At 46.4% G+C, this 71,486-nt stretch overlaps 1 protein-coding gene across 2 annotated transcripts; it reads right to left on the bottom strand.

Moving 5' to 3' along the window:
* Positions 1-39,792: 39,792 nt before the first annotated feature.
* On the bottom strand, positions 39,793-63,283 carry TGFBI (transforming growth factor beta induced). 2 transcript variants are annotated; one of them, XM_063168714.1, is made up of 17 exons: positions 63,255-63,283; positions 57,258-57,356; positions 51,001-51,065; positions 49,868-50,025; positions 48,773-48,937; positions 47,920-48,066; positions 47,084-47,225; positions 46,308-46,520; positions 46,032-46,169; positions 45,647-45,792; positions 45,348-45,484; positions 44,707-44,837; positions 42,703-42,827; positions 41,708-41,810; positions 41,430-41,509; positions 40,652-40,676; positions 39,793-40,487 (listed from the first exon to the last, which is right to left on the bottom strand). In XM_063168714.1, exons 1-17 carry the CDS (start codon positions 63,266-63,268, stop codon positions 40,432-40,434), a joined length of 1,944 nt encoding a protein of 647 aa, XP_063024784.1. In that variant the 5' UTR covers positions 63,269-63,283; the 3' UTR covers positions 39,793-40,431. The 2 variants fall into 2 exon arrangements, with proteins under 2 accessions (XP_063024784.1, XP_063024783.1); XM_063168713.1 differs by lacking the exon at positions 63,255-63,283 and adding an exon at positions 61,557-61,666.
* Between the last annotated feature and the right edge of the window lie 8,203 nt (positions 63,284-71,486).

Raw genomic sequence — 71,486 nt, 5'->3', positions numbered from 1 at the left:
AGTTAAACCATCCCATTTTCTGAGTACAGAAGGGCTTTGGAACCTCCATAAAACTTCACTTCCTTGTTGTAAATGATAATAATTCAGGACAATTCTTCATAGGTTCTTTGCATTTAAACATCAAATGACATGCAAGGCTTCAGAAGCACTCAAAATCTGTGCTGTGAATCAGAGGAAAATAAAGCAGTAAGAGTTAATAACTTCTTTGGAGCAAATCATCATTTACAGCTGGTTCACCATTAATGTGTACCTGCACCACTCTGAGTTCATAAAGTTCAGTGGATTCAGTAAATTTAAATGAATTATTGTATATTAAAGACCAAGTCATATGTGTTTTTATGTAGGCAAAAGCTTCACTGTTTCTTTCTGAATAGGGCCTGATTAGCTACAGAATTCAGCTCTATGTTAATGCACTATTTAGTGCCCCACTTTTGCACACTGCAATGCTGCATCTGTGCCCATTTCATGTTCTCAGCTGAGTTAAAAGCCAAAAAGAATAGATTGAAATGCTGCATTACAAGTATGTCACACATAGTCTTGCTTATAAACTGAATGGCTTTTTTGTAACCAAAAAATGGCCTCCTTTCCTGACTGAAGGCCTTTTCTAAATCTGAATCTGGCTTTTAAAATTCTTTATGATAGCAAAGAGAAAAACCCCATAATCTACATTGCTGTTGTGCTTACAGATTGTCCTCCTTGCACAGGGCACAAAGAGCTGCCTGGCCAGTGCGTGGTTCTGGGGGAATCATCCATTTTTATCACTTTCAGTTATTGTTTCCTTCCCTGGCCACAAATATTTCCCACAGTGCCACTGTTTTCCCCTGGCCTCCTTGCTCATCCAAGCTAATAGTTAGGGGCACACTGGGCATTTTGTTATGCTATTTTTTTTATGTTCTGGTAAGCATGAAAACACTCAGTAGGGATTCCATTATGTTTTAGCACTTGTGTTGAAGGGGTGAAATAACTTCACAGCCTGTCAGAGGAGTGATGCATCATGAATAGTTCCTTCCTTTATTCTACATATTTTTATTTAAACATTCCTAGCCATATTTTCTAACAAGCTGCTTTCACTGTACTAGACTGTCCAGAGGAGGAGGAGGATCTGTTTTAACTTTCAAATGACCATGAAAGATTGGAGAGAAGAAATAAACAAGAACATCTCTATGTAAAGTTATCAAACTTTTTGCAGGCATCTGAGGCTGGAGAGCCAAATGTTAGCAAAGAATTTTTACCTTTGTTCAAGGTTTTGCTACCCTTGTTTTCAAAATTTTTTATTGTTTTCACCTGGCTATTGATTCTCAAACTGTAACAATTTTATCTCTTTTGTAATTTCTTTGAAGGCTGAATATGTCAGAATTTAGGTGGAGAGAAAAATGGCCAAACAAGTGTCAAAACCCCACTGGGTACCCTTTTTACTGAAAATCTTCAAATTTTTCTCACAAAATTCTGTGTCCAATACAAGAAAATGTCAGCTTTGACATTTTTGCTCTGTTGCAAGAATTCACCTCATTATCACATCCAGCTAAATAACTGCACCAAGCCTTTTATTAATGAACATCTCTGATGAGTGAAATACTCAAACCTCCTTTTAGGTTCTCAAATTTGTGAAGGTCATTTCACCTTAGCCTGTGGCCCTGCCTGTAAGGGACTGTGACAGAAAGTCAAGTGACAGAAAGGTTGCAAAGTCTTCTCCATCTGAGAAGTTTCTTTCTGGCTTACTCATTTCCCTTTTGCATTTGCTTTTGGAAGTTCTCAGGGGTTGGCCAAAGCTAACCAGCTCTGATGGTGCATCAAACCAGGAGGACACATGATCAGCACTACAGCCTTCATTATCTTGCCTTATGCACTGACCTGTGCTTGCTGTTAACATTGCTTAATTAAGCCACAACATGATATATTATTCCTCCAGATGTTCACCTTTAAACCAGTCTAGATATAAATTATTGAATGCTAAGTTGAAAACCTAAAGCAATATCTTCACAATACTTGAATCTGGAACATCTGTTGTCGCTATGCCCTAAACACCATTCATGGTGAGCATGACACATGCTGCCCAGAGGCAGGTTGAGACTTAGATCATGACTCAGAGTGCTGTTCATCTTCCTTCCTTAGGGTTTCCTTCCTCCCTGAGTCCAGGAAGTGGGTCCTACACCAGCTTTCTGCCTGGAACAAAGCGTGGCCCCATCTCGAGCTAACCTCTGGCAAAGGAGAGGAGTTCACTGCACACAGCCCCATCAGTCCCTGTGAAATCCAGGGGAGGGACAGAGCTGCCCTGCTGAGACTGCTCACCTTGGTGCTACCCCTGGTGTTCTGTCAGGAGCATCAGGAGCAAGGAGCTTGTCCAGGGATGTGCTTAGCAAATCCAGACCTGGCCAGGTTTGAGCACTGTGTGCGAATTCCTTCATTTCACTCAGCATCACTCAGGATGCTGGTAGCCAGCAGCTGTGAAAAGCAGGGTCCTGGCATGCAGAGACTGCAAACTGTGCTGGCTGTGCCTTGTCCAAAGTCACAGGGCCACCGTGACTTTGAACAAGGCACCACCATGATGGTCTCACATCAACCCCCACACTGAAACCAGAGCTCTGCCTCCCAGTGGGTGCACAGCAATCTGGCTGGGATAGTGGGCCCAAAGTACCTACATGCAATGAAAAGCTTCCCATCTCACCTTCTGCTCCTAAAGCAAAAATCTAGGGGGAGGAGGGGCATGGCACAGTTTTTAAATCAGTCCATTACTCTTTGGAAAAGATGGCAGTGAACTGGACTTAGGCATCCTGCACAGAAACAGGAGACTTGAGAACCCTCTTCCTAAATCTCTGTAGTTCTGTGCTGATTTACAAGTCCTAAAGACAAAGTTTATTAACAATATTCCCCTTATGACTTGAATTGGGAAAATCCTTTTTCACCCTTGGCTAGGACTATAACCTGAGAATAACACAATATTATCTAATAAAACCTAAGCATGGTAACACAGTATTATCCTATTGACACAGTAGAAAAAGGTTCAGGACTGATTAAAATAAATGGCTGTGTGGATTCAGTGGCACAGATGTGCAGCTAAAGGGTAGCACCAAAATAATACCAGAAAGCTTTAGAAAAGCAGTAAAACATTTTGGATTTATCCTCAAGCTGCATTGCTATTGATTTGCTATAATGGGAAGAGTTGAAAAGAACTTTAGCCTCAAAACCTGAAGGAAGTAATAATGAGGACCCTAAAATATAATAGCAAATTTACATAAAATAAGGAGAAATTCTGGGGAAGTTCTTCACCATGTAGCCAGGCTGCTCTTTTAAGAAGTCCACATAGTCCACATAGTCCTCTGGGGTTTGCAAAAGCTATTCAGTAAATTTAGCAGCATGAAGGTAAGAGTAACTTGGGGATTTTTTCAGTTCCACAATGTTGGTAACAAATCCCTTTTCTTTTTTTCAGTTTTATGAGAATTTTGAGAAAAATTCAATTTTTTCAGATTTTCCATTTTTTCAAAATAAAATCAGCTTTTCATTTCTGATCCATTTGTTATGGATGTAACTGTGAACAGCACGAAAAATTACTGACTGCATGCAGTGTGTGCTTAAAGGATGCAGACGAGACTCCAGGCTCCCTCCTGCCTCACAGACGTTTTATCAGTTGGAAGTAAATGAATAAAAACCCAGAACTGATTTGCATTTGCAAGCTCAATAAAAGAGAGAGAATGCAGAAAAAGTAATCACACAGGAATGTACAGAGCATTAAAACCAGCAGCAGAAGATAGTGTATAGTCAAAGCACAGGTGCTTCATCACCATATTTTCACTCAAGTACCCCTATCCTCAAATAACCTGCACGAAAATCCTTGAAAGAGGTGGTGGGAAGACTCTGGAAGAGGAAGGAAACAGTCTGAGGAGAGCATGGAGCTGGCACTGAAGTATCACAGGCTGCAAAAATTTTTTGGGTTAAACTTCTTGACATCAATACAAAGCTGCCCCGTCACAGGCTGGGCTCTCTGCTGGGTGACCAGAAGAACAGATAGGACCTAATATAGAAAATGGACCTTTAAGGTTTTCTTGGTTGTAAATTTTACAGTTAAGTCAACATCAGGTTGAGAAGCAAACTCTTGGTGAAGAAGAGGAGTGGAGAGGGCAGGGCTGGACACCCAGAGCTCAGCAATGCCAGCTGCCATAGTGAGTGGCATTCCTCATGCTGAGCATGCTGAAACTAAATCACAATGAAGCAGGTGCCATAAGTGTAGAAGTGTCTGTGTGGTGTCACACACTTCTCTCATCAGGGCAAGAGTGGTGCTTGGACAGCCAGAGCCATTGAAGACACGTCTTGTACACACTTTTGCCATCTCTGGTCAGAAGGAACCATGTATACCCCCAGTTACAAACCAGGGGCCTGATCCACAGTCTATTGAAGTGCACTGAAAGGTTTCCATTGATGTCAGCAAGCTCGGGATGGGGCCCTGGAGCTTCACTGGGCGCTCACAGCATCGTGACTAATGTCAGCTGGAGCTTTGCTGGGTGAATTTCAGGACTGGCTCAGATGCCCAGTTTCCTCTCCTGCTATGATGGGTAAAAGGCCCGCCTGCAAGGACAGGGCTGCAGGTCTTTAGGCTGGTTCTAAACAAGGACCAATGTTCTGCATATTGTGCAGCAGCCTTGGGCCGTGCTAAATTAATGCCGTCTGCTCCTGGCCTTCCTCCCCTGGCCTCCTCCCACCTCCTCCCTCAGGGGGCTTCTGACAGTAGAGAATAGCTGGAGTACAGTCACAAGCATCACGCCTCTTCCTGTCCCTAACACACCCTTTGCACCCTTTGTTTCTCTCTAAGTGTCATGGGTGGAGTAGGATCCCAGCACGCTGGCTCCAAACCAGCTGGCAGCATCTGGCCAGGCTCAGCCCCATTTCTCCCAGACTTGGAGGGCCTGAAGCAGGCAGACCCTCAGCTCTACAATCTCCAGGGGTTAATGAGGAGTTTTTTTTTCACCCAGGAGAGGCGTTATTTCCAGTGATGTCACTCCCAGCTGAAAGCTTATGAACTTTCCAAATTCAGAGGAGAATTGCAAATACCGTGTGAAATCTTTTCTCACCCGAGGTTGAATTCCTTGCCAAGAGCCCTGTCAGGGCAAGGATCCCACCACTAGTCTGAAAGTTCAAAAGGTAGGAGCCATTTCTCACTATCAGTGTTTGTGAGACCCAGCTGAAAGGAAAGATCCTAATTACATTTGGCATTTCTAATAGTCAGTCTCCCGCTAAACAAATGACATCATTTGTGGCCTTGGCAGTAAAAGAGTCCCCTGTAAGGGACTGTAAACAACAGCCCATCCAATCTCATTCTACTCTAACAAAGGAAAGTGAAAGGGGGGAATCTTGCTAAATGATTGTGATGTCCTCTTTTTTTTTTTTTTTTCAAGGATTAGATGTGTCCTGATACTTCTACAAAATGGTTTGGAAATGGTGGATGAAGACACCCAGAAACTGGGACTTCTGGCAGCCCTGGGAAATCCCTGCACCCTGCAGTGTGCAGCAGCTCAGGCTGGGGCTGCCTGGGCCTGAATTCTGTGGGTCTTACAGATCTGAGAGGTTGGTTTGAACCTACCTCTGACCATGGAATGCTGTATTTGATATTTCCCTGGGATGCATTTTCCAAAACAGTATTTATATTCTCAATTCCTCTTGGAAAAATATGTGCTCCTTCCTCTTCACCCGTGGGGGTCACAGCTCACCCCTGTGTTCAGGGGGGAAGGGATGGTGGTATGTAATTCTAGAGGGAGCTCCCTCTAGACAGGAGCTAATCAGCTCTTTTGGGAATGAACTTTGCAGGATTTAGGCCTTACCAAGGAAATACCATGATGCAGGAGCTGTGCACAAATCATAATTAAGGGAACAGACAAAAATCTCTACATATTATATGTAAGACTGCTGAATTTCAGTCTCAGGTTGTGTATTTTCTGTTTTTTCTGTGCAGCAGCCTGGGAAGCAGGACAACGCCAGCTCAGAGTGACCCGTGCTGCCAACGCAGGAGGATTCTTCAGAGCTCTTCTTTCCTTGTAATGATCCTGCTTGACTCTGCTTAGTTTGTGATATTTGAGGGCATAGCAGCATGAGGAGGTAGGAACACAGCCCATTAATTGTAACAGGATGAGGGTAAGGGAGGTTTGATATCTACATGCCCGTAACTGTAACCTGCATCCAGCTATTTTCAGCCCTTCATGCAAATAAAAGCAACATTTGCATTCAGATTGCCCTTAGTGCATAGATGTGATGGATGATAAATTCAAAGTGCAGTGCAAGGACAATACTCATCGGTTTCAGGGCAAAGAGTTACTTTTTTTTCCTTGCCAGGTTCTGTAGATGGATGCCTTTTGCCATATTTTTTTTAGGCACTGAAAAACAACTGTTCATCTGGGCTGGGAGCTGGACTATTATCTTAATACTTTCCCACTACTCAGTTTTTGAAACCTTCTTCCTAGCTGCCCTTCAGATAGCTTCCTTATCCTAAAGAAAGTACTTCACTTTGGTCTTTTTTTTTTCATTTGCAAAAGTATGGGATACATTCTTGGTCCAAGCCTATGGGAAAATCCCCTCACTTATGAAAGGGGATGTGTTCATAATGTTCCTTTCTCTTATTAATTTAGTTACAAGGCGCTCTCTGAGTCCTGTGCAGTATCACCATGCAAACCCTTTCACGCTAGTTAGGCTTCATTCACAGGAGCACTCGCCTTGCAGAGTGTGAAAGAGCCCATTTATGCTTAATAATGATAATAACCAGCAGTTGGAGACTGGGGAAAGAAAGGAAAATAAAACCCTGCAGAACTTTACAGGAAGGGACATTGAGTGTTGCCAGGAGGGTGAGGAGGTCAGACATCTGGTGGTTAGTCTCACCCTGGATTGCAGGCAGGAATGCTTGGCCGTGGAGGTGGGGCTGGGCTGGCCACCCTGGCACAGGCTCGTGGCCCGTGGCACATTGGGGTGCCCCAGTGTTCCCCCCATCTGCACCAGACCTCTTTTGTTTGGGGGTGCAGAGCACACAGTGATCTCATTCTGCATAGCCAAGCTCCCAGGGAATTGTCAGCAAGGAGAAATTAATGCCCTGGAAAAATTTAGGAGATTAAGTGGGGGTAAAGACTACCAAGGAAATATTTAGGAAATCCCTCAGAAATCAAGTCATATTCATCCTTGTTCACCGTGAAAATGCCCAAGACACAGGATTCCAGAGACCTGGGTGCCCTCACTGGATGGTCCCAAGCTTTCTGGGCACAGAAGCCAGTGACCAACCCTTCCCATAAGGAGCCCCAGGCATTGCTGCTTCATTCCACTCCTGTAAGGAGGAAACGTTGTGAGAGTGCTGCACCTGAGAGTACCAAACCCCTGCAGAGTGCTCCTGAGGGGGCACTGGGATGGAGAACCCCTAAGGTCTGCTCTCATTTGGCCAAGGTCACTGAAATGTAGAGAGTAAACCTAGAATAATGCTGAGCCCACAGGTTGTACATTAGTATCCAAGTGTAAGATCTCACAGTGCTTTTCCTTTTGCTGCTGCAATCTCAACCCCCCCAGCATTTCATTGTAAATTATCTCAGACATTCACTGTGTTCAGTTTATGTTCATCTCCATCTATTTTTAACAAAAAATAAACTCAAATGCACATTAGAGCAAGACATTATTTCTCTGGAGTATCATGAGACTGCTTGATCACATCTTTTCCTGGCACTTAGTCCATCAGTTTATGAATTATTTTGTTACACTGAGTCCATAGTTGATAGTTTAATGGCTGGGAGTGATTGTTCTCAAAATGTGGATGGAGTTGTCATGAAAATACATAGCCAGGGTTGCTAAGGCATGGTTAAATTAAGGCATGCATTGAATTCTCTGTTGTTTTAGCTGTTCTTTCCTTGCCATGTTTGGAGAACATCCTCTCTAGTGCAATCCTCCAGGACATCTTACTGGATTCCCCATCAGGCTGTGACTAACTCAATGCTTTGAGTCACCAATTTGCCAGCCCTGGGCTCTGGCCAGGCCCGTGCAGCAATGGAGGGGCTGTGATTGGCCTCCAGCACTGCCTGCTTTGCAGTACCAGGAATTCCTTCCAGCCCCTTTGAACTCAACTCTGAACAGACTTGCACCTCAACAGAGCATTTGGCTCCATGACACACAGGAAGGTTTTCAAGAGCATGGAAAAGTTCAGACAACAGCAAGAAATGGTTTTCAAGAATTTGATTTTTAAGGGTTTTAAAAGCACTGAGAGCAACAGATGGGGTCCAAGGAGATTTTCAGAAACACATATTGAAAGTGTCACCCTGGGTTTGCCTCCACAGGCCCATGCAGCAATTTGTTCAAAGAAGGGCATCCCAGCAATTCCAGTTAGAAACTCAGATAAAGAAGATTTTCATTGAGTATCTCTGTACTTCTGATAGACCACAGCATTTCTGGCTGCTCTTGAGAGGGTTCAGCTGACACTAGTTACATCTCTGGTCATGTGTGACCTGTCACTGGGAATATTTTTCATGCAGCCTTACTGACAGACATCATGTGTGTGGGTGGGGTATGGGAAGCATAATTACCCTAAAAGCAGCTCCCCATAACCAGCCCACTTCAATATTTCAGTAGGTTTAGTCTGTGGCTCCCCATCTACACACAGTGAAAAAGAATATGTACAAAATCCTTATTTTTGAGGAAATATCTGTGGGAAAAGACCATTATTGGCAATTCCATGCAAGGTCTTAAATCCATGCAGGTATTTGAAACATGAGTAAAGGGAAACCTTCAGACTGAAACTCAAGGAGAAAAAAAACCCAAAACAACCAAAACCAACAAAAAACATGACCCAAAAGAATCAAAGGCCAGCCTATGAACATGTGGAAATAAAATTTTCAGACTTGCTAAGTGAAACAGAAACAGAAGCCCTATATTTATCTCAGAACATCCTATTGCTCTGGACAAAGGAAATTCACAGCAATAAGAGCTAGCAAAGAAAATACTTTATCATGAAATCTAGTGACACAGACTAATAACTAATCATGGTAACTGCAGTCAGTACCTTCCTTGTAAATCCAACAAATAAATATTCAATGTCCTGCAAGTGATCTTCAGCCTGCAGTGAAGATGATCCCAAGTACATCCCAAGCACATGGGAAAAGGATCAAAACAAAAAGGACATGATGGTTCTTAACAGAAATGACATTATCCGTGGAAGGGACAAACACACATGGCCTTCAGATTCGTGTAAAACAATACCAGGGCTGCAGCAGGGCTGGGACTGGGAAAAGCAGATGCTGCCCAAAGCAGGATCTGCTTGTGAAGTTTAATGTGCACAACACACATCAGGAAATCAGAGCCCTTTCATGAGTCAGAAGAGCTCATGGAAAGTGCATTTCCAGCAAGCATCAATGAACCAAGTGACAGAGGCAGAATTCAGCCCAGGAGCCCTAAGTTCACTTGGCCTGGTTGAGTTTGCCTGTATGTTCAGCTTCTTGGTGAGAAAGGAGCCAGCTACAGAAACAAGGCCTGGCTTAAGGTCAGGAGCTACTGAAAAATGTAGGAACAATCCTGCAGCATTTCCTCTTAGAGATGCAGTTATCCACAGCAAGGAGCAGAACATTTCAGCTGGTGCTCATTCGTGTAAAATTAAAAACTCACACAAAGCACAAGAGTCCCTGAGACACATGGAGGGGGGAAATCCTCCCCCAAGCCAAGTGTTTTTTACTCCTCCAAAGACAAATTTAGTTTAATCCTCAAATCTAGAGCTGTTTATGCAAATGTAAGAAAAACTCCAGATTTTAATATGTGCCAAATCCATTGCTTTGGCTAGAGACTCAGATTAACTTTGGGCCAGTGTAACAGTCTGAGTGATTTACTGAAGTCAGCTTCACAGTGCCTGCCATAATTTTATAAACCAAATACAAGATGCAAAGAGTTTTAGAAGCATCCAAAGGCAATATTGGCCTCCTCATACAGTACAAAGCTGTGCAGACCACATGGAAGTCACCAGCATTGTTTCTGACAACTAAAACATCTTAATTATTTTAGCATTAAAGGGAGTTAGCAAAAACATCTTCATTCTTCTGCATTCGGAGTAACAGACGTGGAAAATTTAAGCCATGTTTGCAACTGAGTTAGAGCTAACACACAGCTCAGCCGTGAAAGACAGATAAATCTCACCAGATAAAACAGACAAATATTGGTGGTGTTTACGTTCATGGTGTTCATGAGCATCTCCAGAGGAATTATCTCCATGAATGGTCCTGGTGGAAGGCATGGAGCTTCCCCTGTGTGTGCAGCTGGGAATTCATTGTTTTCTGTGCCCACAGCTTACAGATGGGAGAGAAAGAAACCCCCACACTCAGCCACAGCTGCCTGTAGGAATAGGAAAGGTCAGGTCACCACATTTCAGGTCCTCCATTCCTCTCCCACACCAAGGTATTTGCAGTGAAATTTTGGAGCTCTAAGGAGGTGGCTTTTCCTCACCTGTCACTACCAAGCACAAAGAGATGATGCTCAGAGCCTCCGCAAGGAGCTGCAGGCATCTGCATCCTCATTCCTCACCACTGCATCACTCCCAGCCTCCATGGATCTCCTGTGGGATCCTGTGCAGCCACTGCTGTGCCTTGTGAGCAGGGTGAGGTGAACAGCAAAGCTCAGGCCAGAAGTGCCCTGGGAAGAAGCAGCTGGGTCCTGTGAAGGGAGGTGACCACAGCACCGGTGTTGCTGTTGGCTGCCTGCCTTGCCCAGGGCATCCAAAGGGCATGCAGGGAGTGCAGGGGCTGCAGCTGCCCAAGCTTTAGGATGTGAATGAGTCTGTCAGGGCAAAGGAAAAGCAGCTTGTGCCCTAAAGCTGTTCTTCCCCTTCCTTTCTAAACAAAAAATCATCTTATTCCAAGGCTCAAAAGACTATTAAGAGCACAGGGGTGACACCTTCTCTAAAAGGATTTTTAAAGGAATCCTGTGCTTTTTCAGAGTGTTATCTTAGGGAGTTATCCCATGAGCATCACGTGAGGCTGAACCTCCCCTCCACCCCCAGAGCAGCAGCCCTCACTCCCAGTGAACCCAGCCCTGGCACTGGCACACAAGCTGCCAGCCAGGGAAACATGCAAAGCAGCCACTTGAAAAACAAAATTCCCCACTTTCTTGTGCATGTGGAATGAGCATGATTTATCTGGGAAGGAATTTGCCCTCAGTGTTGATCTCCTTAAAAGAGACTGTAACTAAAATAGCTACAGGCCGCTTGAAAATTAACCAGTTGTCGTGTGCAGTGGCCTTCGCATTATTTCCCCTGATGCTAAACCCAAACTCTCATGTCAGTGTGTCCTTAGCCCCTCTCCCCAGCAGACAGGGCAGGGATGGGTATCCCTGCAGGGTGGTTGCTAATTCCACAGAGGAGCTGGAGCTCCACTGGCAGCTGGAGCAGAGGAGCCATTCCCAGCCTGCCTGGGCGGAGGGCTTCCCAACAGTGGGAGAGTTATTTGGGAGGCAGGGAAGAAGCCAACTGACACAAATTGCTCACCCAGACAAACAGTCAGGATTGCAAGTATCAGGAAGCAGGATTAGAATCACAATTTGTTGGCACAGACATTATTGGCTTAATATTGTTTGTGAAACCTAAAATGAATTGACTGGGGTGAAGGAGGGGAATCAACCACCCACCAAAAAAACCTCGCAAACAAAACAGTCTGTCCTTTGTAGGTTCATATACAAACTCTCCCACACAGCCTGGGACCAAGTTTTGGATCAAGGCCTCAGCTTGGCTTTCATTTACTGGCCAAAAACAGCAGAGTGGATTTGGGGGGGGCAGGGCTGCCCATGCGAGGGAGGTTGTCATCTCCTTGTGCTGGCTGGGCTGCTTCATGTTTCCCTGTCTGCATCCCAGCTGCAGCAGCCTTTGCAAGGAGCAGGGAGAGGATTCCAACTCACTTTGGAAAGGTCCTCATTCCTGATGAGTGCTCAGAGCTGGGTAGGCTTTAACCCCTAACACCTACCACTGTCTGTCACCAAAAGTGATATCAAATCTGAAGTGCCTGAGGCATGTGGCACACCTTGGGCAGGAGAGGGCAGGGAATGCCTGGGGAAGCTCCAGAAAATTAGGTGCTGTCCCACACTGAGGCATCATCAGCGTGTTTGTTCCAGCATCATAAAGATGATGATGTACTACCTGATGCAACAGCAGGTTTACCAAGTCTTTTAACTCAGGTCATTATTCACAAAATCTTTGGTTCAGTCTTTTGTTTAGAAAAAAAACCAAGAGGTTTTAATGACCCTTTAAAGACATCAGTACAAGGACTGCCAGATTAACTTGCCAAAACAGCATTATTGAGCTCCTGGAAATTCATGGCAAGGAAACGTGGCTTTAATGTACCTCATTTAACTCCTCTTATTCAGAGGAGTCAGCAGGTGTATTTCTGGGAAGCACTCGAGATGCTAATGGAGACAGCATGCAGTCAACAGCCTGTGCCTTGCTAGAACTGGAGTTACACAGCTGGAAGGAAAAATACTCTTTCTCTTCTCCCCAGAGGTCTGCAGAGGCAAATGGATTTTTTCAGTCTCTCAAAATCCAGGCTTTTTATTCCTCTCCACTGCTTCAGCCAGAATTTTTCCCCACCTCACTGTGCACTTCACACAGATACCCCATTCCAGCAAACCTCCCTTGATGGACCAATGCCTAAATATAGAGGCACTTATTTATTTACTACTCTTGCAGAGTCAAAGTAAATACTAAGTGATGTTCTGGAACACAGCTTGAATATCTGCCCTGAAGAGCTGATTATTGCTCTTGGAGCAAAGCAGCACAGCCTGACTCAAGTGAACCAATGTCCACAGGGGCAAAATCAGGGCAATGTCACAGGTGAGACAGGACAGGTCTGTGTTTGAGGCACAGGAAACCTCACTGTCTGCTCACTCACCTTCTGTAACACCTCACCTGAAACACCACTGTAATTCCTGTACTTGCCCAAAGCTGTTGCACGTGCCATGACCCAGCACAGCCTCTCCCATTTTCCTTCCTGCAGACCAAGCTCCCCACGAGGTGCAGTCACTGCCAGCCCCACACTCACACACCAGTCAGTGCTCCAGGATGAATTCCTGTTTTTTTGCAAGAAGAAACTGAAAGCTGCCTCTTGCACTTCCCTAGAGAGTGAGTACTCACAGTAACTTGTGAGCCCACTGTTTTAGCCCACAGATAAAGGCTCTCAAATAATTGAAGATTCCCTGATCTGAAAGCAGGATGCTATAGCACTGCTTATCCTGGCCTCAGGCAGAGTGCAAGTGGAACAATTCTGATCTTTGCTTCCAAAACTGCTCCATCTGATGGTGAATTGATGTAAAACATATCCATAACCCTAGAAATGCCCTTTGCTCTAATATTCCAGCCCATACCCCAGCTCCTTGGGCAGCCTTGCAGCAGGGTGCCAATGCCCACACCCAGCTGTTCAAACACCTCTTAGCACAGAGGCTCAAGTGCTTAGAGGGGGATGTTATCAAAGTTCCAAGCACAGCTACCTATGGAAGGGACCCTCCTGATCCCCAACTCCAGTCCAACACCCCCAGGGCAGCAGCCTGGCACCTGTGTGAGGGTTTAAGGTGAGGTGATGTCTATCCCCTCCTCCTCAGCCTGGCAGTGCCCCCAAATGCAGCCTGGTCCCATCACAGATGCTGCTGGTGAGTGTGCAGAGAGCAGCACCACCCCCAGATGCTGCCAAAGGGACATCCTCTGCTCCTGGGACCACAGCAGCAAGGGAAGAATGACAGGAGAGCAAGAGACAAATCTTTATAGCTTGCCTTTGTGCTCCCCAGGCAGAGCAGTGCTGGGGGGCTCTCCCAGCTGGCCAGGGCTCACTCTCCCTCTTGCTGCTGGTGCCAAGTGTGTGGCAGCAAAAATCAGTGCAAACAATCGCTGCTGGGCTGGGTGCATCCTAACACCAGACAGGAGACAGTTGGAGGAGATAAAGAGGGAATTACTCTGCTATTTCCCACAACAGAAGTCTAGATTGTGCTAGTGAGAGATGAGGACACCTTCTGCAAGCAGAGCAGTTTGAAGTAATGATGCTGTTTCCCTTGTTTCATTAGACCTTCCTGTCTGAAGAGCACAATCCTTCCTGATGTCCTGCATCTGCTTTGCTCCATATCCATGTTCCTTTTTCTCCACTTATTTTCCTTCCCATGCAGGTATTTGTAGAGCAATGCAGGCAGCAACTGATGGGCATGAACTCCCCAGCCCCTCTGCCCTCCTTTTCCCTCTGTGCAATGGATTTCTGGAAACAATGTTGGATTGCTCCTGCTTACTAAATCAGTCCTGGTTTTTACAGCACCATTTAAACTACTTCCTCAGGAAATTTCACAGGCACACTGGCAGGCATTGATTTCAAGCAGAAAATATCCCAGCAGGAAACTTAAAAAGGAAAGATGTGCTGTAATTATATCTGTTCTGGGCTTGCAAGACAGAGGAAGACAAGGTATAAACTAACACATGCACTGGAGCTATTAGGTGCAGTAATGCTGTCGTTAATACAATCAAAGCACTCCAGAGCACAATTCAGAGCACTGTTCTTGCAAACAGAGTTTTGAAGTGCTCAGCTTTCTATTTGGTCACACATATGATCCCAACAGCGTCAATGCTAAATGGCACAGACCATCTCATCTCATCTCATCACTCCTCAATCCAGTTAGACAGGCACAAACTGTCAAATAACCCTGAAAACTTCTGGTTCACAAAAAGAGTGGACATGCAAGCCTAGCCTTTCAGCCAATTTCTAGAAACAATAAATGCTTTAATAGAAGAAAACGGCACAATGAAAGGGGATAAAGACTCTGAGACATATGAAAGTACTTCACACTGTCACAACAACAGACATTCATTTTACACAGCTTCTCTGAAACTGCCTTTTTCTCAGCCATATTAGGATCTGCACAAACAGCCTGCCCTTTACCTAACTGAAAATTTATCTGTGGTGCCTTTTTCCTTCAATGCATACATCATTTACAAAGTACGGATGGGTTTTAGGGTGATACTTTCAAGTGAAATTCCCAAATGAAGATATGAGAGTTGGGGTAGGGGATGACTAGATTTACAACTTCTTTTGTTTCAATTAAACTGATTTCAGGTCTCTTCTCTGAAAGGGGAACCCTACTAATCAAAAGGTATATTCTGCTCTGCTAGTGTCCCAAAGCCAACCCCCTGAGCTTGGGCAACATGGACAGTCCAGAGGCAGACAGTATCACATAAAGGTTTAGAGAGGGATTAACCCTGTTAGGCAAGATCATTGGGGATGAGATTGAAACCACAGACCTCATAGAACAGGCTGCAAGTGGGCTCCAGGAGCCACTGAACAAGAATGTTTTCACTTTTAATGCCCTTGAACCTGCACTGGTGAAGACAGCTCCCTGCAGAGCCAGTCCTTCTCCAAAGCAGCAAAACCAATAACTTCACTCAAGAGATGAATACAGTGAGGATTTTGCTGAGGTTTAGCCATGCTATTCAAAAATATATTAAATCACTATGTAATTCTTGTATCTGAAAACCTGTCAAATAAAAACTGAATGTTTTTTTTTTTTCTGAACCTGATTTTGAAGTAATACTATAGTTTGTATTTGTGACATAAAAATATCACATTTATTTATATCAGGGGAAAACACATTAATTATTTTACATCTCTGCTCAGAGCAGATTTACCTCTTGCAGTTTGCAGGAGAAAAAAAAACCTTATTACCGGTGCAAACAGGAAATTTGGGCAAAACTGTATAACAATGTTTAATCCATCTGCTTTGTGGACAGGGCATTCCTGGAGACGCTCCTTTCTCTCCTGGTGACTTGTTCCACTTTCCTCACCAGAGAGCTGAAGAAGAAATCAAGTTTTGATTTCCAGGCTGGGTTTTGCGTTGTTACAGCCCAGCTATTTATACTCTCTGGAACAATGGGTGACCTTGGCCCGGCACTTGCGCAGCCCGTGCTGCATTGTCCGCAGCATTCCCACCCCGCTCCTGCCTCCCTGCCCTCCCGAGGCTGCCAAGCCCTTGGACGCAGGGTGGGGACATCGCAGAAATCATAAACAAAGCCAGGCAAGCCGCAAGGCTCAAGGCTCCACCGACAGCGCGTCCAAAGGCGGGGAGAGGTGATTTCTCCCTTCCACGGCAACAGGGATAAACTTCCCCGCTGACCTCTGCCATGGGATTGTTTCTGTGCTACCCACAGCTGCTCCTTCCAGCGCAAACCTCTCCCTCTCCCTGGTGGGTTTCTTCCTGGCAGACAAGCCAGGTGTGCTGGTTTTCCTCCCGGGCTGGTTTTGCGCTAAGGGAGCTGCAGTTGGAAATGTGCTGGGCGGACCCGCTGCCCTCACCCTGTGCCGCAAGGAGGGGATGCTGCCAGCGCCACCGCCCTGGGACGGAGCTGGAGGTGCGGGAGAGCCTGGCAGGGCTGTGGGGACATCGCTGTCTGTGCCACCCTGGGATGGAGCCTGGAGGTGCCGGGAGAGCCTGGCAGGGCTCTGGGCACATCCCCGCTCGGTGAAGGCGGAGCCGCCATGGGAGATGAGGAATCCATCCCCCCGGGCAAGGCCAGGGAGAGGTCCAAGGACTGGGCAGGAAGGGCTGGCAGGAATCTTTCCCTCTCTTGCCGTGCTGCCATGGGGCACTGGGCACGGGAGATGCTGCCCAGCGCTGCCCGTGGGGAGCCCAGCCCGAGCGGTGCCGGTGCTGCTCCGGGCGGGCTGCGGAGCGGAGATCCCCACCAGAGGGACCCATTGCCCAGGGCTGGGAGCGCCGGGCTCGGGCCGTGGGCTGGGCAGCGTCCCCCGTGCCCCTGGGCAGCATCCCCCGTGCCCAGCGCCGGGCTCCGGCCGTGCCCCTGGGCAGCATCCTCCGTGCCCCTGTGCCCAGCGCTCCGGCTGTGCGGCTGGACAACATCCCCCGTGCCCAGTGCCCCTGGGCAGCATCCTCCGTGCCCTGTACCCATGGGCAGCATCCCCCGTGCCCAGTGCCCCATGGCAGCATCCCCCGTGCCCAGTGCCCATGGCAGCATACCCCGTGCCCCCGGGCAGCATTCCCCGTGCCCAGCACTTGGGCCGTGCCACTCTGCAGCATCCCCCGTGCCCAGCGCCCCGCTCCGGCTGCCCAGAGCCGGCCCTGGGTTCAGCTCCTCCAGAGCCAGGATTTTCTGGGTGCAGTGGGTGGCTCATGCCGGCAGCATCTCATCTCCCGCAGCACGGGGGAGAGGGCAGCCCCGCCTGGGCTGAGCCCCCTCCGCACGATGCCCTCGGAGCTCCCCTGGAACGTGACTGTTGGCTGGAGTCAAGTTCCCGCAGTGATGGTGAGGAGCTGCAGCCCTCACTTTGGGCTCGGTGAATATCTCTGGACACAACGGCCAAGCCCCAGGAGAGCAAAGCCCTGTTCTCATTTTCAAAGAAAAGACACATGCTCCTTGTTCCAGCATCAGCTGCCCCAGTGCATGTGAGGAAGGAGGTGCAGGAGTCACAAGGTGCTTTTGGCCTCACAGCTTGGCAAAGCTGCTGAGGAGCCACCACTGTGAGAGCACAGGCACTTAAACATGTCAGCAACTTCTACCCTTCCACACCCATCCCAAACCAAACCTTGGTGGGCAAGAGAAAGTGCATGAGACAGACCAAAATCCAATAACCATTCACTGGGAATCACATTCCTTTTCTACCCCATTTAGACCAGAACCTTGCATTTGCAGTTTAAATCCAAGGAGAAAGAGAACATTTACTCCCCACCATAACATTTGTGTAGGGATTTCATTCTGATTTGCGGACTGGAATTGAATCAGCACATTTGCATACAAGGGTTTAAGTAAATGGATTCCTCATCTCCCATTAAAACCCACTTTCTTGTGGGATATTCCCATCCACACCTTGGAGGAGAGGTGGAACACCCATTAATGCCCAAAATCAAGAAGTCAGATACAGTTAACCCCTCCATGGGTAGACTGGAGGCTGAATGGACCAAGGGGGCATTGTCAGAGTGTCTGTTTAGGGCTGCAAACTTTCCTCCTGCCTCTCCTAACAGGACCCTCAGCTGGCAGGGGGCCCAGGGGCAGCAGGAGCCTCCCATGGAAGCAGTCCTCAATCCCAGCTGCTCTGGTGGGAGATTTTTTTTTTCTCTCTAGCATGAATCTGAGTATAATTAGGCTCCTACAACAATTAGATTAGAGGTGAGATTGCCTCCCCAAATCCCCAGGAGAGCCACAGGAACAAGGAGAGGATATGGAGCTGCAGTTTGTGCCAGCAGGTCCTGCAGGTCACGTTAGAGGGCACGTGTGACCCAGGGGCACCCACAGCAGCCACTGCCTCCCCTCCCTGAGCCTGGCTTAGCAAAGGCAGCCCCAGAGCAGGAAGGCTGGGATGGGCTTTAATTGCTGACCCTGTTTGCAGAAGAGGTTCAGGGGTGAGTAAACACACACAAACATTTATGAACAGAAGTCTGCAATTAGGCCCAGATTCCAGCTGGCTTCCTTGGAAAGGCTCTGGGGTTGCTGCTCTGTCACAGCATGTGTGGTACTATCAGGAATACACCACTTCAAAACCTTTTTCTGGAAATGCTTAAAGCACAGAGGTTTCCTTCCAGACCCACATTCCCAGCACCACCTGGTGCCTCCATCCAAGCTGCATCTCCCAACCACATCACCAGATTTTACAGAATTTAGCTTAAAAAGCCCCCTCTGCCATACATCATCACCAAAGAGTTGGCTGGGAGTTTCAAATTTTATTTCTGCTGTTAAAACATCCACCAGTTGCTGGGAGTTTTTTTCTCACATCTAATGGCACCACAATTCAAACATGCACCACAAATCAGGTCTAGATTTTTAAATATAAAGATAATTTTGCTGTGGAACAATTTTCAGTGGTGATAAGAATGGTAGTTCTAAATAGTACCTCAAAAAAAATGTTAGTCACCCATATGCACAACTCCACCTGTTTAATAATAAACCTTGTACTGTTTAATAGTGAGATGGCAAAACTCCAATCTCAAAATTGCCCCCAGCCTTTGCAAACATCTTGTGATTTCTTGCCTGAATGATAAGGTCCAAAATGAGCAGCCTTTCCATGAGTGAGAAATAATAACTGCAAGCAAGAATCACCAGGGCTCTGCAATATGTGCAGATTAATTCTTGTATTGATGTTAAGGGGGTTTCCTTTCCTGATATGATAATTTCCTTTAACTGCTGAACTTGGACGGGAGCCATCCCTGTGCAGCTGGGCAGGGCTGCTCTGTACTGGCCATGGAGATGGTGGTTTTGGAATGGGGAGGGCTGCTCCCAGCTCTCTGCTGCCCAAGTTTCACAGTGTGGTGTCAGGGGGGTCACCCCACAAACCCCAGCAAAGCCCCCAGGCTCTCCCTTGCTTTGCTGCCCACACAGGGGGATCTCTGAGGGGCTGCTGCTCTGTGAACACAGCAGGCTCTTGCCAGCTCCTGAATGTCCCACTGAAATGCTCAGGTGATGTTTAGTCTTAGTTTTGCCTCTTTGAGCAAAGGGTTTCTCCGCACCAACAGTGCTTGATGTCCTCAAAACACCCCATCCTTTCCTGGCCCTTTGATAGTTTAAAACCATTACCCTTTGAGCTAAAAAATGTCAGTTTAGGTTAGATGTAAGGAAGATTTTTACAGTGAGGGTGATAAAACACTGGCACATGCTCTCCAGACAGGTGGTGGATGCCCCATCCCTGGAAACGTTCGAGGTGAGATTGGATGAGGCTCTGAGCAGTTTGGTCTAAAAGGTGTCCTGGGTCATTACAGGGATGTTGCACAAGATGAATTTCACAAAGTCCCTTCCAAGCCAAACCATTCCATGATTCTGTGACCCCTCACTTGTTCCCTATTCCAGATTTTACCTCTCCTCCTTGGCACCCTCCAGGTCCCTCTCCAGCCCCACGGCTTTCACTCAGTGGCACAGGTTTGCAGATGTTGTTTTGATGGGTGATTGAGCAACATCTCCCTGCAGCAATCTCCAGGCAGCCCTGCACCAACATCTGCTTCAAGCCCTGTTCCCTCAGTGCCCCAGATGTGATTTCAGCACAAAGTCATGTTTCATCAGTAGCTAGAGCAGTGATGCTCTAAGGATTATGTGTCTGCCTCATCACACTGAGTGCTGCCCATTAGCACTCCACAGGCTTGAAAGAAACAATTCAACAAAAACCAAAGAGCTTCAAAGGGGAAAACATTCCCTGTGGCCAAGTTGAACTCCCACTGAATTCCCTGTAAATGTTTCCACTGACTGCAGGGTGAATTTGCTCCAGGCCAGTCGCTATCCGGGAGACAACCTATAAATGGATGATATTTCTGTGTGAGTCATCTATATGTACAGCCAAATTTAGCTTCTTTCTCCACTAGGTCTTTTGTCTTGTCGTTTCTGTTTATGTAAGGAGCTCTGTCCTTCTGTCACCTCAACACTTTAATGACAGACCCTTGGCATCACACTCAGGGTGGTGACCGTGGGCTGCAGAACATGAAGCATCACCTCCCAACTTTCTGCTTGAACATGGATTTATTTCTTCCTTCATAGAATTGTAGAATTGATTTGGTTGGAAAATACATTTAGGTTAATCAAGTCCCACCCAACACTGCCAAGTTCACCACCTAAACCAAGTGCCACATGACTTTTTAATCCCTGCAGGGATGGTGACTCCACCACTGCCCTGGACAGGCTGTTCCAGTGCTTGACTGTACTTTCAGTGAAGAATTTTTTCCCTGCTATCCAATCTAATCCTCCCTTAGCACAACTTGACACCGTTTCCTCTCTGCCTGTCACTTTTTACCTGGGAGAAGAGACCAACTCCCACCTGGCTACAACTTCCTTCCAGGGACTTGTAAAGAGCAATAGGGTTCACCCTGATGCCATCATTTCCTTATGAGCATCACCTTCTGCAGCAAAAATGTGTTCCCTCTGTTTTGACACAGCACACTGCCATGAAGAAGAAAGAGGGTTTCAGAAGACCACACTGGTTTATAAAGGCTTTGTTAGATGGCACCAAAAGAAGTGTTTGCCCAGACTCAGGTTCCTGGGAGCACACTCAGGAGGTGTGGGGCTCCCTGGCATCTGCAGCAGTGCTGTGCTTGTACCAGCTGCAGGGGTTGCCAGCTAGCTATTGCATCCTCCCTGACTGATACCTTTGTCTAAACAACAACAAAAGAGTGTGGAGTCTGGAAAAAGATGTCTGGTATTCATGATGGGAAATGGCTTTCAAAGCCAGAACACAGCACCCAGCCATTACCTGAAGTCTGATGAGCAGCAAGGGAGCTACACCCCCAGCTTTGTAAATCCAGACAAAAGAAATTAAATTGTGTGGCTGGAGAGCTTCAAAATGTTTGAAAGAAATAAGCAGCCTTATCTGTTAAAAGGGTTTAAGCAAAGTGAGACCAAGACAGCTCTTCAAGAACACCCAGAAAAACAAACAGAGGAAATAAATCTCTGTCTGCTTCCCCAAATTCCCACTCAAGTCAATTTGAAGTAATTTAGAAACACCTGATGTGTTCTGAGAGCAGATTGCTGAAGACACTGGCAGGGAGAAGTAATAGAGAGAGAAGGCATTGAGAAGTGATGAGACCTCCCTCAGACCATGTGTTTGAGGCAGAGGAAGAAATGAAAGCTGTAATTACTCAAGGGAAACATTTCCAGAGCCAAGAATTGTCCAATTAAAATAAAGGCAGATAAATACAGGACAGGTCTGAGGACAAGCAGCAACTCCATATTCCTGAACTGGCCGTCTATAAACAACATTTTCTGCCAGAAACTGGGCTTTCTGGAAACTCACAGCCAACCCCCACTTTGAGGGATCCTTCTGGGCAAACGGTTTGTGCCCTGAAAATACAATAAACTCATTTGCCAACCTGTGTGCTGCTGTACTCAAGCACATCACATCAAAGCCAAGGCTTTTTCCAGCCACATCCCCCCCTCCACTGGGACCCATGGCCTCAAAGACTCACAGCCCCAGTGCAGAATGGGATGTTGGCAGGGAATGGCAGGGAATTTCACATTCAGAAAACAGAAGGAATGCAAAATCTCCATCTCCTTAGTGGGTGTTTTCCAGCAGAGATGTGCTTGGCTGCTTGCTGTGCCTGAAACATCCCTGCCCATTTGGACCTGCCCAAACTTCACTGGCCGCGCCGCATTCCTGCATTACTTGGCTTAGAATCCTGGAATTGTTAAGGTTGGGAAAGACCTCCAAGATCAGCAAGTCCAGGCTTTGACCTAATTCCCCTCTGCCACCTAAACCATGTCACAAAGCGCCACGTCCATTTGTTTCCTGAGCACTTCTGGGGATGGTGACTCTGGATGGTGACTCTGCCATTCCACTTAATGGCATGGTTGGCCAAGGGTAATTCTAGAAGGTGTTGAACTCCCATTTTTCATAGGCTACAGCCAGAGGCTCAATATAATGTCAGAGATGGTCAAAGTAACTTTTTTCAGGCAATGGAAACTGGGTGTATAATGTGATCCTGTCACCTTCCTGGATCAGCTTCCCTGCACACCTCAGTGCTTTTCTTCCACACCTCATTTCTTGGTGTTAGAAGTTAAATTGTCCTCACCTTGAAAAACAAGAGCTCAGATTTTCTCTGAGGGAGAAAAACATATTAAAATATCAATATTAATGTAATATTACCTCTAAAAGAATAGTTGAATGACAGTTCATTTTTCCACCTTAAATGTAATTCTCAGCTTTGAAACATTCCATTAAATTAAATTAAATTAATTTATAGCAACAAAATTAGAATCTAGATAGTTGGAGAGATTTTCTTTCATTTACAATTCTTCCTCTTTTTTAATTGCTTGGCTCAAAAGCAAGCAGAGCTTTTCTTATCAGTCTTACATGCTTATTGTTAATTTTCTTCTATAAACGAAACTCCAGACATCTTCCTTGTAAAAGCATGCCAGAATTTACAGTGGCACCAAACTCAAGCAATAATTCCTGCAGAAACTAAGCAGATTTCATTATTGTCAACATGTTTTTCACATCATAGGAAAAGGTTGGACAATTCAAATGTCATATAAAAGGTGGGATCATTTTACTAGAGGAGAAGACTGGAGGATCCCACTGCCTTGATATTTTTACAGTTCTAATTTCTCCCATAAGGCAGGGAACAGAACTATAGAAATACATAGAAACAAAATACTGAAACCTTGTAAAATACTTGTAATTTCAGCAGAATTTGGACCAGCACAGATATGCAGAAATAACTTTATTTTGCATCTCTTTCAACTCTTAGAGAAGGTTTTGGAATCACTTTTAGCTGGAGAGACTATTGCATGAAACAGGTCTGCAAGGAGGTTTGTTAAACTGGGGAAGAAGCCAGAACACCTTCCAGAGTGAAATCCATCCTGGAGGCCAATGTCTAAACTCATCTTTAATTCTCTATTCACCTTCTGCAGCCCCAGGAATTCCAAGAGTGCTGGGAGAATAGACATTTATCTTTACGTCCTCTAAACATCTTCTAAACATAATTTTATTTTTATTTTAAAGGAAGCCTCATTTGTCTCTCTCTCCTCACTTTCTCCTGCTGTAACCTCTTGTTTGAAAGTTTGTGGATTACAAGGGCAGGTCGTGCCAAGGGACAGCTCCTCAGTCTGTGTGGAACAGTACAGCAAAGGTAGAGCAAAGGTCAAGAGTCCTTCTTTCTTTAACCCTGAAATTCATTGTGATTTGGAGGATCTGCAGGGCAAAAAGTCCAAGAGGTTACAGGAGAAACCGAGTGCACAGAGGAGAACAGATAATAGTAATAATAATAATAATAATAATAATAATAATAATAATAATAATAATAATAATAATAATAATAATAATAATAATAATAATAATAATAATAATAATTCTACCATCACACTAGAACAGAGGCAATGTGTGATCACTAATGGCAGGACAGACAAGCTCAAGAACAGCCTTTAAAGCTGAAAGTCCATTGTTAAAATATGAAAGGGTCCAGAGGAGAAACAGAAGACCAAAAAAACCCCCCCAAAACTTGAAGAGCTTCATCCCTTTGGGCTGCTTTCCACAAGAAGAGACAGAGAGGGTGATGCCCAGGGACCTACGTCTGTCCACACGAGCTCAGTTTCTCCCCACAGTTTATTATGCACATGGTGCTGCTGAACTGGTGGCAGAGGAAGGATTTAAAGGATTTAAGAGAATATTTTTTCCATTTACCAGCCCACACCCAGGTTGTTCCACTTTTTAGTGGAGTAACAGAAAGTCCACCAAGTCCTGATACTGTTAAATAAATTCAAATAATCTTAATTACATGGCAACAGATACATATTTGTGCTGATGTTTAACAGATGATAAAGGAATTGAAACTTGAGATTTGCAGTTGATTTTTGAAGGATTTCTTGATGAGACTGTCAGTGCTGACTCCAGAACAGTTCAGTCCCAGAGAGACTGAGGCTCCAGTGTGCCTTAACACCACCACCAGTGATTGCTGGAAAGGTGAAATCAGGAGCCAGCTGGTGGGCGCATGGCCCTTGCCTGGCTCTCCATCTGCACCAGCATTCCAGATTGCATAGTGGAATAACACAACCACACAGAGAGCCACAGGCTTTGAAAACCACAGGGCCCAGGCAAAGACCTGATCTCTTTGGTTGCAATAGAAACAAAATATTTTGTGAATAAAATCAGAGTTAAATGCTTTCTTCACAACCTTAGGGTCATGCTTAGAATTTAACATGTTGACTACAACCAAGGGAAAAATGGCACATGATAGAGGAGACCTACTGGGTTTCATACCTAGTGGCACTATCCTGGTTTTGGTTTTGACCTAGAATTATTATTCAAGTAGTGTGCCATCAATTAATATTTTTAATTAAAAATTAACCACATCTGAAGGGAGGGAACTGACAGCTCTTGGGCTGAGGGTCAGTGAAATCAGTCCTGATTCTACAGGGAAGAGCAAGGTACTTCTACTTGCTACGAAACATTGGTTAATAGTTGGTTAAAGTGGATCACAGTACAGTAGCATATCTAAAACAACTTTGTGGACAGTGAATTGGCTGCAAAGGAAAGCCCTGGACACTAAATATTGTAGACAAAATGAAAGCTTGAAACAGCAATAAATTTAAGGGAATGTTTTCTGAGATCCCTGGGCTGTCAGTGTAAAGTCTGAATATATTAAAACTGCTGTGCTCTTTCCACAACTGTAATACTTGACATGCTTGAAGGAGCCCTATGTAAACAGGCAAATAACTTGCTTATCTTTTCTTTAGCAAAACTGCCATTTTTGATGGCACTGGGCTATGAGCATTGATACAGCAAGTTGTTTTCACTTTCAGAATGGAACAGAAAGGAGGAACAGGTAGCATGAGAGACCATCCCAGGAAAACAACACAAAAATGTGTAAAACACAGTGACAAGCAATGTTCTGCAACAGCTACCTGCCCTGCCCTGCTCCTGTAGGAGACACTTCAGTGTCTGGAAAGAACAGCCAGAGCAGAGCAATAGGCATTTCCAAGGAGAAATTCTAGTTTCTTTACCTGTCATTAAAATTTTCACTTTTGTGTGCAGCCCTTCCTGACCTCCTTTTCCAAGTGCTTCAAAAGAACATTCTTATTCCATTAGCTGCTTGCCCTTTGCAGGGGATGGTTGCTTTGGAGAAACCAGCCAGAAGGTTATCCAAAAGGCTACAGTTTGGACATGAACAAGAGAAGGGAATAGCTTTCAGTATTAAAAAAGACATTTTCCATTAAAATTTAGATGTCAAGTGAGTAATTCAGCATGTGGAAGGCTACTGCTGGGAAGAGATGTTCATGTGGTAGTTAATGAGCAAAGGTCATCCAGCCCTTGCAGCCTCTGGAACAGCCTGGCTCTTGGAGGCAAGACAAGAGGAGCTGGACTCAAAATCTGATGGCCTCAGCCCAGGCTCTGCTAATGAGTCATTCTGATGTGGGAAGGTTTGTGCAGCACAGCTGCCCTCAGATCTGAGCACTGCCGTGCATGCTTGGAGCCTGCAGAGACACAGCAGAGTCAGACACTGCTGCCAACGTCCCCCTCAGAACCAGGGAGCTCAAATGCTCCAGGCTCCACTCTCAGACCCTTCTTACTCAAGTAGTACAAATGCTGAAAATGGACAGATCTTCTCTGCGAGTTTTTTCTCCTGAAAAACACCCAGAGATGCAGAGCAGCAGATCAACAGAGGGAATGCACAGACTGCCAGAGGAGCCCCTGGGCCAGCCTGCTTGTGGCTCTCTTGAGGGAGGGGAATCCCAAACACCTTTACTAGAGCCAGTTCTTTGCTCCAGCAACAGAAAGAAGGCTGAGGACAAGCAAGAGATACCTGGAGACCAGCCTGACTTGTTTTAAGAAAGTTTTGCAGCTACAAGCAGTTCTCAGCTGCCCTTTGGCAGACCAAGGCCTATTCTAGCAAATGAGATTTAAATAGCTTTACCTTTATTCCCATGATTTAATGAATTCAGGAGTAGCAGGAAAAACTCCAAGTAGCTCCTATATTCATCCAAATCTTCCATTTGCTTCTGAAATTTCTTCTTTCCCTTCTCCTCCCTTGGCCTCCCAGGGCCAATAACATTTCCATGCCATAAGCTGGAAACAATTAAGGCAGAGACAACAGAAAAACATCCTTTACAGATTAGTTCACGTAAGTAATTGCATTAGCCTTTTCAGCAAACTGTGTTAAAGCCAAAAGGCTCCTGGCTTCAGTGGCTGCAGGAGGTTCCAATTATAGTCACCCTTGAACAAATAAAAACATAGGCTTGCTGCAAGTGACAGCAGTTCTGCTGCTACAGTAATGGTGTGACACAGTTAGGACATATCTGACTGCCAGAGACATGGATATCTATTCTCCAGAAACAAATTACTAGAACCAGAAGAATGTGGATGGAGTTTATAGTAAACATCATTACACTACAACCTTACACTTGTGGTAGGTTTTCTACATAAGGCTCATAAAATGCAAGGCATCTGTCTGTGCAAAATGTAGAGTGATGGAGGAAAAAATCCTCATTAAAATCCAGCAGATGAAACACAGAACAAATTCCAGAGTCTTTGCCAGATTGAGCTAGCAGCAATTGCAGCCACTGGAGAACAAGCTTTAGAGATGTCTGCATCCCATCAGCACATGGATGCAGAAGGATGGGGAATCATTGCCAAAGAGATCTTGTGCCTTGCTTTGAAAGGCCACACTGATGTGAACATGCCCTGTGTACATGGATGGAGCTGCCAGAGGCAGCAGTGGCATTACAGTACTGAATTATATACAGCTTGTGTGTCTATTGTCTGTATAATTATATACAGGTTATTTATTATTTGTACAGTTATATATAGGTTATATGTCTGTTATGTGTATAATTATATACAGTCATATACAGGTTATGTGTCCATTATCTGTACAGTTATATACAGGTTATGTGTCCATTATATACAGGTTGTGTGTCTATTATCTGTACACAGATTCTGTGTCTGTTTACTTAAAGTCCATTTGAGTGGAGAAGCAGATTGCCCAGGGAAGCTGTGGATGCCCCATCCCTGGAGGCTTTCAAGGGCAGGTTGGACAGGCTGTGAGCAGCCTGCTGTAGTGGAAGATGCCCAGGGGAGTTGCATCCTGGTGATCTTTAGCTGTCTTCCAACCCCAACCATTCTGTGATTTGCTGGTCTGACAGCAGCAGCCAAAGCACTTCTGGGGCTGAGCTGCAGCAGCACAGGGCTTGCACTAGGTGATGTTCAAAGGTCCCTTCCAACCCAGGATCTTCTGTGATCCTCCCAGCACCATGGGAGCAGGGGCCAGAGCAGGAGCTGTCCCACAGCCACACAAGGCAGGCGGGTGTTGGGGCCACCACAGAAAGGGCTGGGAGCTGGTGCTGCTCCATCACACATTTAAATTCTGGACATGGTTGAAAATAACAAGGGTAACAGAAGGTTTCCAGAAAGGTGTGGGCTGAGGGAGATAACTCAAGGGTACATCTATGAATAGATCCCTGGTGGGTGAAGCTGTTTCAGAGCACTAACACAAGTCTTTGCTTTTGGATCAGTGTGTGGCACATACCAGTCACCAAAGGGTGGGACTGTGAGGGGTAAGCCAGCCCAACACGAGACATGTGCTCCAGTCCATGGGGTGAACAAGCCCAGAATTGCTCAGAGATGGCTGCCCAGGGTGCTGGGCACTGTGCTCTTGTCCCTGAGCCTGGCATTGTGCTACAGCCTGAGCTGGGTGTTGTTGCATGCATGTGAGTATTGGAACCGCAGCTTCCAATACAGCAGAGCCTCAGAGCCTCAGTACTCCTGAAAGATCCAGTTTTAAGGGATTTAATGGAAATTTTGATGTTATACTCATTGCTTTTGTGATGAAAAACCAGAAGCAGGCTATAAACAGGCAAGGTGAATTTTAGTCCATGGGAGGATTTAATCAAGCTGTTCCACTATTGCAGCCAGGAAAAGTCAAAACCTGATTAAACCTGACAAGTTAATTCTCTGCATTGTGGAGCCAAGAACAGATGTGAGCTTCCTCCTAAATCCCCAGCAAGTTCTGTGTGCTCAAGGGATGCCTCATGACCGTACCCTAAGCTGCCACCCAGTACATCCTCTCCTCCAGACTCCAGAAACCTCCTGGAGCTTTGTGAGAAGCCAGCTCAGCTCAGGTCACCCTCTCCTCCAGACTCCAGAAACCTCCTGGAGCTTTGTGAGGAGCCAGCCAGCTCAGGAACTGCCCAACAAGAGTTCACTGCACTGCCTGAGTCCCCCCAGAGCCTTGTGTGGTCTCCTGGATCTCCCAGGTGGGGGAAAGCACCAAGCTGCGCCTGAGGGATGGGAGAGTCTCCTCTTGCCTAAATCCAGCCCAAAATACCAACCTCAGTTCCTCCAGTCCGAGTGTGAGCTTGGTGTGATTGTCTCTGTCTCTTTACCAAAGGTCCCACCCAGGTTAGAACAAGAAAGATTTCATTGTGCCCAAGTTTTACATTCGGTGAATCAACAATTCCCAGCAAAGAAGAATTTCGCTGGAAAACTCCTAAACCAGAACAAATTTGCTCCTAAATGCAATAAAAATTCCAGACCAGATCCTCAAGTGCTGCAGCTCCAGTGCCCGAGGCAGGGAGGAACGATGCCACCTCAGCAGTGACCTGGCACACTTTGTGCTTTGGTCAGCAATTTTCCTTTTGCTCTTCAGGGACTTCCCAGTTTACCTTAAATAACCCAGTTTGCAGTGGGCAGCTGCAGTCAAATCTGTAACTTGCTCCTTTTCCCCTGTCCTGCTGTTCCAGCTGTTGGTGCTCTGTGGCTCTGAGCTCTCTGGAATGCTGGTGTTGGTTGTGGCTGGTGCAGACCAACGTGCTCATGATTCAGTGTTTGCCTTGGTCTGCAGTGAGTCAGCCCTGCCTTGCAGGACATGGCATTCTGCTCCCACGTGGTGCTCTCCACAAAACCCCACCAAACCCCACCTTGGCATTGCTCTGGTCCTGCCATTCCCTAGGAATCCATGGAGTCTGGGAGAGGAATGGCAGAATAGAAGCTTTGTTCTTATTTATGTTAAAACAGAATTACAAAAAGTGGGCAGGAATCGGGTAATCAGGAATCAGGTAATGCCCATCCAAGCTAATGGGCACAGACTGAGAAGTAACTACAGCCCAAAGTCCCAGAGCACCCTGTTCTGAGAAAAGTCCTTTCTAAACCAGGTTCTTATTTTTAGCTTAGTGGCAGGTAGCCAGAGTTTTCTCATCAGTTATGAGAATTAAATGAGAATGTTAAATATTAAAATATGAGAATTAAATGAGAATGTTACAATAGAATTACAAAAAGTGGGTAGGAATCAGGTAATGCCCATCCAAGCTAAAGGGCACAGATTGAGAAGTAACTACAGCCCAAAGCCCCAGAGCACCCTGTCCTGGGAAGAGTAAAGTCATTTCTGGACCAGGTTCTTATTTAGAGTTTAGTGGTAAGTAGCCAGAGTTTTCTCATCAGTTATGCAGAAAATGGATTTAATTGCTGGCCTTTCCAAACTGGAATTGTAAATCGAGCTCCTTGTCACAGCCACAGCATTTGAGCACAGTTCAGTTGCTTTGTCTTGTATCTGTGTGTTTGGGATGTGCTGAATCCCTGTGGCCACAGGAAGGCACTGACCTTGGAGAACCTGAGCAGGAGTCGCAGGGCAGCAGACAGGAGCTGCTGTCAGAGCAGGAGTCGCAGGTCACAGGCAGGGGCTGGGGCTGTTCCAGCAGTGCTGATGCCCAACAGCTCAGAGCCAAGCTCAGGGCTGAGTTTGGAGCTTCCTTGTTTCTGTAGGCAAGCTCCACATCAAGGCTTGGACCAGCCCTTGAGTAAAGCCATTGGGCAGGATTATGAAAAGCCATTCCTGGAGGGAAGGCAGGTGTGGAAGAGCAGCCGATGAGTGCCCAGACTGACACTGTTAGATCTGTAGCAGTGCATCAAAGAGCTCAGGGATTTACAACTGACCCAAGGGCAGGGAAATGCCTTAACTGCTTTTCCAAGCCTCACTTGGTGACACTTGGGGCTCCTGGTTTCTTTGGGGGCTCCTAATGCTTAACTCCCAGTTAATTCCTGGTTAAGTATTAACTAGGAAAGAGACAAAACATTTCCCTTTGCTAAGAGATGCCCCTCCTGACTGCCTACACATCTGCAGAGGCTCAAAGCCACATTTCTTTTGCACTGTCTGGTTTGAATTAGACTCAGGAACTTGTTCCCAAAGCCAAAACATGGAGAACTCGTGACTCATGCTCCACCATGCCTGTCCTGGCCCTGGGGAGCCTGGTCCCTCCTGCTGAGGAGGGAAAGGAAAACCCAGGGACACTTCAAAGGGGTGGCAGGAGGGTGCTGCACATACAGGGAGCTGCTGAGCAATCTGTGCATGGTGTGTGCACTCAGGCAGGATTTGAGAGCAGAAGTCAAGCCCCTGCTGCAGGTGATTCAAGGTCTGAGATGGATCCATTCCACAGCAGGACCAACAATTCCTGAGGGAAAAGTCTCTCAGGCATGACAGACTATAGCTTGGCAAGCCTGTGCACTGAGAGAGATGCAGCATTCAAGGGAGCTTGAGGATGGACTCTGTGGTGACAAAGAACTAGCAAGGTGTCCTGTTAAAAAACCTTATATCTGAGAACATTTATGGAGATAAAATCCAAAAGTCCCCACTTCTCCTGCTGGTGAAAAATTCCACTTTGTTTTCTACATATTATCTGGAGTGACAGTGTTTAAAAGTAATGGCAATGGGAAGTTTTCTGTCATGCATGGGGTGAGAACAGACAGGATTTCTGCCAGTATCCCTCTCTGGAAGGATGGAGACCGAGCCCTTCCTTTGGCCCCATGTGCATCTCCCAGGGTGTTTGGGTGCCAAGTGAGAGACACCAAACCTAAAAGCTGAAAATGGGATTTTAGAGATGAAGTCCTGCGGTTTTCCCACCCCATGAATTTCTGGATAGTGAGCTGGCAGTGTAGCACACCACATTGCCAAGGGAGCTGGCAGGGACCTCTGAGCCCCTGCAGTGTCTCTGAGTGCTCACCAGCATCACTCCCCTCATCCCACACCAGGCTGAGACCCTGTGTCAGGGACTTTCAGTGTCTCTGAGTGCTCACCAGCATCACTGCCTTCATCCCACACCAGGCTGAGACCCTCCTTTATCAGTTTCACAATAAACTCAGCCACTCCCAGAGCTGCCCCCTGGGTGCTTTATTTCCCACCCAGAATTAAAACAGATCCACTCAAGTAGAAAAGCTATGAATAAATTTCCTGCTGAACTCCACACTTTAAACTGCAATAAAAGCTTCCTGAGATCTTGCTACCATTAGTCTCTAAAATTTACAAGATTTCTCAAAACTTCATTTCCTTGGACAATCTTTTTGCCCCTTAAGATGGATTCTGCTCATCAAAATCCACCCAGAGGGTGCAATGTAATTCAGTCTCTGCACTCCATGGCTCACCATGCACCATTGACCTGCTTCAAAGAAAATTAACTCACAAAGAGAAAGTGGATAAGGATTTGCTACCAACAGCCACAAGTTAAAACCAAACAAACAAATTCTCAGCATCAGAGAATTCTTCTCTTCTCACTAAGGTACTGTAGAGAGCAGAGTTTAATTGGAAAAAAGAGATGAAAAATATCTGTATATGGAGGCAATTGTGGGAATGGTATCAACTGAGTTATTTTGATAATTTATTCTTCAAAAGACTCAAAGTTTTTGATCTGCACCTCATTTTGAAGACGCTCAAAGAATATAATTTCAGATTTTATATGTGCACTGAGGATCTTTGCTTTATTCCATCTCTATTTCAATATTATTGACTAGGAAATGACATGAATCATTTTTTAAAAGCCCAATAATGCTTTTTAGCCTGAAGTTGTGTTTAATGAATTCATGAATGGCAGAGGTTGTTTAAAATAGCTAATTCCAGGAAGATTTAGTGTTACATTTTTTCCATGTTCTAGTACTCAAAAATATTGTTCCAATACCAAGTTCTGAATGAGCAGGAATAAGAAAGTCCTAGAAAAGAACTTGAGAGGGGAGAAAGAGGGGAAAGCACAAAACATCGAAGTGCAAAATAAACCAGGGCTCCATTCCCTCAGGTGGCCACTGCCCCACCAGCCTGATCCCTGCCCCATTGGTTTCCTTTTAAATTGTGTATTCATTTTTTTCCCCTTGAAATTACATTCACCATGTCTGTGTTGAGATATAACCGAATTTTCTTCTTTAGAGCCACCTCCTATATCACTGTGCAGACACACACTGCTTATATGCAGATAGAAAATGGTCTGGCTGAAAGAACCAAGACTTCAAGAAACCATGAACTTCCCTCAGGATATGGAACACTGGAAGCCTGTTGCTATTTAGACTTTTTTTTTTTTTTTTTTAATACTGATCTTAGCTACAGTTTACTTTCCCCACTTAGAAACGTGGAAAAGTTTGTTCAGCTTAAAATTTCCTGTTTGGCATCAGCAGCTGCTGGCTATAATATTTATAAATATTTCAGCAGACATTTCTAGGGAGATCTGGTTGCAATTAAGCAGTGAGTGATGGGGCTGTGCAGCCCCCCAGCCCCAGGGGTGACCCTGGGGGAGAGGGGCTGCTGCTGGGTGAGCTGTGAGCTCTGCAAGCAGGGTGTTGGCAGCCAGCAGCCCCACTTCAGGGGGTCTGTTTTCCAACAGCAGAGTGAAATCACTCGCCTGTGCTGTCCAAATATAGTAGCTCAGGAGGAACATTTGGTCAGCAGGCCTGGGACCACCTACTCTGAGCACTGCTCACTGTGCTTCCCTCCCCCAGTGCCCTCAGGCTTCCCCAGGTTGGGCAGTGCAGAAACTTCTCCAAGCAAAGCAGCCCTCCCAGCCTGGCAGCTCCTCACATCCCAGAGTGTCATCCTGTCCCCGGTACACCAGCCTGGTACCATCCTCTCCCTGTTATATCAACATGCTCTCATCCTCTCCCTGCTACACCACCCTGGTGCCATCCTCTCCTGGTACACCACCCTGGTGCCATCCTCTGCCTGGCACACCAACCTGCTGTCATCCTCTCCCTTTACACCACCCTGCTGTCATCCTCTCCCTTTACACCAGCCTGGTGTCATCCTCTCCCTGTTATATCAACCTGCTCTCATCCTCTCCCTGCAATGCCTTTTGCCTGTCTTTTTTACCATTTTCTCAGAACCCTCTAATTTTATAGATCCCAAGAGACACCAACTTCAGTTTCCCCCAGTTTTCATTAATATGAGCTAAAGATCAGCAAGTCAGGGTGAAGGGCAGAAGGAAGAGCCCAGATGAAGACAAGCCTTTGATTTCCCTGGCAGGTCTGTCCACAGATTTCTGAAGCATTCAGCTCTGCAGAACCAAAGGCTGCCCCTCAGACAGCCAGCACCTCCCTTCAGGGCTTCCCAGGGCAAATTTAATCTCATCTTTTTTAAATAGCCTCCAATATGATCTGATCTGGTCCTTAACAAAATAAAGCCTCCCAACATCTCAACATCTCCTTGGACTCAGAAAGATTTTTTTGTGCAATTGATGCACATCATCCTGCATGGACACACTTTTAACCCTGGCTACCCCAGTGCTCTGTGCTGGGCAGAGGGAGAATGTGGCTCCCCCGTGAACCAGCTCGCCCTGAGGAGTCAGCAAACCCAAAAAACAGTCAGTGGTGTTCCCTCAGAAACCACTAACCCGAGAGAGCAGCTCCCTTTTTACTGCAGAGGTGCTGGGCAAGGGGGAGATTGCTCAGAGGAGAGGACACATGTGCCAGCGAGTTCTTTCCCCCGCGCTCTGGCTGTGACCTCCCTGCTGCTACACCTTCAGCAGGGTGTGAAGGGCACCCAGAGCCTCTGCACAGTGTCCCAGTGACACCAGTCACACAGCCAGGGCCAGCTGGGGCCTCGTGGCAGCAGAGTTTCCCATGGCCAAGCCCAGGCAGTCAGGTGTGAATGAGCATCTTTCCTGCCCTGTCTGCACCCCTGGTGGAGGGCATCTCCCAGCTCTGCCCCAGGAGCTGTGCAGCACAGGAGATGCTCCAGGCCATCCCAGTGTGGCTCACAGCTCAGTGCTGATCCTGCTCACTGTCCCATCTTTTGGGTCCTTGACTCAAAGCCTCTGTAGCTTCAGAAAACTTTAGAGCACATTTCATTTTATTACAGTTTACCCAGCTTATTTCAGGAATGTAAGGTAGAGGCAGCCCAGAAGAAGAAACTCCATAAAATAATTCTGCAGTGAAAAAACTTTTATGGAAGAAGTGACTTTAAGTTCCTCATTTGCTGGTGTTACGTAAAAAGAGGCGAAATGTGCTGAGCAAATAAAAGCAGAGTGGCACAGCCTCACCCCCAGCCTGTTTCCTGTCCTACACAGCAGCACCAGAGCTCCTTGAAGAGCAGCATTTCCTGAGCCTCAAGTGCTCCAGATGCTCTGTCCTGGAGCCTTTTCTGCTGATGCTCCTCAGTTCCCCTTGCCTTGCGTGACTGCCCTGCAGCTTGGCTTTGTTTATTGCACTTTTCCTGCTCTTCAGTTACGAGCTGCAGAAAGGAACCAGCCACTTTTGCTGCCTCACTCCCTCCGTGGTGCCAGCGCACGTCCGCGGGCAGCGGCGGGTGTGTCCCTGCCATGCACGTGAGCCACCAGTGCAAAATCAGCTCCCCTCGGCTTCCAGGGCAGCAATCACACAGTCACACACACAATGGGTTGGGTTGGAAAGGACCTGAAAGATTGTGTGGTTCCAAACCCCTGCTATGGACAGGGACACCTCCCAGCAGGCCATGATGGATCTACCATTGTCAGGGACAAGCCTGTCAATATTCCTGTCACTATTTCTGTCTGAAACTTTGTGTTCTGGGTGATAAGAAGGGTGAGGATCTGTTGCCTGGCTATGAGGAGGACCAGGTGTAGCCAGGCTTGGTCCAGCCACACAACCTGAACTTTGAGATGCCAGCTCCAAGCTGGAAGCCACATCACCACCTGAGCATGTGTGGTGCCCAAACACACTGGTAGGGGAACACACACTTGTGCTGAGCATGGGATTAGGTGAGTTTACAGCAAATGGATGTATCTTCAGGCCACTGTTATAAAACCAGCCTTAGTTATAAATTCATGACCAGCCTTAATTATAAATTCATGGTCGTCATGATACTTGACCTTCCTTCAGAGCAATCCTTTGGCTCTTCCCTTGTGGAGGTTGGTAACTTCCCAACTGCTACATGTACAAAGATAGGATTTTAATACTTGGGGATTATCTGGGATCTCCACCTAAAGGTTCCTAAATATCCCAATTGCAAATTTTGAAACAAAGGTAGAAAGCTAGAACACTACCCAGCAGCACGGGCAGAAATCCTGAAATCCAGGAATTTATCTTCCTGCCTCTGCAAAATTTAACAAATGCGCTGACACAGCCTTCAGCTTCTGCACAATTATTTTCCAAACAGGACAATTTGATTCTTCTCCCTGAAGGAGCAATTAGAATAGAATGAATTTTGCATTTGCCAGCTAATAGGGCTTGATGCACAAGCTGCATCCTGTGAAAGAAATGTGTGACTTCCAAATTCAGATGGAAATGCTGAACAGAGAAAGAACAGACAGGTTAAAAGCCAGAGGCAGCCAAGCTGCAGAAAAGTCAAGGGTAAGTGTAGCAGGACAGATGTGCATGGGTCAGCCCATGGCAATTCTGTAAAGTGCTTTTCAGTACCATGAATGGCATCATCCAGCAAACCAACCCTTCCTGCCACCTTCCTTTCCAGGAGGTGAAAACAAATCCTTAGAATATTCTGCCTTAGCAGGAGATGCCTCCACATGGCACAGTGTGTGGCTCACCAGGCACTGCTACCCTCTAACTTGTGCTAGGAAAAGTGTTGAGCTTCTGCAAAGTGATCATAAAAATCTACAAAACAGTAAGGGATCATTCACTGTTGGAAAGAAAGTCCCCCTAAATATTTTTATTTGGAAAATTTACAAGTTTCTGAAAAATCTCTCAATTGTGTCTCCAAAAAAGACTCCAAAGAAAAACAAAATAAAGCAAGAGTTGCCTGAATGCCTCTGATCCCAACTGCTCCTTTGAGCTTGTCTTTCAGCATTGTTTTTTCTCTTTGCTCCTCCTGGGACAGCAGCTAACTTTCCAATAAATCACATGTAGAAGGAAGAATTTATTTCCTTACAGCACAAAGGCAGGAGTAGAGTTTTCCAGTGACAGCCTATGGGTGGCTTCCCCCGTCTCCAGGCGACCCTTTCCAGGGGTCAGCACATCTGGCTGAGCTGCCTTGGCTTCACTCAAGCCTCTGCCTGGCCTTTGACACAGGCCAAGGCTTTTTCCTTCCCAGTGCTCCCCCAGTGAGGCACAGAGCTGCCTTTGCCCACCCTGCAGCCCTCCCAGCCCCACAGCTCTCAGGGCAGGGCAGCTCCAAGCTCCCTCATCAGCCCGGCGCACAGAGCTCCCAGATCCCCTGACACTGCAGCAACACGTGTTTTCCACTGCAGCCCTGCCTGTGAGATCCCCCTGGAACAAAGCTCAGCGCTGCTTTTCCTCTTGCCTTAAATATCTTTGCAGAAGGCTGCCAGACAGAAAAAAAAAAGTTTTCTAGAAGAAAAGCACCTCTGGTTCATATCTCAAGATGTAAATGAGCAAAACCACATCACGGAGCTTCTCAAAACACAGCATTTTGCAGTCGACATTGCTTTTCCAGCCCTTCAAAGGCACCACTTTCTGTTCACTGCCCCAACCCTGGAGGGCACTGGGGCTCCTCTGGCCCAGGAGTGACCCATGAGCAGCAGCCTGGCCATGCTGGCATCATTCTGGGACATAGAACACATTTAAAAGCTGTACTTTTCCTAAATGGATTTCTGCATGCATTTAATTACTTTGCTTAACCGGAACTGCTGCAAATGAAGGAATCGTTATTGTAAAAAATAAACAAGGGCAGCTGCACATCCCTGCAAATTTTCATTTGAAAAACACTCTTGACTCTTGAGGAGGGGAAATCAAAAATCCCCTCCAAAAGACTCTTATTTGGTCTCAGTTTACTGTTGTTGCCCCAGTCCTGAAGGGAGTTCCCGTGGAGCACAGACATGGCTCCAGGTCATGGTGACGTTCACACAGGCTGGGTTTCATGAGGAAATGCTCTGACAACACTGAGAATCCAAACCCCTGGTGCAGCATGGCTCTGTGCTGGACACCCAGTGCTGTTTGTCACTGAAGGCCAATCCCAAATGCTCCTCCCGAGGCCACCCTGACTCTCACTCAGCAGTATCTGAATGGGGCTTTGGTTCTCCCCTTCCCTGAGTGCTGTTGTCTGAATATTCCTGCAGCTCTGGGAGGGGATGGGTACCCAGGGGGGTTCCAGCTCCTCCATCACACCACAGCCCTTGGCTGGGACATCCCTCAGGTTCCCACACCCAGCTTTGCCCATGGGAGCTCTCTGCCCCTTGGCCAGCACTTCCCCAGGGAGGTTTTGTTCTGCCTCAGCACCAGCAACTTCCTTCTTCCTTTCACTTCCACCTTTCATCATGCTTAAAAAATATTAAAAATATTTCTCTAGAAAATGACAGATAAGTTTTTATTCCCATCATTTCAGCACTCTTCATTTCCCCATCTTTCAGCTGCTGTCTTCTTGCTTCATCTCTGGGCACCCCTTGAAGGCTGAGGCGTTAACATCTCAATCCCCTTGGTGGAGTAATTGGCAGCACTCACCCTCACATCACTGGGTAAGGCACAGTGACAAATCCATGGGAAAAACGTCCCCAGAGTGTCACTGAATCAAAGCAAGGGATACAGTCCCTACTGATCAACTGAGACAGCTCAGCCACTGATCAAATCCATCTGTGCATCCCTCCTTGAACACAGAGGGCTGAGAAATCAATTTGGAGCCGGGTGAGCATTAGGAACTCTCAAGAGTCAGCTGTAAATTGGAGACACCAAAGTCCTGGGGAGCTGCCCAGAAGCCTGTGGGAAGGCACCCTGAGATGGCTCCCCAGGTTGTAGGATGCAGGGAAATGACAGAGCCACCACAACAGGGAGCACCTGGGGGCTGCTGCTGGCACCCACAGCAGCTCAGAGCATGGAACAGGCAGCAGGAGTGAGGCAGGGAGCACTGCCAAGGGACCAGGGAGAATAAGAAGAGAGCAAAAAGGGAATTGGATTGAAAGGACAATGCACCTCCATCTACTGGAAACTGCTGGGACTCATAAACCTCCAAAAGCAAGCCTAGCAAAGCCAGGCCACACAAAAAGCACAAAGGAGATCGTCACCCCATCACCACACATCCTAACACCTGCCCAGGAGCCATGGAGTGAAAAGCCAGGGCTGTATTTCCAGGAGATGCAAACTCAGTTTTCTCAGTTGTCTCAGCATATGGGGCTGCTCATGGTTATTATGCTCATCTAAGCAGTTTTCCCTACTTGTCTACTTAAGTATCTTCATTTTGTAATGAAACAATTAGTCACCAAGTCAGATGCCAAGAAACTATAAACAAGGGGCACTCACCTAGATGAGGAGCAGACCAACTTCCCACCCTTCCAAGTTGTGAGGACTTTATATCTCTCAATTATGAAGCATCAAGGAAGAGAAAATAAATCAGAGCCGGTTTGACATGGCTTTCCCTCTTTCTCAGGCTTTGGAAGGAACAGTCATTAGTTTGACAGGAAGAAGCTGAGCCTCCCCCAAAATCCAATGCCCTGATACATTGGATTTACAACAGATACAACTGTTCTGCTTTGGGCTGCTGGGATTAGGTGGCTGGAAGTGTTCCTCCTCAGCCTGAAATACCAGGGCTGCATCATGCCAGAAAAATAACAAAGAAAAATGAGGGAGGGTGGGGCAAGGGGTAGTGAGGAAGAGAAATAAAAGAAGAGCTAAAAGAGGAGCTGAGTATTTTTCACACATTTGAGTTACGCAGATGACTCTGGGCAGGTGGGATCTCAGTTTGGGCTTTTAATAGAAGGAGAACTATCAGGGTATTTCTCTGCCAGAGGAAGCAAAACAATCTTGAGTGGTTTGTGTTCTGCACTTGACACCCTCTTTCTCTTTTCTCTTTTTTGGGTTTCACGTGGATTTCACCAAGGTAGTAACGACCAGGGAGTGAATCTGAAGCCAGATGGGGAGTGAATGTGGCACTGAGCTCCAGCTGCCAGCAAAAGTGGCTGGGAGGATGTGCATGGCTAAGGATAACTATAACTACAACTATAACTATAACTAACTGTCCCTGTGCTCCTTGGACAGTGACAGTGACTGCCCCTGAAAGCACCAGCACAAAATGATGCCAGGCCAGGATCAGAGAGGAGAAATGCTCTGCCCTTCCACTCAAGTAACTATTAGGCCTATCAATGTTGATCCAGCCAAATGTGATTCCCCTCCTTCCCAGTGCTCAGGTTTGATCACCTGCTGCCATCAGGCAATTCAAACCAAGCAAAAACCCAACCAAGCACTGTCATCACTTTTTGTATTTATATTTTTGATTTTATTTTTAATTTTTATTAAAAAACAACCATTATTAAAAATGAATCATTTACTGGAAGGCTTCAGCCAGGGAGAACTCTCATTTCAAATCTCATGAACAAAATGCAGCACAGTTATAACCATAGGCACAAAAAAGACCCCAGTTAAAAAAAAAAAAAAAGAGAATACTTCAAACCATAGCTTATAACTATGCAATTGTCTCAATGTCAATAGAGAGAATTTTGTTAAAAGCCCGCAGATCAGAATTTCATGGAAGACTTTTAAAATCCAAGGGAAGAAGGAAGGACATGCTTGTTTAAAAAAATAAAAGGTCCTTGGATGTACCTATCAAGCCCAAAAAATTGAAAGTTGGTGAATAATTTTATTTAAAAAAGAAACAAAAACCCTTAAAAAATTTCCTTGTTCTGGGAACTTCAAAGTCAAAACCAAATAAAAATGGTCTTAAAATATATACATATATATGGCTTTTCGTTTTTCCTATCTGTTTCTTTGCAAACAAAAATAAATTTAAGGGTGGCATTTGGTTTTTAAAAACGGTTCTGTGTCCTTCTCCTCAGCTGTCAGCTGGAGTGGGTGGGATGGAGGCACTGACTGGCGGCTGCTCGCGACGGGCTCAGAATCCCCCCGAGTTCTCCTTCATCCTGGCCAGTATCCGGGAGTACACAGGGGCTGCCGGGAGAAAAGCAGGCTGGGTGGGTGGCACCGAGCATCCCCCTGCCCCTCTCCCCCCAGCCATGCCACGTCTTGCCCATGGCAAGAGAACAGGAGAAACCTCTCTTTAAGGGATGGGGGACGCAATGGAAATTAGAGACGAGCTGGAGAAGTTGGTTTACCTAGTCGAGGATTCCTCTGAGAAACCTGCATGGAAAGAAAGCACAGGGTTTGCATAAATTCAGCTAATCTCCAACAGTCACAGGAACAGTTTGTGTGTCAATACAGTTATCCTTGGTCCCCAACACCTATGGATGGATGGCTCTTCATTATTGGAAACTGATATATAATAGTGTCATGCCAAAGTTACATTCTCAATGTGCTGCAAACTGAAGCTCTGTGTTGCAAAATTATTATTATTTTTATAATTATTGATATATAATACAATTAAAATTATACATAATATTATATGTATTATATAAATAATATAATTATATATTATATTATATATTATATACATACATATTACTTATATATTATATATAATATATAATATATAATATGAATAATATATAATATATAATATATTATATATTATATGTTATATATTATATAATATATATTTAATATTTAAAATATATTAATATATATTATATTATATAATATATATAATATATATAATATATATAATATATTTAAATATATAATATATATTTTAAAATATATTAACATTAATATATTATTATTATTTCTTATAATTAATAATTTTATAAATACTAATTAATTATTATTTCTTATAATTTCTTACTAAATCATGCAAGAAGAGAGGATGGATCATTCCATGGAGCACATACACTCACTTTCCTTGCAAGTCAGCATATGAATGTGACATGATTTTCCAATAATTATTACCAAAATGTGATTTCAGCAGTTTCACAGTGAGCAGTTTTTCCCTTTTACCTTGGATAATGCAGATGCCTGTTTGAAGATTTCTAGTGCAGGATCTGCAGGCTCATCACCTCTTTCTTGTGGCCTTGAAGCTAAGGGTGAGACATTGAGAGCATTGAAATACTTGCCCGAGCATGCAGGCTTCTTCCTTCCACTGTTTTCTGCTGAAAATCCCACTACAGACTAATCTCTCCTCACCAAACTGCAGCAATTGCCCCGTGTCCCCAATCCCTCCCAAAGCAGTTTTGCTGTAACAAGGTTGCTCTGGACAGTTCTCACCATGGACCTACCCTGTGGCTGTAGGACAGAATTCACAGCATAAATGACACCATTTGTGGCCATGATATCACTTTCAGCAACAGGCTCCTTGTTGATATGTATTACGTTGTTCTTCTGTTCAGTAAAAGAAAGAAATAAAAATGTAGAAGATGAGAATCTGCTGTCATTTCCAATGGTATTAAAAAAAAACAATTCACTTTGCATTCATTCATTTACTGGATGGTTGAAGGCATTTTCATTCCTCTTGCCAATTAAGGAGAATATAAAGACAAATTATGGCCTGAGCAGTTTGTCCTGGAATGGCTGGCAGGCTTTGGACTTCCTCAGTGCAGCTGGCTGGGAATGCTGTCCCATGGCAGCAGAGCACATCCACCAGCACCCTGCCAGGAGATGGCTGTGGGGATGGGATCAGGAGAGGGCAGAGCAGGACTGGACATGGGAAAAGCCCAGGGTGCACCTTGGCCAGTTCAATGCACCTGGAAACACAGTCCCTTCCATTTTTTTCTTCCCATTGTGTTTTCTTATGAATAGAGTGGGCTTATTGCTTATTTTCTGAAATGATTTTTTTCCTCAACAGAGGATCCTACATTCCCTAATGTAGTATAGAGTTTTTGAAATGAAATTATATATCTAAATAAACTCTGCTGTGCTAAGGGAGCCCATGCAGAGATCATTTTCATTACACAAAAAGATATGTTAACTGAACAAGCTATTCATCTCATTTATTTATGCTTTTTCCCCCCATGACTCAGGATTAAATTTATAGCAGCTCCTGGAAATCATTTACAACTGGTCTTCTGGGGAGAAAGCTGAAGCAAACCACATTTCATTCTTCCAGCTGGTTGAATTGAACAATGGCAACAGTCCTTCTACTACAGCCCAGAAAACACTGCTGGGACCGTGGAGATGCTCCCACAGAATCCAAGTGAGCACAGACATGAGCTGTGGTCCATGACATGGATAACCAAACCCTGGACAGCCCAGAATGCCATCTGGGGTGACTCACCATGCTGACTTCCAGCTTGTCTCCCTGCATGGATTTCAGCCTCACCAGGGCAGTGACCGCGCCGCTCACCAGGATCTCGTCAGCCACGTGGAACTTGAGGATGTTGGCAAGCTCCTTGGCATTACCTGGGGGAAGAACATCTTTACAGCTGCAAATCAGCACCAGCACTTGCTTCCCGTGTTTCATGCGCTGGAATGGAATTACTTGGAAAACACCATAATTTCCTGGAAGTGTGAAGAAACAATGTGAAGTTGTTTCTTCAAACAATTAACACCAAAACCAAAAAGCAGGCAGAAGGACCTGATTAGGGCACTGAGGCCATTCCTACTGGAGCAGGTCAGGTTCCCAAATCCAGAAGGACACTCTCCCAATGTCCTTGGTACCTACCAAGCCTGCCCTACACATGAATTCTCTCTCTCTTGGGTTTTCATCCCTCATTCTCTCACTGTGCCAAGTGAGAACCTGCTTCTCAGAATGAACCTGCTTCTCTTGCTGCTTTCACTTCCCAAGGAAGTCTGGGATGGGGTGGGTAAAGACCCATGTGAAATAAGGAAGCAGATAGGGCATTCTGGTATTTTCAAATGTCACCAAGGCCAAGTGTCACTTGGCAACAATCCTCACAGCTGGGTAGGAAGGGGAAAAGTGCAGGAGAAGCGACACTAATGTCTCATGGACTGATACCACCCCACTGAGTCTCAGACAGCTGTGCTTTGAAAGAGATTTTGGGAAGATGAGGTGCTTTCCCAGCACCATCTATTTTCCAGAAGAGGTGGTGACATGCTCAGCTTGGGCCAGTGGCACTTCTCCATCTTCTCATTCAGAGGACACAGGGTCACTGGCAAGCCCCATAGACAGACAGACAGAGTCATTGTCAGCTAGTCACTGTCAGCTACAGGCAGCTAGTGCAAAGGTGGCCTCCAGCCACAGCTCCCTCAGCAAGGGGGATTTTTTCTTTCAATTCTTTCAAAGATTGTATGCAAGTTTTTTTCCTTTATGGTTTTCCTTAGATTGGCTACAGCTCACTCTGCACACCCTCACCAGCACCATCCACCTCCTCATCAGAGGCATAAGCTAAACATTTGTGTGAGAAAAGAACATCTCAAGTGTCTGCATCTGGGAATCTTCATTCCTGCAGCCATTTACAATGGCTGCAAAACACTTCTGAAATATTTATATGTTAAGCATAAGACTAGAGTGATATTACTGGTTCCTCATCCCTGCACTTAAAAGGATAACCAGCTACCATGGGTAGATGCTTCCCAAATTATGATGTCAATGTTTGGCTGGGATTTAATGACAAGACATTACATTCAAATACCTGACATTGTTTCCAGCCACAACCAGTTTTCAACATGAACAAAATAAAAGACCATGCTGGTTATCCAGAAGGGAGTAATTAAACATTCCCGTGCTTTTTTCCACACCCAGCCTGCATGCCATTGCTTTTCAGGATCCTGGTCTTTGTCTGAGCTAGAATGGTTCATTGTTGGCTTCCCAGGATTAGACAGGAACTCCTGCTTTGTCCATGTACATGGAGAAGGAGAAACAGCCCCAGCCTTTTATTACTTAAATTTCATGCAGTGTAACTTGAGGCTGTATGTGGATTATGTCTTCTCTTTGCAAAACTTACTGCAGACACCCTGATCCTGCATTGTCAAGAGTCACATTCTCATTCTTTCCTCCTTGAAAAAGGCAGAGGTTCTTTTAGAAATATCTGGGAATTATCTCACTTACACCAGCAGTACAGCCAAATTAAGTCACAGTGAGCTTGTGACACACACTACAAACATGGTTTCCAAGAACACAGGCAGTATAAATCCCACTTGGGGAATTCAGTGCCACTCTCTGCACCCTCAGCTTCTGCTCATACAGCTCCACTGGGTAGGAAGCTCATCCTTCCAACAGACAAAGAATGAGATTTAACAGAGAAACTTGGCCATTCCTCCCGGTGTCACAGCAGTCCCACACAGCAGCTCATCACCCAAGTGTTGTGGAGATGCTCACCCAGCAGTTTGTTGAGCTCCCCCTGGGGCATGGCTTGGAAAGCTTCGTTTGTGGGAGCGAACACCGTGAAGGTTCCCGGCCTGTTGAGGTTCTCTGTCAGCCCTGCAGACTGGATTGCAGCCACCAAGGTACTGCAAGGCAAACAGGCATCAAATGCTGCACTGCACAACACTTCACAGCTCAGCTGTGTGCTGAGCTCAAGGGAGAGCTGGGGAGTCACAATGTGAAATCCTGCAGGGGTGCAGTAAATCAAATAGCCACAATGGTGATTAGGGAGGAAACGAGCTTGAGGGGTTCAACCAGAACATCTGAGAAGGGCAAATCAACCTGGGAGTGCTGACTCCATGGGGACCAGATGCTCTGGGGAGTCAGAGAGGTCTGGCTACAGTGGATCTGGTGGGCAGACATAGCCTCAGAGCCAGATTCTTGTGGTATTAAGGGAACCACTGACTCTTGGCTCACAGTTGACTGAGGGTTATTTGAAGTTTCCGTCCCTATAATTTAGAGAGACCATGGTTTTGGATGATCTTTCTATGCTAGAAAAACATATACATTGTCATGGCTATGACCCATAATAAATAGAAACTGCTTTGGCAGCTGTTCTGATTTTAAGTCGCTCTTGGGAAGAGCAGAAAGGTCACCTGAAGCGATGGTCTGCCTTGAGAACATCCATCACTGAGCCAGTTGGAGGAGTCAACATTTTGTCCACACTAAAGAGGGTCCCAAACCTCCCCCTCTTGTCATGGGCAGCAATGCAGGCGTTTTCAATGCAAAGGTTCTGCAAACACAATCACAGAAAAGAAGACTTCATTAGAGTGCTTCCAAAGAGAGATGTTGGTGCTTTCCACAATGCTCATTTCCCCTTTTTACACAATTGCTGTAGCATCAGACCCTGAGCATCCCCCAGCCCCGAGGAGCACAGCACACAGCAGGGACTCACATTGCGGTACACAAAAACCCTCAGCTCCTTGTCCCCCAGAGTCTGCAGCTTCTGTCCATGATACAGATATTTAGAGGAGAGCTGGTCTTTAACAATGTGGTTCAGAAGCAAGTTTCTCATGTTGCTGTCAATAACAGGGAGTCCATCTGCAGCAAAAAGTGTGGAAAGAACCAGTGATTCACTTAAAATGGATATAGAGCCACTAAAAACCATTCAAATACAGAGCATTATCCACATCAGTTTTAAATTGTAAACCTGGGTGCCACTGCCTCGGGGCATTGGAGAGAGGATTTGCATACTTGTGCACTGAAATCTGGCTGAAAACTGTTTGAAGAAGATCTGTGGCCCAAAGTGATGGAAGAAAGGGATTTAATCCCTGCTTTACCTTTGAACACATTATTCACTGGGGCAAGGAGGGTCACTCGCTCACTGCCAGTTAGATGAGAACTGAGCCCAGCTTGTCTGAAAAGGTCTGTAGACTTGGAAACTTCAGATTCTTGTGCCAACTCAAACACAGTCTTAGCTGAAAAGAAAAGCAACACATAGTAACCTTGCATTAAAGGTTATCCACTCACCGCTGTGCCCTCTAAATCCAGGATTTCCTTGGCAAAATAGACAAAAGAAAGGCAGCAGAAAGAACGCTGCAGAGAGGCAGCAGTACCTGAGTCTGGGATCAGCAGCTCATTTACAAAATGCACCACGCCGTTGGTTGCCAGGACATCCTTGTTGGCAATGATGGGCTTCCCGTTGAGGGTCAGCTCCTCCCCACTGCAGCCCACGTCCAGGGTGGCTCCTTCCAGGGTCTCCATGGTCAGGCCAGCAATGATGGCCTCAGCACACATGGCTGACTTCAGGATGTGATGGTTCAGCAGGTCTGTGAGAGAGGAGAGCGCATGAGAGAGCTGCAAAAGCCAGCTATGAAAGTGCTGCAGCTTTCAGGGATGCTGTTCCACAGCCGGGGTGTACTCCATAAAATGCAGTCATTTTAAATTGAGCTGATTTCAATTCCACAGCCTGTGAAATAAAATGCCTAAAAAGAGTCACTTTTTATACACTTTTGCCAGTTTCAAAAGGCTTCATGTGGGTATTTGACTCACTTGTCAGGGGAAGTTACATCGATTAGATTTTACTTTTCTTGCATCTTGCTGGATCAATAGAAATCACCACTGCAAAAAGAGCTAAAAGAAAACTCAGAAAAGGGACTGTTTCAGCTCCCTCATCCATATCTGGACGCCACTCCTGCTATGTCTACACACATCTACAACCAAAGGGAGCTGGGCTGTCCAGTTTAAAAATATGGACTCTGTCACATCTGTTTACTGCAGCTGTTGTCAGAGTGAATCAAGGAGCTGTTGACTTGTCCTTGAGAAAAAAAAAATTAGAAGAACTGAAGAACACTCTTGAGGCTCTCAATGGCCCCAGTGAACAAGCACTCACCCCTCAGGGCCTCGGGGTCTCCCAGGATCCTGTTCAGAGTTTCTCGTGGGATCTTCTCAAAGGCCTCGTTGGTGGGAGCCAGCAGTGTGTACTGCCCTTCACTCTCCAGCAGGCTGCTGAGGTCAGATGCAGCCACAGCAGTCTTCACAGGAACAAGGAGAGAGGGAAAAACACATTCAGCCAGAGTACAGAGGTCAGAAACTTTGTCCAGGCACACACTAAGGGCCAGACTTATTAAGGCTTTTATAATTTCAGAGGACTTACAAAAAAATCCTGAATAGCTTCATTCAGCACTTTGGTCCCTTTAAAAATCTGACCCAGCCCCACAGTTCTCTGGTGTTCCAGAAATTTGAGTACAAGAGCCCTTTTTTTGGCAAGACTGAGAGCTAGTTTGGATACCCAGATATGCCTGGAAAGGCTCACAGTGCTTCCAGTGAATAATTCCAATCAGAACCCACATCTGGCTAACTGCAAATCCTCTGTGCGTTTTCCTTAATTTGGCAAACACCAAGGCAAATAAAGCAGGACACATCAAACTGGGACAGTAAATATCTCCTAAGGCTGAGACTCCCCTACAAGAGTCAGGAGACAGACTCAGTCTCTGTTTTCTGAGCAGCCATGGAAGGGTGACAATTATTGTCATAAACCCTATTTGCACTGATAGCAAAGGATCTCTTCCTAAATTAAAAGGATTTGTACAAAATCCTTGTACATTGGTACAAGGATTTCATCAGCAGCTCCAGGGTCACAGCCCAAGGCACTGGCAAAGCTCTTCAGGACAATTTTTTGGGGGTGGGATGCCTGAGCATCTTTAAGGAGAGCTGGAGTCGACTGACCCGAAGGGTTTCCAGGCTGTCCTCAGTCTCAATGATCTGCTGGATGGTGTTGGTGGTGGTGGCGATGACCTTGTCGATGACATGAACCACCCCATTGGTGGCGTGGTGGTCAGCTTTCAGCAGCCTGGCACAGTTCACTGTCACAATCTGCACAGGGAGAGACCCACGGGTGTTACAGGCAATAAAACCACTAAAACCAGAAGGCAAAGTGCTGCTTTTCTATTTCTATTTCAAATGCAGTGAGCACTTTATTGAGTTGGCAAGAGCAGGAGCTGTATTTCCTTAAAATATTCTACTTTATTTTCCTTAAATTTTCTGTAAAATTTTCCACCAAAAGTGAGAATGTTCTGTCAAGAATGTTTGAAGTATTTCAAGTTTAAAGAGCTTTGAAAAGCATCAGTGGTTTTGTCTACCCTCAAGACTAAGAAAATAAGCCAGAACCAATACTTGGGCAAGCAGAGTTACACAGCAGCGCGGGCTGCAACAGCATGGAGGAAAACATCTGTTTAAAAATATCATTTTCAGACTCCTTCATAGTATGTATCTTAAATAAATAGCTGTCAACCTCAGCATTACAGAGTCCTGGAGGTCCCAGGACAGCGTAGGAGCTGCAAGGCAGCTGGAAAGCAAGCCTGCTGTGGGTAGGTTTAATATGAGGAAGAACTTCTTCTCTGCAGGTGAGCATGCCCTGGAACATGTCCTGAGGTGTCCCTCACTGGGAACATCCATGACCATGTGGACACAATCTTCTGCCACATGCTCAGGGCTGGCCCTGCCCGGGCAGGGAGGCTGGGCCAGGTGAGCCACTGTGGTCCCTTCAGCCCGAGCCAGTGTGAGCCTGTGAGTGCCTTACCCCGTTGGGATAGTGGTGGATCTGGATGGGCAGGTTCTGGTACATGGAGTTGAGGGTGGTGCCGTGTTTCAGGTCATCTGTGAGCACCCGTTTGTCCACCATATGGTAGCGGAGGGCGTTGAGCAGCTCAATGTTAACGTTGCTCACCAAGGAGTCCAGAGTCTCCTGAAAATCAGAAAAATCAGTTTTTCAGTACTGAGTGCAATTAGGCATCTGCTAGAGAGCACCAGGAGGTCTGGCTGCTCCCAAGGGGCTCCCAAGGTGGGGGTGTGGGCATGAATATTAAGTGATTCATTCAGCCTCATGCCATTTGTGTAAATTAAAAGCTCAACTTTCTCAAATCTTTATCTTTTGCCTTACAAAAGCAGCCAAGAGCCCTGACACCCAGTCCTTGGCACACAAAGGGATGATTGCAGTCCAGAGTGCACTTTCATTGCATTGAAATGAGCAATAAGACAAAAGGGCCACTGACAAATACATTAAAAGACCTTTCCCAATAGCATCATCCCTGCAAGGGGCTCTGCTAGGGCATTTGGGACAGAGTCTTGGCAGTGGAGAGACCCATAAATACCCCCCTCTCCCTGCCCTAGTAGTTGTTCTTGTTCACAGGGATGCTCAGCTAGGGTGGGAGCAGCAGCAGGACAGCAGTGACCACCTCAGGAGTGGAAATATCACAAGGGAAAATCAAAATGAATGTAAAGGAAATGTATATCTAATTGAGCATGGGACACAGTCATGTGGGAATTACTGAGGCTCCAGCCTGGCTATTTGTACAAATTAAGAACAACCAGAATGGCAATGCAAGGGTCAACAACAAATCTGGTAAGGGATGGGAAGGTTCTTGCTGCAGGTCTCAGTTCAATCTCTAATGGTAACAGGCAGGGAAAACGGAATGAGGGGATTTTGTACATCCACATCTCTCTGGTGATGGGATCCTTCAGAAGCAAAGCTCTGGAGCTGATGGAGCAGTACAATGAAAACCCTCCTGGAAATCCACAGTCCTCCCTCTATCAGTGCTATGCCTATCCTGCCAGACCCCTGCAGAGCTGCATCTCCACTAGGGAAAAACCAGAGGAAGCAGAGGGATTATCTTACAGCAGACAAGGATGCCCAGGCCTCGTTACTGGGAGCAAAAATTGTGAAACTTCCAGGCCCTTCGATCTCTGGCCTCAGGTTGGAGCGGTCGGAGTAGAGCTGTGTGGTGGCAGAGCCAACCACTCCCAGGGTTTCATAGATGTTGGAAAGCGGCAGAGCTGAAAGAAGAGAAGGTTAAGTTCCCAAAAACATCATTCCTCCTTCTGGCTGAATTAAAGCATAGCCAGTAAGAACCCTGGGAAATTAAGCATACTAGGGGATTGGTGTCTGTTCAATAATTAGATAATAAATAATCACAGCCTGACAGCTTCACCCTCAATTACAGCAGTGTAATCCAGGATCTACTGTATTCTTGGAAGTTTGAATGGATTTATTCTGGGTTTATACAAGGGTGATTTAGGCAAGCAAAGATATTGATTGCTTTCACCCGATCCTGTTTGTACTCAGGCTTTTGGGATTTGGTGTTGGACACTGCTGGTCTCAGTGTCCACTGCCCGTGTGGCTAACTTGGAGCCATCAGACTTTTGTGGAAGGAAGTGTTCTGAAAGCAAAAGCAGAATATGGCTTTCTTCAATAAATCCAGTTTATTCCCCCCAATATCAACTGTATTTTCTCCTAAATAAAACTTTGCTAACCCCATGATAGCCAAAATGTTCAAGGCCAGGTTGGATGGGGCCTGGAGTAACCTGGTCTAGTGGAAGGTGTCCCTGCCCATGGCAGGAGGTTGGAACCAGATGATCTCTGAAGTTCCTTCCAGTACAAACCACTCTATGAATCTATGAAAATGAAAAGGAGCAGAGATTGGCAGAGCTGTCCTTACTCTGTCATTCCCCTGAACTGAATTTCCAGTACAGATATATGACTTGCTGGAATAAGTAGGTCCCTATGGCCTCCCCATGCTCGATTAAGTTCAATTACATCCAAGGTTCTGAGTTGTCTGGAACATTTAGCATGCTTTGGAGCTGATCTGACTCTTGGCTGGCGCTCCACTGAGCCCATTTTGGACTTGTTCGTGGCAATATTGTGCAGAAATTGCAAAAATCAAATCCACTTTGAGCAATTTTCTAACATTTCCCTTTACTAGGCAGCTGTATAATTTTAAGAAGTCTAAAAAATGTCAAACATGTTTTTACCAGCTGGGCAGCCTTTTTCTCCAGGAACTTTTTCATATCCAGGACAGCACTCGTAACTGATTACTCTGCAATAAGAGATGGATAAAACAGATTAAGCAGCAGTGTCTCACAGCTTTTTCTCTATTTTATATAATTCTGGGTCCATCTATGTTGGGGATGTTTCCAAGCAGACTCTTCATTAGAAATACAGACTTAAACAAAAGACTAACCACACTTCTATCTCCTTCAGGGCTGCATGTTGCCAATTTCTCCACAGAACAAAAGAAGGCACATTTCTTTTCAAAAATACGCTTTCCAGGAGACTTTATACAAGCAATGGATGGAAACTGATCCCACAGTTCCAACAGGACTGCCAGTGCTGGTTCATCTGGGCACATTTCCCATGGGATTTGGGATCTCCTCAGCTGACTGCTGCTGTCACATCTCATCACTGCTCCACTGTGGCTGTTGGACCAAACCAGCCAAGCATTTCCCTCTCATTTCACCCTCTTTCTGTCCACCACCACCAATTATTTGCTTACTTATAGGCAAAACGCACAATACAGACCTGGAGGGAAAGGAGAACCCTGTTCTCAGATATGTGCATTGGCACGAGGACTTGGGAAAAGGCCTGCAAGGAGAAATTCCACCCTGAAGAGGTGGGATGTGCGTCCCTAGGCAGCACGACAGCTCAGCTGTGTCCCTGTGAGCAGCCTCAGAGCAGCATTTCTTTCTGCCTGGCAGCACTGTCCCCCTGTAAAACCAAAGGGGTCAGAGGCACCACCCCAGGCTGCTCATTTGCAGACCCTAAATAAGCAAGAGCTGCCTGAAAACTGCATCCATCATCTGCAGCTCAATGGGAAACAATCATCTGATTCTCAAAGGTGGCCATTTGAGGGAACGTGGCTTGATATTAAGATTGATAAGAAAAAAAAAAAGAAAAAAGGAAAAAAAATCAATCCAGAAGTTGCCTGCTCATTTTTCCCAGGGGATTCTTTCACCTACTGCTCTGTGCTTGGTGTGAAAGTAACAAGGCCACCTGATTGATGGGCTGAGAGAGCCAGGGCATAGGTGTTCCTCCCAAGCACAAGCATTTCCTCTGTGCTCCCAGCTGAATGTGAGACAAGCAGGATGCTGTGCTGCTGAGGGTCAGCACACTCTCTCAAAGAGAGAGGAAAATCCTCCAGCTTCAGATATTTGTCATCATTTTAACAACCAGTAGAAATGCCTGAGGTTTAATAGGGAATTCTTCAGGGTAATTAAGAGCCAGAAAGTGAAACAAATACCTGCTTTTGTGTGACAGAAGCAAATAAATTCTGTGTCACGGTTTCCTAAGAGAATTACAAACCAAACCCAGACTGATTGTCTAGACATTATATATTCCATGTGGGAAAGAGTTTGCCTAAAGCAATCCCTTCCTTTGACTACTGGAGATCTTAACACCCTGCTGCTCTGCTCTCCCAGCCCCCCTGTCTCGTGTTCATTGGAAACACACACTTTCTTCCCCCACCACTTCCCTCCCCTACCTCCAATTTTCCTTTTTTTCACCCTAGAAACTAAATCCAGTCTAGACAGTTCCCTTGGTTCAGACCTGTAATCAAAGATGAAGAGCTGATTAAAGAGAAATCATTCCAAAGTGCTGACGAAGGCTTTAAAAGCTTTGCTTACAGATCAATTGGAGATTAATGAGCTGCTCCAAAGGGGCAGGACATGGATGCACAGCCTGTGGCACAGTGGCTCAGAGTGCCAGGAGGGGAGGGTACTGCCAAGGGATGCAAATACCTGGTCAAATGTCCCTGCCTATGGTAGGAGGGGTGGAACTGGATGGTGCTTGAAGCCCCTTCCCAGCCAAACCATTCTGTGATTCCATGACTGCGCCTCCTGCTTTTCACTGGGCTTGTGGGCATCTCCAGCAGCAAGGGAAGCTCATGGCAAGAAGCACCAGGGCAGAAACGGGGCCAGCTCCACCTGGGAAGGGCCTCCCTCAAGTCCCCTGTCACACTCTCCCACTGAAGGTGGCCGTCAGCATCCTCTGGTGTGTGTCTGGCACCCTCAGCATCCCCGGTGTGTGCCTGGCACCCTCAGCATCCCCTGGTGTGTGCCTGGCACCCTCAGCATCCCCTGGTGTGTGCCTGGCACCCTCAGCATCCCCTGGTGTGTGCCTGGCACATCACCATCCTGAGCTCTGGCAAACCTCTGCAAGGGCCCAGGTGAACACAAAGGTGCTCAGCCAAGGAGCCAGAGATGAGGGTTATAAAACAGCTTCAGGTATTTGGCACTGGAGCCAGAGATGAGGGTTATAAAACAGCTTCGGCTTCAGGCATTTGGCCTCCCATGGCTGCTGGAGCAGGTGGAAGCACAAGCCCACCCAGCCCACCCATGGGCACCACTGAAGGGGCTGCTCAGGGTGACCCCAGGGCATGTTCCCAGTGGTCCTGCAGCCAGCTCCAGCCCCCAGAGAGGAGCAGCAGAGCCTGGCTGAAGGATGCTCAGTGCTGCTTTCCCCCACACATCCATGGGGCAGGGAGGCTGCTCTTGGCACATCCTGCTCCAGTGGGTCAGAGCCTCATTCTGCTGCCCAGGGAGGAGAACTTCCCTTGAGCACCTCCAGGCACTGCTGCACACTGTGGGCTCTGCACAAAACCCTTTGGAACTGCCCAGTCCATCCCTGTTCCTGCTGCCTGCACCGTGGGCTCCACTGGCACTGCCCTCACACAGAGAGCATTTGTCATCCACTCTGCAACGCCTCAACCACAATTTCCTGACCTCCTCAATGAGTGATTTCAAGTCAAATCTATAGTTTTTTAGCCTCTGGCTTTGAATGTCTATTTATGTCTGCCTGCAGAAGAAAGCTCCTTCAGTTGAGGCTTTTATTAGTCATTGTTCCACTGCTGTTGCATTCTTAGGAGCTGAAATTAAATTTAAAGTGCATTTTTCAAGGTAATAAAAATAAGCTTAGGCATATATTAGTGAAAAAAGATCCATTTGTAATAATTTCCTGTAATAAAGCCCGTATGTTTTGTTTTTGTAAAATAAGTGCCAGTATTTTTTTTTCTAAACTGAGGTTGTCTTCATTCTCAAGACAAAACAGTGTGTGGGGATGTGTTCCATTGCAACCCCAGTTCTGGAAGAATGAATCCAGTGCACAAGGGAAGGAGAAAAATATAAATACAAAGGCAAAATGATGACAATATAATCTGAATGCTGCTGTCTTTGACTTTGGAATAACCAGCAGTGGAAAGTTACCTAATTACCAAAACAATTCTGTCTCAGCGCTCCTTGAAATCAAAGCAGTGTCAGACTTCTTGCCAACTATCTTATCTCACTTCATCAGCAAAGATAAAAACTCTACATAAATCCTCTACCTAATTTCCCTGTAACTGTGTGAGCCAATACTTCAGCAGAGAAAAACAAACTAAAGAATAAAAAGAAGAAGCAGATAAAGAGGTAGAACTCTTCATCTGTGGTTTCCAGGCTGGCTCTCCTTGCTGCCCCAGTGACTCTGAGCCTCCCAGTGCAGGATGTGGTCCTGCAGCAGTGCTGCAGGAGTGCAGAACTGCTCTGCCTGCCTTGCTGAGGGATGGATTTCTCTGCTCACAGCCAGCTCTGCAGGAGCTCAGCTTTGCTGCCCAGCAGCTCCTGCTCTCTCACGGAGCTCCCTCCCACCACCTGTGTGAAAAGGTGCTCAGAGCAGGAAAAGGAAAGAAACCAAAGCAGCCAAACCCATCTTCCTAGAGCCAGGGATTTTCACCTGCAGCACACAAACAGCTTGTGGCACCAGCGACCCTTTGAGCAATTACAGAGGAAAACAGCCAGGTCAAATGTGAAGTAGATGAGATGGCTCAAGTGTCTCGTCCCCAGGACTGCTGCTCTCAGGTGGGAAAAACCTTTCAGGAGGAGAAAATGGCCATGCTGACCATGCTCATGCAGCTCCACCATCCCCCAGTGCTGATGAGGATCCCCCTGCCTGTGAGAGGAGCACCCACACAGCTTTAGGAGGAGACTGCTGACCACAGATCCCACACAAAGGCTGGATCCACCCAGTTATGATAAATGTGCCAAATCCTGATTTTTTTTTCCTAGGATTTCAGGGTATTCTCAAAACATGTCATGGACCAGCTCAGCCCAACAGGAGGGGCCAGTTTGGAGGTTCATGCTGAGCACCATCAGCTGTGCCCACTTGATCTCCTGGGCTGTGACACCTGAACATGGCACAGCATCAAACTCCTGACACTGCTGTAGGAATTTGACTGCTACAGCACAATGCATCCTGTCCTTTACAGCCCCAATGACTCCTGATTGCTTCCATATGCCAGGCACACCACGTCCAGTGGGAGCCATCACATGCAAACATTTGTAATCAGAGCTGTCCCAGGGTCCCCTGGAAACTCTGAGTCAAGGCACGTGTCTTTTGTTCTGCACCAGCCCTGCTGAAGGAGAGAGCAGGGCCCAGGCTCAGGAATGACTGGGAGGAGAGAAGACAATAACACCCATTGTGGGGATGATGTAAAGCAAAGAATAGGGAGCAAATTCTGGGGATAATGGAAAGATTACCTCATAGGTTAACAGGCAGGTTAATGGTCTGTGTGCTTTTCTCTCAGTGATGCATCACTGGGTGAGACACTTGGGTAAAAGCAGAGAAAATGAGGTAGAAGAGTTCACCCCAAATGAAAGAGTTCTCCTCAAATGAAATAATGAAATGCTGCCAGATGCCAGTTATTCCACCTCCTCCTGGAGATAAGTGGATGAGTTTGTCTGTGCCAAACACAGCTGCACTCTTGGTTTATGTAAGGTTAGCTTCTCACTTGCTTCAGAGCTAAAGAAATCCATGGCTGGACTGCTTTGCCTTTCAGTGGCCAGAGCAGCAAAGCTCTCCCACATCCACAGCTGAGTTGTGTTTTCTTTGGAGACACACTGAGCTGCTCTGTTATCAGCAAAGGCAATGATGAGACCATAGTGCTGTGCCATAACCTTGTCCACGTCATGTCAAGAAGCACCATTATTCAGCCAAGATGACAGCCTGAACTCTAATCACCCAAGCTAAGCCTTCCCAAAATTCTGTTTGTAGAATTGAGGGGAGGGGATCTGGTTGCTTGTTTTTACAATATCACCTCTCCTTTTTTTTTTTCTGAAAAGAAATTGGACATAAAGAAAACAATGGTACATGCACAGTACATGGTACAGGCAGCAATACATCCTCCTGAAGTACAGAATTTTCCTCCTTAGGGCAAATTCATGTGAAGCACAATGAAAAGCCAAAAGCTGTGCACAGCCATGACTCCAGGTTTGCTTCCCTCCTCCCCACACCAACAGCACACATGCATCCTGACACCCAGGTGTCACAAACCAATGATGGCAACACAAATCTGCGGTGAAGAACAGCATGTTGCTATAGATCTAATCACCATTTACACTGAGCCATAAGGGAAACAAATGAGATTATTTTTCCTCTCTGTTCTTGACCCTGCAGGTCCAGCATGAGACTGGCCCAGAGTCTGATCCCACAGCCAGGACTGCTCAGGGAATCTCTGCACTGCCCTGGGTGTTGGGATGGTCCGTGCTGTGGGCCAGCAAGGCACTCCAAAAGCCCAGCCTGGACTACAGCAAGGAAAAGATTCTCTGCCTCTGCTCTGCTGCCTGGCAGATAGTCAAGCATGCATAGCCTTAATTATCCGCTGACTGCATCTTCCAAAAGAATGTCCCGAGGCTGCTCACACAGATTCTTCATGCAACAGCTACTTGAATATTATTGTTTGCAATGTTAGAACGTGGAATTGGCCTGCAAGTGTGATTAACTTTCCTGGTGGAGTCAGAGAGTGCTGGCTAAAGCTGACACCTCTTTCTTTTTATTTGTTTTCCCTTCCAAAGCAAACAGACGGAGATGAATTTTACATTCTCTCCAATATCCATCAGCTCTGGGCTGCGTTTTTTCCCCCTTTTTTATTTCTCAAATCTAGGCAGCATTGAGCCTATCATGGAGACAGTACTAGAAAACATCTGGCCCACACTTCATTACAGCACAGAGGGCTATATAAGTATATATAGAAATGCAATTAGAATAAACCATCAGGGTTCATGTTTACGTGGCACTTTTCATTCTTAACATCAAAGTGTTTTAGAAAAACAAATATTTCTTAGGGGATAAAAAGCTCACACAATTTTTAAACCAGACACAACGTGACACACACACCATGGGCTCTGACATCCCAAATCTATCATCTGCTTCTGCCACCCAGCTCCCACCTCCACAAGGGGGTCTTTGGCACCCAGGGACTTACGTGGACTTCCCACAGATCTTCCTCTGGTACCACTGCTTGCAGTTGGTGAAATATTTCCTGTTGGTGCCGATCAGCTTCTGCACCGCGCACACGTTGGGGCTGCAGGGAACAGAGAGAACAGGGTCCTGTCAGCCTCCCCCTGCCAATGCTGACCCCAGCACGGAGCCAGAGCCCCCCTGACAGAGCCTGAAGAGCCCTGCTGGGATGGCAGGGGAGGAAACCTTGAGAGCTGCAAGTCAACTTGCTCGATTCAGCCCTACAATGACTGTCATGAAGTGGAGGAAGCAGAGAAAGAGATCTCCCCTGACTCTGCCAGAGCACCTCTTTCTTCACTGAGTACAAATTCCTGACTCTTTTCCATGTTCCACCTCTCACCAAAATATAAAGAAATCAAGTGAAAATCCTTTGGTCAGAATTTCCATGGTGTACAGCTACTTGAAATTCAAAACTCAGCTAAAACCCGGGAAATTATGCAATGATACAAATCCTTGCAAAAGAAGCCATTATTTTATTATCTAGGACATTTAAAAAAACAATAGTAATAAAAAAAAAAAACCCAGATATTTATCAGCCTACAGACTTGCATCTAACCCAGAACTTTGGCTGTATGATAGACTCAGCAAATTATGGACATGAGGGTAAAAGGAGATGAATGAGGGGAAAAGGAGCAGTGGCACTGCCCTCCCCTGCTTCAACACACCAGATATGACAGCACAGATCAAGAGGAGCTGTACCAGCCCATAAGGTACCAAGAGCTCCTGCTCAGCCAGAAAACCTGCTGGTTGGTGTTCCATGTGTGAGCAACCCTGCTGAGAGCTGCCTGCAGCCCTGCAGCTTTCTAAGAAGTGGTATCACCGTGAGCAGAGATGTGGTCGGGCTGGAGCTGGGAGTTCCTTTGCTGCTGGTTTGGCCAGCACAGCATTTCCCTGCTCTGCCTGGCTCACCAGCCCTGTGGTTTGTGGCCAGCAGCCCCGGCCACGTGTGTAGGCAGAACATGGTCAGCACAAAAGATATGATTTATGGATCTGGGATGCAAGGCCATCAGCTGCCTCTGGGCTTGACCAGGGGTGTAGCAAATGCTCCAGCAAGCTGAGGATGCTTAGCTCAGCTGAGGCTGGATTCCCAACACCACCACCACGTCCCAGTTGCAGCAGCATCACTACAAGTATGCACAGTACTGGCTGCCAAGCAGATGAAGGGAAAACAAATAATTAAGCAAAACACATAAATCATCACTTCAGCCTGTCAGAAGCGCTCTGTGCTGTCCAAGGCAGATTTTTCATTTGCACAAGCGAAACTCCCAGTGGGGTCTGGAGATGCTCTTGTGAAGGTCCTGTTGCTGTGCTGAGGAGAACAGGCAGCAGCCTGTGTCCTGCTGTGTCTGAGCGAGGCGCTGCCCCCCAAAATGAACAAAGGCAGAGTCTGCAGCCCAACCACCAAGTCCTCCTGCGGCCGTGCTTGCTTTTCAGCGGCATCCCAGAGGGGCCAGGCTGCCATCATTAGCATGAATTAACCTGAGGGTCTCCTGGCTGCAGTGCCAGCCTCCGCGGGAGCCTGGCGTGCCTTCAATGAGCCTTTGTTGCTGCAGGGCCCTGCGGAGGCAGCATCCGACCCTGCGTGTCCCAGCACCTTCATCCTGCCCCGAGGGCAAAGAGAGGGACCTGGGGACACTCAGCTCATCGTTCCCTCACTGCTGCCACATCCAGGAATGCTGGTTTGTTTCTTCATGAAAGGATTTCATTCAGTTTCCGTATGTAAGGCAGGGAACAAGGAGCAAGGAACCTACTGAAAAAAGTTAGAAATCACAAAACCAATCTTTCAGCTGGTGCAAACTGGCCCAGACTCAGCGACTTCCAAGCCAAATCATCGCTTAGAGAGACGTCTGTGCTCTCTGACTCAGCCCACCTTGGCCACCCGGCCCTGCCGTGCCGAAATATGGTTCCAATTACATGGAAATTCCAAACCTTGCCTCGATTTTAGCATCTGGCTGACGGCAGTGGACAATCCCTCTAATATTCATCTTGACAAGCCTGGCTACTGAAGGACTTGTTTGATCACTTCCCCCACATCCCCAGGAGCAGCCTGCCAAGAAAACCCTTGTGCCTCCAGGACAGTTCTTCACTGCCTTGCTCCCAGCTCTGTGGGGCTGCTCCTCCCTCCCTGACTTATGGGGGAAAACTTTCCAGCTTTTGCTCAGTGTGGAAAAACCCCCGCTCGGGGCTGTGTTATCAATGATTCCTGCAGGCACGCTGTAGTAGCGGCTCCCTGCATTGCATGTCCTGGTTCCTTGCCCAGTCTGGCTTAAAATGAATTTGTCAACACTCTTCCCTCTCCTCGTTGGAGTTCATCACCTCTGCCATGCCGTTCCCAGCCAGCCACGCTGACTCCAGGATAAGACTGCCTATTGTTCCCCTTCAGCCAAAGCCTTTTGCTTGGCAGCAGCAGCTGGGACCTGCTGGGGACAGGGGCAGCCCTTGGGAAGAGGCTGAGAAAAGCAGGACTTGATGCACAGATACCTGCAATGGCTGTGGCCATGGTGCTGCCCAGCATCACCTTGTGCCCACAGAGCTGGCTGGCTTTGGGAAGAGCACTGCTACGTTTTCATCTCTGAATGTTAATGTTCCTTATGCACTTTTCAGCTCCTCTCGCCGACTTGAGCTTGTTCATTTTAAAAAAAAGTTAATTAAGACGTACAAGTTTTGCTGCGGAGCCAAGCTCTGCCTCCCAGCTCGCTCTGGGCTCAATGGGGGCATTGATGGTGTGGGGGATGCTCACAGCAAAGGGTGGCAGTCCTGCTTGCACATCCCTCTGGGGCTGGCTCCTGCAGGCAACACAACACACCCCACATCCAGCATGTTTTTGGCTGGTTTTGTGCTGCTCTATCTCTCTGGCACGTCATTAATCAATGCTCAAAATTCCGTGTATGTTCAAGAGTTAGCTTGGTAAAAATCACCCTCTCCATCACAATGGGAGCAGTGAGCAAGGAGCTGTGGGCAGCTACACTGGGTTTATCTCAACCCAGATGGAAGTTCTGCCATTCCATTGTGTCTTCCAAGGCACCAGAGTCACATCTTACCCAGTGTCTCTGGTAATTGTGCAGGGTAAAAGCTTCTCCATGCAGAGATGAGTGCTCTGATTTACACCAGGACTGCCCTAACTCATTCAGCCTCAGCAAACTGCAATCTCAGGGCTATCAGCAGAACTATTTACTGAATTTCATATCACACAGAGATGGTGAACAAGATTCACTGTATTTCTACGTAAATCACTGCAATTCTGGCATTATTGACCTATTACAAATAAATATCAGCTCAGAATTTGCCTGTTGGGTTGTGTCCCTGGTCAGGCATACAAACAGCACATCCCTTGTCATAAATCCTGACCTAGATCCCTGCCAGAGAATGTATCAAATTGCAATATTTAAATCTTGGGAGTTTTTTTTATTTAAAGCATTTCATGACCCTGCTTCCAGCAACGCACTTAAACAGAAGCTTCAACTCAATCACTGTCACCATCCCGAGAGATGGAAGCCAGCTGAAAGGTCTTTCATCCTTTCACCATTCCTAATTCTTAACAAACTTTAAAAACAGTGGGAACAACTATTATCACTGAGTTAGTTTTCTGCCCATTAATGAAAGTACTCAAAGTACTCACTCTATAACAGACTGTGTATCAAGCAAGAGAGGTCTACATGCATTTTTCCATAGGCCTTATCTTGTAAGGTTTATGAATAGATTAAAGTGATTATTTATAAATAATTATTTATAAATCACTTTTTAAAGTGATTATAGTGATTATTTTTGTCAAGAAAACTTCCAAGACTAACTGAGGTTTCCAGTCAAAGAGTAAGTTGGTGCTGACTCCACAGAGTCATTGAAGGGGCTTTTTTCTTACAAATTCATAAAAACGAGAATTCTTTCCACAAAATCTTTAATGGCTCAAAATCTAGGGACTTTTACTTCCTTTTTCCTTAACAGGGATAAACTGATAAAGAAGCATTGGAAGGTCCGAACTGACATCTGCAACACTAAGTTTGGTGATGGAAAGGGGGGAAAGTTACCGAAAGAGAAAAGGTTACCAGGGGATGAAAGAGAAGGAAACGAGAAAGAGAAAGAGTTACCTCTTCTCTTCGTCTTATAAAAAGAAGAGAAAGAAAGCCGTGGATACCGAGAGAGCTCCGCACGGTGCCCGCACAAAGCCCCGGGGCGAGCCCGCGCCGGGCGCATCCCCCGCGGGCCGGGCAAACACGGGGAGGAAAAGGGTTTAACAGAGATTGCCCCCCTCCCTGGCTCCCCTTACCCGTGCTGCCGGCCGCGGAGCCGGCTGTGCTGCAGGACCTGCTGGTACGGGGACTTGGCGGCGGCGGCGAGCCCGAGCGCCAGCAGCAGCAGCGGCAGCGGGCGCGCCATGGCCGGGAGCGCGACGGGACCGGCTCGGCACGGCACGGCTCGGCTGGAATGGGCTGGGCTAGGCTCGGCACGGTTCGGCTAGGCTCAGCACAGCACGGCTAGGCTCGGCACGGCTCGGCTAGGCTCAGCACGGCTCGGCTAGGCTAAGCTCGGCACGGCACGGCTCGGCACGGCTCAGCTCGGCTCGGCACGGCTCAGCACGGCACGGCACGGCGGCAGCGAGCCCCGTTAAATGCGGCGGCGGAGCGGGGGCGGGAGCGGCCCCGCGGGGGGAGCGGAGCCGCCCGGCCCGGCCCGGCCCGGCGGGAGGGGAGGGGAGAGGGGAGAGGGGCCGCCCCCCGGCAGGGCATCCATCCGTCCCTCCGTCCCCCCTTCCATCCTCCGTCCGCCCGCCCTTCCATCCTCCGAACGCCCGCACTTCGCTCCCTCCGTGCCCCGCAGAAGGGGGGAAGCAGACAGGGGTGTTTTATATCCCCCTTCCCGGAGCAGCGTTTCATTTTCAATTTCTCCTTCATCCGGACTTTCCCCTCCATCCTCCCCCGGTCAGGACTCGGAGCGGGTGGTGCTCTGCCCCCTCCGGGATCCCCCTGCCCTCGGGGCTCTCCTGCTTTCAGCCCAGCCCTGCCCACCGCGGCAATGTCACCCGTGCTGCTCCCCAGGTCCCCTCAGTGCCTCCTGGTGTCACCCACTCCCATCCACTTCCAGGGATTGGCAAGAGTGTCTTGTTCCTTTTGTACCAAACCAAATGAAAGCAGGAGCTCTTAGGCCAAGGAAGTTGGGGGTGCTCAGTTTGGAGAAGAGAAGCTTCAGGGAGATCTTAGAGACTCTAACAGTACCTAAATGTGGCTTGCAAAAAGGAAAGAGCAATTTTTTGTATGGGTAGATAGTGTTAGGACAAAGGAGAATGGTTTTAAACTAAAAGGGGAGAGGTTTAGACTTGATATTAGGAAGAAATTATTCCCTGTGAGGTTGCCCAGAGAAGCTGTGGCTGTCCCTGGATCCCTGGAAGTGTCCAAGGCCAGGTTGGACAGGGCTTGGAGCAACCTGGGACAGTGGAAGGCATCCCTGTCCAAGGCAGGGGGTTGGAACAAGATGAGCTTGTAAGTTCTTTCCAAACCAAACCTTTGTGTGATTCTATGATTCACTGCAGCATCCCAGTGTTTGTAAAGGATTTGCTCTGATTGGACTGACATCAAAGTCAAAGGGTTCTTTCCTCCCTAAATCTGCCTGGGAAGCAAAAGGGGTCCTTTGGGGCCACTTGCCCTAAGGGACAGATCTGTGCAAAATGCTCCTGTGGCTTTGCAGACTGGGCAGTGGCCAGCAAGGGCAGCTGCTCAGCAAAGGATGGGAATTGAAACGTGTCCAGCAAGCAGCCACTGAGCCAAAGAGAAAAAGTTTTTAGCAGTATCAAGCACTTTAAATTTACAAAGATTTCCCCCCCCCCCCCAGTAAATAAATCTGATCTGCATAAAACCTATTAATTGCTTCTTGGAAAAAATTCATTAAACCATTCCTCAGTCAGGTTTCCTCTCCCCAGGGAGTGTTTCATTACTTCCTCCATCTAAGTAGGTAAATAATGAAATCTTACCTGCAAAGGCTCATGATTCCAGCATAAAAGATAAGAAACAGAGGTCTCAGGTCTTTCTGAGGAAAAGGTGATGTTTTAAACCCTCTTGAGCATTGCCTGAGAGCCTCAGCTGCACCTCTATAAAATGGAGGCAATTTTTGAGCCTCCAGTTCTCTGTTTAAAAGAGAGCAGTGATCTATGCTCTGCCCAGAAAGGGTGACTTGGTTCCCTGGCTCTGGGCAAAGATTTTCAGCTGTGAAGCCCAATCTGATGGTTGTGCATTTTCCAGGTCGGAGTTAGACCCCTTTGGTCTAACTCCTCCTCCACAAGCCATTGCATTATTTTTCTGCCAGGGGAAGGCTTAAAACTCTAAAAAACAGAATGACAAGCAGAGGGAAATCAAGCAAAGGCATTGCCAACTGCTGAGGCCTATGAAAACAGCAGCCAATTGCAATTTCTGTGAAGAAAAACATCAAAGATCCCGCATGGTGGCAGAGCCAAGCCATGGGTGTAGGCTCCTGCCTTGCCCCCACGTGCTAGACTGCTGTTTTGGGAATCACAAGGTCCCTTTCACTCACCAAGCTGGTTTGTAGATGCATGAGCTCCTCTCCCAGACACCCCAAGGAGCAGGAACCCTCAGAAGAGCATCTTTCCCCAGGAGCACAGGGCTGCCTGTCCTGGGATGAGCCACCGGGACCCCCCGTTCCTATTACAACCTTCCAGAACAAGGGTTGGTGTCCTTGGGACGCCAAACCCCGCACTGTACCCAGCTGAAGTTTGTTGAGCCCAAAATGTTGGGAATTAAAGTGACAAAGATTTTTCCCAGCGAAACGTTTCCCTGGAGATTAAAGCAACAGGGAGTGAGTGAGTGAGGAGGGAGAGGTGAGTGAGGGGTCAGGGTGAGTGGGGAGGGATGGGACAGCCCCACTGCCACGCTGTGCCAGCACCGACAGCTTCTGGCTCCCCCCAGCCACATGCAGCCCGATCCACTGGCAAATCCACTGGTTTTATCTTCCTCCCCATGCCTCCCTCCCAGCCCAGCTGCCTCCTCGTTCTTCTTCAGTGCATCTTTATTCACTATTCCTCTCCAACAGGACTTTCTGTACTGACTAAGCTTTCAATTAGCTACTAGAATCTGTTTGAGAGCAGTTCAAGTGTTGCAAAGAAATATTTAAATCTACTGGGCTATCAGACTGTGACAAAGCTATTTGTGAGTAACCAGTGCTTTGATTTGCACTTGTTTTAACCTCTGCCTCCAGACGGATGTTTAGTTTGAAATGAAATCCACGGGCAGTGGACTCTCTGCACACTCATACAAATACTCCAAAATCAATCATGTAGAAAATTGCACTTACACAAATAGACCCTTCTGTACACATTTCAGACATAACAGCTGTTCCACCAAAAGGGAGGAACCCAAAGACATACCCCAAGCCAAAGGAAGAAATCTTCGGCAATAATAAACATCTATTATTTAAAAAGCTTTTCCTGTATAAACAAAACTGAAGGTTGAAATTACTGAATCATTAAGACCATAAATATTTTTCATGTTGTTCTGTGAGATGCACAGAAAGGCCAGAAGGAGAGCTTTTGGAGAAAAACCACCTTTCCACCTCTCTAGTAATAGTTTCAAGGTAAATAATCAGCATCATAAAATTAAAATTGGTTTATTTGTGGTTGTGTGCCATATTAAATTTCTTCTATCCTCAGAAAAATCTCTAATTCCCAAAATAAAAAGTCATAGTGATGTTTGGTAGCCCTCACATTCCAGCAACAGGCTGAATCTCCATTTCATTCAGAGCTCAACTTAGTGGTGATTTCAGGTTGAATTTCTTTTCCCCCAGAACAGCCTCTGCTCTTGTTTCCACAATGAGAAAAAGCACTGAAAATAGCTCTGAGCATCTTTGTTGTGCTTTTGTTTGGAACTGGGCAGAATTTATTTGGAAGGATAAGAAGGTGGGGTTCATTCCGTTCCCTCCTGTGTGTTTCTGGAATGCCAGGAAGAGATTCCCTCTAATATTCATCTTGACAAGCCTGGCTGCTGAAGGACTTGTTTGATCACTTCCCCCACGTCCCCAGGAGCAGCCTGCCAGAAAACCCTTGCGGTTCCAGGACAGTCCTGCGCGGGACACACACAGCAGGATCAGAGCAGCTCCAGCACAAATGGGGCCGGAGCAAACGCCAAATGGTCCAGAGAGGGGCCTGAGAATATCACAGAGCAACATTCCCTGGTGTCAGCCCGTGGCTCCTGCCTGCCTTGGGCTGGGAGTTCAGTCAGTAACTGGTGGGAAATGACAGTAACCACAAACCATCCATTCATTGGAGTGAAATACTTCCCATCTCATCCCACACCCTCACTTTGTTCCCTGCTTTCACTATCCATACTGACATCAGAGGAATATATTTTTCCCTTCTGTGTCTTTCTGGTTCTTTTGGAACAACTTCTTCACCCCAAATGCTCCCACATTTGCCTTTTGGGGCCGCTTTCCATGTCCAAAGTGTTAACGATGTGGCAGATGGTCCTTCACACGTGCTCTTGCTTTCACACATCAGGCTTTTTAAAAGACCCTGATAAAGATCACATAATTCTCTTCGTTTCCCTTTGCAGACAGCTCCATTCGATGTGTCCAGAGCGTGCTGGAAGAGAGCTAATCCCACTTGCCTCTGCCACACACGGCAGGGAATTAATGGGATTTATGTTCCAGCTCCATTCCAAACTGTGTCCAAAAGGCCCTCTGTATATTTGAAGTGTTATTATTATGTACAGTAACTTACTAATAAAATAGAGATAAATGCAATATATCGCCCAGGTGATGAGTGCAATATTGGTCCCATCCAACCTGGACAATCCGTGCCATGGCCTCACTGCCCCCACATGGCAGAATTTCTCCCAAATATCCCATCCAAACCTGCCCTCTGTCAGTTCAAAACCACTCCCCTCTGTCCTGTCACTACATGCCCACGTGCAGGTACTGTTTGTTTGTCTCTCTGATTAAAAGTGAAGATACTGTTGTAGGTCTTGTTAGGTCTGGCCCAATTAATCTGCACGGAGCAGTGCTGAAGTGCCTCCCCCAAGCATTTAGGCAGGGTTGTTGCCCTGAGCTGGATGGGACAGGCACCCCTTGTCCTGTCCTCAGGGGCCTTGGGAGTGCTGGCCAAAAAGGCAATTACACACAATATTCTGCTTCCTTTTAATATATCATTATGATGGATGAAAAAATGTGCTTTATCTTCCCTTGTATAAACAAAACAATTCTCTTACTTCATCATATAAGCTTGCAAGTATCTTCCCACATTAAATACTTTGAGAAAAGTCTTTTTAAGAACACCTCTCTGTTGCTGTTGCTCTCTCATTTGCTGACAGGCACACACACAAAACAAACCCACTGAATCTCAGGAGTAGAGCTATGGGCCAAGCTGGTATCTCATCACCTGTTTTCCATTTTCCCCTCCTTCCCATTGCCCAATATTGTAGATATATGATACAGTACATTTACAGAGCAGGAAGTCACAAGAAGTAGCAATTCAACTTTCAAGGAATAATTCAGTGTCACTTATTCATATCATCCATGTATATGAAAAATAAAAAAGAGAGATAGAAAACCTCTCCCACAAGGCATTTCCAGCTCTTGCATGTTCTCATTTTATTCCTTATCCTGCAATTTATCTTCTTATTTTCAGCAAGCCAGCAATGAGGTAGAAAACCCCCAAGAAATCTTATTCTGACATATCTTTCTGGGGAATATTCCTTTCCATGCATAGCTGCATAAGCCATGGAGAAGGTCTGTGGCGTCACTGGAGAGCAAACCACTTGACAAGCAGAGTCTGCAGCCCTTAAAACGGATAAAAGCAAGTTTTTTCTGGCCTGCTCCATCTGATTGAAAGGCCTGATAGACGCCCAGCATCAGCACAGCAATCTGCTGAGGCTGGCCCCAGGCCACGTTGTAATGCAGGAAGAGAGCAAACGTTGGAGCATCCTGAGCCAAATCACAACTGACTGTTATTTTGGGATGCTAAGCTTTGAAATCTGAATTCATTTCGTTTATTATGATATATTGCAACTTTCTTAAAAAAAAAAAAGAAAGGAAAAAAACCAAACAAAACCCAAGGTAGTCATTAATTCTGGTTAAATAGAGCAGGCAGAAGAAGGCATTGCCTGCCAAAAGGATACACAAACCCCATTATGTCAATAGAGCATCTCATAACCATAGCTGTGCAGCCAGGAGGCTGCTCCTGTTGGCCTGCAGACCCTGGATGAAGTTCAGCTCCCTGAAAACATGACAAAATCTGCCTTCAAGGCCAGCCTCAGAAAGTGCCTATGTGGCTCAGAACAATAATTTCAGATTTCCACATTTTACTATGCTGCACCCAACATGGCAAGGTGGGCATTGCTCACAGAGCATGAGATCTCTGCACAGGAATCTCTCCATGCATTTCATGTATTATGGAAGGGAAGAAAAAGAGCCTTAAAGCACAAAAGTGCCAGCACGTTCCCTACTGTGCATTTTCCAACATATGATCCATACTTCTGAAGTAATCCCAAAGGTTTACCCAAGCCCTGTGGGTTCTTGCAGTTAGGAGCACATTAAAAATATTTAGTCATTAAGTTATGGGAAGGTCAGAAACTGGAGGACAGCAGAGTGTTTCTCAGGGCTGCCTTGCCTTGTTTGAGTCACACCTTAAGAAGAGATGCTGCATCTAAGAGAAGAAATAGGGTTTGAAATAATAATGAAAATTAAAAAATGATTGATATCTGTTACATGTAGTATTTGCACATCCCTGATGTGCAAATTCTGGAGAGTTGTACAAGTGTTCAAGAAATGTGTTGATGTGGCCCTGTGACACTTAGGGACATGGTTTAATAGTGGGCTTGGCAGTGCTGGGTTAATATTTGGAAGTGATGATCTTGAAGTGATGAACTTTTCCAACCTTAATGATTCTGTTTGATACAGGTCTGACACTGGAGTGGCCCCGCACAGCTGGGAGGGAGAAAACTGACAGATGTCTGCTCTTAGTTTCCGTGAGAGCTTGGAAAGATGTCACTGGATGCCACCTCCTCATTGATCCCTACAGGGCTGCACTGTGTGGGTACAGGAGCAAAACAACCTCATGTGCTCTCCTGCCTGGCACCACACCATTGGCAGCAAAACATCTCCTCAGGCTTTCCTTCAGCTTTGACATCCCACTCTGAAGGTGATTCTGTACCTCACCAGCTCCTTCATGTCTGCATTTCACCTTTTCCTTCTGCTTCCTCAGACAGAGACACACCATTCACCCCCATCTGCTTTGGGGCTGCATGCCCAAAAAGCAGTGCTTTGCCCCAGCCCATGGTGCACATGCACCTAGAAACCCCAAAACCATAGGGACACACACTTCCCAATGAGATATTGCAAGTCCATCATCACCATGAGGAATTCTGGGGGACTTACACCTTAATTGAGTTGTGGTGGTTTTCTCGTTACAGCTGAGCAGATAACATGACAAGGCCAGTGATTACTTCTAGGAGGGGATGATTTAATAAAATAGTCTGCAGTGCTTGCAGAGGCTCCTTGATAAAGGGCCAGGCAGAGCTGGAAGGGTTTGGATCCATTTCCTCACCACTGCTGAGAACCAGCACTGCAATATGTGTCAGGAGGGCTGAATGGAAAATAATTGCCTTCATTGTGCAAGTTCAATGTACAGACATATGTTCCTGGATAAAACACTTTTACAGCCAGCCAGGGCCATGTAGTTTATTTTCCATAAAATATGAGGAGCAGCATTTTGTACAGGTTTCAGTCAAGTATTTGAAGCAGGCACACTCTGATTTGTCCTGCAAAGCACACTCACACATTTCTGAGCTCACATGCACGTAGGTTTATGGCTTTTTACAAGAGATGCACGTGTGGGAATAGGTCTTGTGGAGGATGTCTGAACATGCACCAGGGCTTTGGCATAGCCAAGGCAATGAGAATCTGGAGACATGGATTTTATAGGAGATATAGCACGTTGTAAAGCAAGACATCTTGGGCTAAAATCCAGTTCCTCTTCTTTAGATAAACTGAGCTTTGATTTTGGTGGGGCTCCTCACTCAGAAAGAGTCAACAAACTCAGCTTTGGGCACTGACGGGAAGAATCAGAGAAGTGATTTCTTTGGTGTGATGCAATAGGAGTTTGTATTCCCATTAGCCCTAAGAGCCTGGAAATCTGGAATTCAAATGAAGCAAAACCTCACTACAAATAAAGATTTTCTTAAAGCCAAAGTACTTTCCACCACTACTTTTAAATAGCAGAGCTGCCAGCTACTGAGAAAGTGAGTAAGTGATGCCCTGGCCTGGGAGGATTCCAGCAGGATTAGTCTGGCAGTTCTAACACAACCAAGACGGACTAATTTCTTCATTATTAGTTTTTGATTCTTCTAAGTCTGCTTTTCCCAATGGTTTGGCACTGTCCACACTCATCACTCTCCAGCTCTGGAGCTGGCAAGTGGACACGTTTGCTTCTTTTATTGCAGCCCAGGGAGGGGCTGATGTACACCAGGAGCCCTCGGAGTGCAGGCAGAGCCAGGAGGAGCAGGAGGACAGCGTTCCCTCCTCCAGCTGCTGCAGCAGAGATGCTTCATCCATGAGCAGGAACAAATATTTATCAGATGGGCTTTCCAGTCATATGGTCCTAATCCTTGCAGTAATGTGAAACTCCCTGGATGAGGTCATGCTTGCTGAATCCCAGACTCTCCTGTTTTTTCTAGAGGCCAGGTCAGGTAGGTGGAAGACGGAGCACACTTCTCCCTGCCTGGAGCTGGCCAGGAATAAAACCACAGGGGTTTATGCACATGATGTGCAAATACACACCTATGAACACGCACAAGGACTTGCTCCAGAGCACGTCAGGGCTGCCAACGCTGAATTTCCAGCACCAGCTCTGGGCACCTGCTGCTCCAACTTTCCAGAACTTGGCAAAATCCAATTGTCAAACTCCCTGAAAGCTCTTTTAAGCACAAATCCTTCTCAAAAGTGAAGAGTATGATAAAACATTTTTTTAAGGTCATTTAAAGACTCTCTCAGCAGATTACTTCTGGGAATATTTGTTTAGCTGGCTAAAATATCTTTGACTTGCTAAGTAGCTTTCACTGGCCTTTGGTGATTTACTCTAAACTGAAGAACCAGGGAATTCCCTGACCATTTTCCTCCAGTGACTGTTTAAATCCAAAATTGTCCAAATTAGGAATTGTATGTGAATCCTACTGAGGTCTGAGCTCATGGGTCCTGGACAGACCCTTATTATTTTAGCCCAGATGGTACTAAAAAAAGACCATCTCAAAACCATGAGACATCCAACGGTATATTTTTGGAATGCCATGCTTAAGATAATCGTCCAAATAATGTGTCATACTCCTAGAAACAACTTCAAATATGTTGCTCATCAGTACACAATGTATAGCAGCACCATGTCTAGGCATGAGGTTATCTGGAGCAGCACTGAACCGAAGGAAAGAACACAACCAAATTATTGTGGGTGGCATTTGCAGCTGGAAGGTTTCCCAAACCTCAGTCAAGATGAAATTTGAGTCACTCAGAAGAACCTGACAACCAAGCACTCAAGAAGATTGAAAAGGTAGATCATGTCCTTTGTTTTGAATCAGACTTTAGCTGTGCATTTTTCTGTAAGACTGGGTGATTCCTGAGCATGACTAACCCAGAGCAGCCCCTGTACCTGCAGCCAAGCTCAGGTCTCCCACAGATGAGGTCTGTCCCAACCACCAGCCCCCAGATTGGGCTTTGGGAAATCTCTCTGCCAGTTTTTCCCATAACTCTTCTTTCTTACATCACAGGAAGATGAAACTAACAGTTAAAACCTCTGGGCCCCATTGTCTCTCCCCCAGGTCTGCAGCAGTGGGAGGACTCCCACATTTGTCTCAGGTCAGCCACGGGGTCTGCTGGGGCCATCCTGCACAAAGGCTGAGCCTCAGAAGTACTCACAAAATCTGGGTGAGAGTTTGTAGCAGAAGGTGGTATAGGGAATAGTTCAACTTCTGCTCACCAGCTCTGTGGGGAAACATCACTGAGCCCCAAACACTCCGTCCAAGAGGGGAAGGTGGCTGGGAAGTCAGAGACAGGACAGTCCCTGAGCACCACCACCCTGCAGAAACCAAAACCCTGTGGGTCTGAGTGTAGTTTTGCTTTTGGCACATTGTAGTTAACTCCAATAAATAAGTGAGAATGGAAAATCAAGAGAAAGTGGCTGATGCTGCAGGATGCTGTTGTTTACCCTCTT

The sequence above is a fragment of the Melospiza melodia genome, chromosome 14 (genome assembly GCF_035770615.1).
Source record: "Melospiza melodia melodia isolate bMelMel2 chromosome 14, bMelMel2.pri, whole genome shotgun sequence".
NCBI classification, from domain to species: domain Eukaryota; kingdom Metazoa; phylum Chordata; class Aves; order Passeriformes; family Passerellidae; genus Melospiza; species Melospiza melodia.
The sequence above is the reverse complement of the archived record's forward strand: the minus strand, read 5'-3'. Positions and strand labels throughout refer to the sequence as shown.

Coding starts and splice junctions, on each gene's coding strand:
- TGFBI (XM_063168713.1), bottom strand. CDS start 61,666: ATGGCGCGCCCGCTGCCGCTGCTGCTGCTGGCGCTCGGGCTCGCCGCC. Junction 50,026..51,000: donor AGAAAAAGGCTGCCCAGCTG/GTAAAAACATGT, acceptor CTCTTCTTTCAG/CTCTGCCGCTTTCCAACATC. Junction 41,510..41,707: donor TTCTGTCCTACAGCCACAGG/GTAGGTCCATGG, acceptor TCTCACCCTTAG/CTTCAAGGCCACAAGAAAGA.